The sequence below is a fragment of the Cibotium barometz genome, chromosome 36 (genome assembly GCF_041138505.1).
Source record: "Cibotium barometz isolate CiBa-2024 chromosome 36, ASM4113850v1, whole genome shotgun sequence".
In the NCBI taxonomy this organism is placed as follows: Eukaryota; Viridiplantae; Streptophyta; class Polypodiopsida; order Cyatheales; family Cibotiaceae; genus Cibotium; species Cibotium barometz.
This window is the reverse complement of record NC_141081.1, coordinates 13,256,639-13,328,727: the sequence shown is the minus strand read 5'-3', so window position 1 is coordinate 13,328,727 and position 72,089 is coordinate 13,256,639. Positions and strand designations below refer to the sequence as shown.

General features: G+C 39.2%; 2 protein-coding genes across 2 annotated transcripts; both read left to right on the top strand.

Moving 5' to 3' along the window:
* The first annotated feature begins 41,253 nt into the window (after positions 1 to 41,253).
* On the top strand, positions 41,254 to 50,082 carry LOC147617508 (protein DMR6-LIKE OXYGENASE 1-like). The gene is made up of 4 exons (XM_086775765.1): positions 41,254 to 41,548; positions 41,734 to 41,984; positions 42,063 to 42,387; positions 49,629 to 50,082. The coding sequence occupies exons 2-4, from the start codon at positions 41,920 to 41,922 to the stop codon at positions 49,839 to 49,841; spliced, it is 603 nt and encodes a 200-aa protein (XP_086631891.1). The 5' UTR covers positions 41,254 to 41,548; positions 41,734 to 41,919; the 3' UTR covers positions 49,842 to 50,082.
* LOC147617509 (fe(II)/2-oxoglutarate-dependent dioxygenase 4-like) lies at positions 41,273 to 41,844 on the top strand. The gene is made up of 2 exons (XM_086775451.1): positions 41,273 to 41,578; positions 41,734 to 41,844. Exons 1-2 carry the CDS (start codon positions 41,273 to 41,275, stop codon positions 41,842 to 41,844), a joined length of 417 nt encoding a protein of 138 aa, XP_086631577.1.
* Positions 50,083 to 72,089: the final 22,007 nt, after the last annotated feature.

Genomic DNA, 72,089 nt, shown 5'->3' with positions numbered 1-72,089 from the left:
CAAGGTCCATGCACACTCCATTCACAAGATGCCTTTGGATGCCATGCTTAAGAAAAGTTCGTACAATACAAATGAGGCCGAGTACGAAAACATCTAGGATGAGGCTACGGAGAAAGCTTGCAGGGCCATGTCCTTGATGCTGCAACAAGTGAAGCCCATGGATAGATACAACAGGGTCAGTCTAAATAGGATTGCAAAAGCACATGAGAAGAAAGAAGACGACTGGGCACACTACGTCCATAAGGAGATGGAGAATTACTTGAAGGCACACCAATCAAAAATCTATAACCCATACCTCCTCACACAGGTTCTAAATCACGTAGAAAAAAGGCCTCTCAAGGAGCCCGAACCAGAGGAGAACATGCAATTGGCACTGCTACTAGACTAACCCACATTAACAGCAGCACAGCTGAAGATATCCAAGAAGGGCATGTAATCTTGATGGAGACCAAGGAAATCATGAAGCAGATCAAGAAGAGGCGAAAGAAGAAAATAGATAAGAAGATGAGGGGAATGTTGCCAAATATAGATGAGTCCAGAGATTAGAGGTGGAAGTGGCCCAAGAGGCCTTGCAAGAGACAACTCTCAGCCGCCAAGCCACACACAGGAGCCCCTACAACAAAATACTCCTCCAACAAGCCCAGCGCAACTAATATTTACAGATCTATCTCCTCTCAAAGATTCAACTCTGGTAGACATGCCAACAGAGGTAGCGCCCAAACAAGCACACCAATACATGCTGAGGAAAGAGAAGGCGTTGAGGCCCCAATTGACGCAAGCAAAAGACAAAGAACTCCAGAGTCATCCAGTTTAAGCAAGAGAAGGAGGTTGGAAGATGAAGAAAGACTACCCTAGCTGGCCTCCCTGCAGAACATAGACTATCAACAATTCTTGCAAGAGACCATGGAAGGACCCGATGAGCTACTCAACCAACCATAGACTGGGCTGGATGCCGAAGCAAGCACAAGTGCAATGTGGGAGCAAGAACAAAAGGTCTCGCGGTGCCACTTCCTCACAACGCACATGGAAAAACCCTCCAAAAATGAGTAAATACTCACATAAGATGAAGAGTGGACTAAGGACCAAAGGAAATACTTAAAAAATGAATTTTTGACACCTCTCAGAGTGGGGACTCCCCCTCATGAAGGAGGTGCCTATTTCACATGTGGTGGAGTTTTAAACTCTCAAATAATGTAATATTTTATCTATTCTCTCTCCTAATTCAAGTCTAGTTCCAAAAAGTAAGCTAAACTGACCCAAAAATAGTCAAAAATTGACCAAACTGATCTGGAAAACTCTAAAATCAGTTTGCTTGGTTAGAGGCTCACTTTTTCCTAAAAATAGAAGCCTTCTACTTTGTAGAAGCTTAATAGTGTTTTATGCACTGTTACTCTACTTCTCCCTAGAGCCAAAAACATTGAATTCTTTGATGATAAACTTGTTTTTGACTATTTCCTCTACAAAGAATTGGTGGCCACTCTTGATCCAAGCAAGAGTAGAACCCTCAATCCCTCAAGCCAAAGGATAGCTCACAAAACTCCATGTAAGTCAGAAATTCTACTTTTTTCTAATTCTATTCTATGGTTTTATGATTTCTTGTTTCTTTTAATTTGAAATTGGATGTAATGCCTTGATGGAAAGGCTTCCCCCTTCTCTTCATTGAATTCAACCCTTCTTTATCTAAGATGTGTAATCAATTAAATAGAGTTAAACTTTTCGTATTGTTTACTCTTTAAAAAAATGAGAATTGATTAGATTAGAGAGCTAAATTTATCTTGGGGTAAGTTCTAAGTAGATTTAGAATGAAAAAATTTGAAAAATGATCAGCCATACAAAGGAGGTTATGGCAAAAAATTTCTTAAATTTTGTGAAAATAGGTTTTATCTTTATGTTATTTAAAAAGAGTAATCCCCTTCGTTTGTGTATTCTAAAAGTGTTATTTTCATTCTATGCATCGAAAGATGCATATTGGAAATATTCTTATTACAAAAGTGTTACTTTCATCAATATTGATATTTATGCATAAAGTGATGCATAAAAGAATTTATTTTTATTATAAAAGTGTTACTTTCATCAATATTGATTTTTATGCATAAAGTGATGCATAAAAGAATTTATTTTTATTATAAAAGTGTTACTTTCATCAATATTGATTTTTATGCATAAAGTGATGCATAAAAGAATTTATTTTTATTATAAAAGTGTTTCTTTCATCAATATTGATTTTTATGCATAAAGTGATGCATAAAAGAATTTTTTTATTATAAAAGTGTTACTTTCACCAATATTGACCATACGGTGCTCGGGCTCTGGGTCATCGAAGATACCCACATGTACGTTGGGGAAGATATTGGAACAAGGAGTAAGAGTTGTTTTCTGAATTCAGGCATGGATCTGGTTGATTGGCTTTGCTGGTCCTCAAAACGGATGAGTCCATGGCTCTTTTATATGGATCTGTTGATCTTACTGATCTTCAACGGAGATTCCATTTTTGTTAAAGTGAATACTTGCCGGTTACTATGAGCTAGGAACTATCAAAAAGGCCCCTGAGTGGACAAGTGGTGAGCGTTCTGCTTGCCAATATGATGCCATAGGTACACCGATGAAGGAATGTTTGGAAATAAGGATTCAACTGGATAATTAGAGGATTATGATCAGTGACACTATGGTTTCATTAAATGATTGTTTTAAAGACTGTTGAATCTATGAAAAAGGCAATTTCATATTGGGTGTGTAAGTGGTGTGACTAGTTTTAAGTTTGCATGAATATCCAGCTAGGGGGCCTGGGAACTTTTTTCCCTGGTACTTGGGACAACCTAACCAAATTCTTAATTGGATCCCATCACTACAGTGGTTGGGCAGTTGGCTAACCCATTGATGGATCCCTAAATTGAGACTCAATTATGTTCTGGTTTGATAGATGAAGTAAATCCTGGATAAAAATTGTTCTATGGAAAAGAATCAACTGCTGTGCCTCTTGATGAGGAAAAAAGCGTTGGTCTCTATGATCCAAGTACAATCTTTTCCCTGATCTGACTATGGGACTTACGGGTTTGGTCAGATCAATTCAGTTAGTTAAGGCTTTTGACTACGTTAGAGAAAAGTTATCCTGGAGGAATCGCCCGTGCGTTCCGGGCAAGGGGTAGTTTTTCCTGGTTCGGTTTTGGAAGAACCGATGGATTATTCTCTTGTCCGGATATCTGTAGGCGAAACCCCGAGTGTGAGACCCTGCCCCGTGCAAGAAGTGCTACTTTCGTTGCTAGCACCCCTGAATTCGTTGCACGATGGGGATAGGGACCTCATAGCTGGTATCAGAGCGAATTGGCTAATGAGGATCAACCGAGAAGCCAAAAATGTGAAGAAGCAGTAAAAGGTTGAAATTGTGTGATAAAATTCATACAATTTGATATTCAAACTAAAATTCATAAATTGGTAATTGGGTCTTCATATGGAAGTACCGCAATTGTATGGAATCCCTGACTTGCTTGAGGCCTAGACATGATGGTATTTACCTTATAGTTCCAAGGACCATGACTACCCTTATATACCGAGGGTATAACTGCAGCTCTTTACTGGCAGTATATATGAGTAAATCTAAGACTTGAAATTATAAGCATTAATACTATCTAGACGATGAATTCGAATGTGGTTGATATGATTTTAAATTCTGGTTTTGAGAACTGATGAGTTGATTTGGATTCTGATTGAAAAATGAAGATTCTTGAATTTTGGTTGAAATGTAATAAACTAAGCAAAACCACAATGAGGATGAATGGGACGAGTCCCTGTGAGGATGTTTGTAGTAGCTAGAATGAGGTTAATGACTTCAGCAAATCACTATGAGATTAGTGGATTGTGCTGACAGATTGTTTGCTGTTAACACTTGACCCAGTGGATCAAGCTAAGGGATGTCAAATTAAAAATCTGTATAATTGAAAATTTCCATGAAGGACTATTCAGATAGAAATTTCAGTCTGATGGACCATTATTGTGATAAGGATTGAATGTTATGATCTGAGTGAATTATTATCTGATGATGAGTTTTGTATAAGGAATCTTTATCCCAGGATTCTGTTGGGTTCACCAGACTATAAGGAACCCTAGAATCAGTTGGATCTTAAGGAAAAGAGTTCTCCTCTAATTTTGCAAGATGAGGACATCTCGCGTTTTTTAAGTGGGGTAGGATGTAAGATTCCTTCCTCCGGCTTTTGAGGTGTGTGGGTGTAAGAACCTCTCCTTCTGATCTTATAATTATTCCCCTATAAAATAAAAGAAAGATCTTATTTTACCCTGTTTTGGCCTAGAGAGAGAAAATGTCTAGAGGGAGATAATTCAAAATTGAGATATTTTTGGATATAAAAATCCTCCTAGTGTCTAAAATGGTTTTTCCTGAAACAGATATTCAAAAAGAAATTTCCAATGTGCAATTGGAATAAATTGAAATCAGGTAAAAAGGACCTTAGCCTAAGGGTCCAAATTTTTTGAAATTTTTGAATTAAGGTTCCTATGGACCAATTAGATTAATTAATCCAAATGTAGGGAGGAGATAAATGGGAGAATAAAAGAAAATCCCCCAAAAATGAGTAAATGCTCACATAAGATGAAGAGTTGACTAAGGACAAGGTTATTAGTTAAAAAAGAAGAGATAATTAGAAGAAATGATGCATTTTTGACACCTCAGTGTGGGGAATTTCCCTCATGATGGAGGTGCCTATTTCACATGTGTGGTTGAGTTTTAAACTCACAATAATGAGATATTTTCATCTCTCCTCTCTCCTGCTTCAACTAGATCCAAAAAGTAAGCTAAAGTGACCTAAAAATGGTCAAAAATTGAACAAACTGATCTGGAAATTTCTAGAATCAGTTTGCTTGGTTAGAGACTCACTTTTTCCTATAAATGAAGCCTCCCCCTTTTTAAATGGTTAATAGTGTTTTATGCACTATTACTCTACTCCTCCCGAGAGCCAAAAACAGTGAATTCATTGATAATTCATTTGTTTTTGACCATTTCCTCTTCAAAAGAATTGGTGGCCACTCTTGTTGCAAACAAGAGTAGATCCCTCAAACCATCAAGCCAAAGGAAAGCTCACAAAACTCCTAGTAAGTTAGAAATTCTACTTTTTCTTATTCTATTTTATGGTTTTCTGATTTTTGCTTTCTTTAAAATGAAAATGGATGTTATGCCTTGCTGGAAAGGCTTTCCCCCTTCTCTTCATTATTGAATTCAGCCTTTCTTTATCCTAGATGTGTAATCAAATTGATGGAATTAAACTTTTCATATTGTTTACTCTTAATAAAGTGGAAATTGATAAGATTAGAATGATTTAAATCATCTTGGATAATTTCTAGTAAATCTTAGAGTGAAAAAATTAAAAAATGGTCAGCCATACAAAGGAGGTTATGGCAAAATTTTCTTAAAATTGGTGAAGTAGGTTTTATCTTTTTATTATTCAAAAAGAGTAATCCCTAGCGCTTGTGTATTCTAAAAGTGTGATTTTTATTCTATGCATAATAAAATGCATATTAGAAATATTTTTATTATAAAAGTGTTATTTTCATTAAAATTAATTTCTATGCATAGAAAGATGCATATTGGGAATATTTTGATTATAAAAGTGTTACTTTCATCAAAATTGAATTTTTTTGCATAAATAGATGCATAAAAGAATTTTTTTTTATAAAAGTGTTACTTTCATTAAAATTGAATTTATGCATAAATAGATGCATAAAAGATATTTTTATTATTATAAAAGAGTTTCTTTCATAAAATTTTGATTTCATGCATTGAAAGATGCATAAAGAAATTTATTTTTATTTCAAAAGAGTTATTCTCATTAATGTTGATTTTATGCATAGGAAGATGCATAAAGAAATATTTTTTTTTTTCAAAAAGAGTTATTCTCATTAATTTTGATTTTATGCATAGAAAGATGCATAAACAAATTTATTTTTATTTTAAAAGAGCTACTCTCATTAATTTTGATTTTATGCATAGAAAAATGCATAAAGAAATTTTTTTTATTTCAAAAGTGTTATTCTCATCAACTTTGATTTTATGCATAGAAAGATGCATAAAGAAATTTATTTTTATTTCAAAAGAGGTACTCTCCTTAATTTTGACTTTATGCATAGAAAGATGCATAAAGAAATTTATTTTTATTTCAAAAGAGTTACTCTCATTAATTTTGATTTTATGCATAGAAAGATACATAAAGAAATTTATTTTATTTTCAAAAGAGTTACTCTCATTAATTTTGATTTTATGCAAAGAAAGATGCATAAATAAATTTATTTTTATTTCATAAGAGTTATTCTCATTAATTTTGATTTTATGCATAGAAAGATGCATAAAGACATTTATTTTTATTTCAAAAGAGTTACTCTCATCAATTTTGATTTTATGCATAGAAAGATGCATAAAGAAATTTATTTTTATTTCAAAAGAGTTACTCTCATCAATTTTGATTTTATGCATAGAAAGATGCATAAAGAAATTTATTTTGATTTCAAAAGAGTTGTTCTCATCAATTTGGATTTTATGCATAGAAAGATGCATAAAGAAATTTATTTTGATTTCAAAAGAGTTGTTCTCATCAATTTTGATTTTATGCATAGAAAGATGCATAAAGAAATTTATTTTTATTTCAAAAGAGTTACTCTCGTTAATTTTGATTTTATGCATAGAAAGATGCATAAAGAAATTTATTTTTATTTCAAAAGAGTTACTCTCGTTAATTTTGATTTTATGCATGGAAAGATGCATAAAGAAATTTATTTTTATTTCAAAAGAGTTACTCTCGTTAATTTTGATTTTATGCATGGAAAGATGCATAAAGAAATTTATTTTTATTTCAAAAGAGTTATTCTCATTAAGATTGAATTTATGCATAGAAAGATGCATAAAAGATTTATTTTTATTTCGAAAATGTTATTCTCCTTTAAATTGAATTTATGCATAAATAGATGCATAAACGGATTTTTATAAAAGTGTTATTTCCCATTGAAGTTGTTCTTATGCATAAATAGATGCATAAACAGATTTTTATAAAAGTGTTATTTTTCACTAAAGTTGTTCTTATGTATAAATAGATGCGTAAAGAATCTTTATATAAAAAATAAGAATTCTCTTACATTCTATAAATAAATGTGATAAGATGTGATATGAATCAGATAGATGAGAATGAATAGAGAATGGATGTGATGAGAATAGAAGTGATGAGAATGAGAGGTAAATAGATGTGATGTGAATCAGATAAATGTGAATGAATAGATGAGATGTGATGTCATGTGAATCAGGATGTAAATGACTGATATAGGATATGAATGAATGTGTTAGCATGTGAATCAGGATGTAAATGACTGATATAGGATGTGAATGAATGTGTTAGCATGTGAATCAGGATGTAAATTAATGATATAGGATGTGAATGAATGTGTTAGCATGTGAATCGGGATGTGAATGAATGATATAGGATGTGAATGGATGTGATATCATGTGAATCAGGATGTAAATGAATGATATAAGATGTGAATAAATGTGTTAGCATGTGAATCGAGATGTGAATGAATGATATAGGATGTGAATGAATGTGTTAGCATGTGAATCAGGATGTGAATGAATGATATAGGATGTGAATGAATGTGATAGCATGTGAATTGGGATGTGAATGAATGATAAGGGATGTGAATGGATGTGATGTGATGTGAATCGGGATGTGAATAAACGATAAGAGACCTGAATGAATGTGTTAGCATGTGAATCGGGATGTGAATGAATGAGATGTGATGTGAAATAGATGTAAACTGGATAGATGTTAATGTATGTGAAGTGATGAGATGTATGGGTAGATGCAAGTGGATGAGACGTATGGGTAGATGCAAGTGGATGAGACCTGATGAGGATAAATGAGGAAATAAGTGATGAGATAGAAAAAGATATGATTAGATGAGAATGGGAATACTTATGGAATGAATGTGGATTGATGTGGGTTGATGTGTGGATAATGTAGATTGATGTGGATGGATGTATGGATGATATGGATTGATGTGTGGGGTAATGTGGATTGACATGAATGGATGTATGGATGATGTGGGTTGATGTGTGGATAATGTGGATTGACGTGAATGGATGTATGGATGATGTGGATTGATGTGTGGATAATGTGGATTGATGTGGATGGATGTATGGATGATGTGGATTGATGTGGATGGGTGTATGGAAGATGTGGATGGATGTGTGGATAATGTGGATTGATGTGGATGGATGTATGGATGATGTGGATTGATGTGGATGGGTGTATGGAAGATGTGGATGGATGTGTGGATAATGTGGATTGATGTGGATGGATGTATGGATGATGTGGATTGATGTTGATGATATGGATGGATGTATGGATGATGTGGATTGTGTGGATGATGCGATTGGATGTGATTTGATGTGGGAATGATGTGATTGGATGATGCGACTGGATATGATTTGATGTGGGAATGATGTGATGTGATAGGGATCGATGGAAAAAAAAATTGTGGGAAGATGAGAAAAGATGGGTACTAATGTGAAAGGATGTGGAGTGATGAGAAAAGATGGAAATATTGTTGGAACTGTATCTGTATGTGAAATCTCTTTTCAAATGACTATTTTATGTCAAGAATGCTGGGGAAGCATTTTGATCATCTTGTGAATGAGGTCGTGAAGACTTATCTGTTAAAGTTGCAACTGCTGACGGAGAGTCAACGGAGGATATCTCGCGTAGCAAGGTCTCAGATCTTGACCATCCTCGGTTTGATTTAAATGGTGAGCTTCCGGGTACAGTGGATGAGGGACCAAGGAAGCGGCCTATGAGTGAAGCGCTAGGTGACATGCGAAGGATCCTAGAGGGTGCTAACCATACGGTGCTCGAGCTCTGGGTGCTGACCATACGGTGCATGGATCTGGTTGATTGACCTTGCTGGTTCTCAAAGGATGAGTCCATGGCTCTTTTATATGGATCTGTTGGTGGTTGATCTTGCTGATCTTCAACGGAGACTCCATTTTTATTAAAGTGAATACTTCCCGGTTACTATGAGCTAGGAACTATCAAAAAGGCCCCTGAGTGGACAGGTGGTGAGCGTTCTGGTTGCCAATGATGCCATAGGTACACCGATGAAGGAATGTTTGTGAAGGAATGTTTGGAAATAAGGATTCAACTGGATAATTAGAGGATTATGATCAGTGACACTATGGTTTCATTAAATGATTGTTTTAAAGACTGTTGAATCTGTGAAAAAGGTAATTTCATATTGGGTGTGTAAGTGGTGTGACTAGTTTTAAGTTTGCATGAATATCCGGCTAGGGGGCCTGGGAACTCTTTTCCCTGGTACCCGGGACAACCTAACCAAATTCTTAATTGGATCCCATCACTACTACAGTGGTTGGATGGTTGGCTAACCCATGGGACTGTAGGCTGGATTGATGGATCCCTAAATTGAGACTCAATTATGTTCTGGTTCGATAGATGAAGTAAATCCCGGATAAAAATTGTTCTATGGAAAAGAATCAACGGCTGTAAGCGTTGGTCTCTATGATCCAAGTACAATCCTTTCCCTAATTTGAGTATGGGACTTACGGGTTTGGTTAGATCAGTTCAGTTAGTTAAGGCTTTTACGTTAGACAAAAGTTATCCTGGAGGAATCGCCCATGCTTTCCGGGTAAGGGAAGTTTTTCTTGGTTTGGTTTTGGAAGAACCGATGGATTAGTCTCTTGTCTGGATATCCGTGGGCGAGGTCCTGGGTGTGGACCCTGCCTTGCGCAAGAAGTGCTACTTCCGCTGCTAGCACCCCTGAATTCATTGCGCGGTGGGGATAGGGACCTTACAGCTGGTATCAGAGCGAATTGGCTAATGAGGATCAACCAAGAAGCCAAAAATGTCAAAAAAATTTGAAGAAGCAGTAAAAGGTTAAAATTGTGTGATAAAATTCATACAATTTGATATTCAAACTGAAATTCATAAATTGGTAATTGGGTCTTCATATGGAAGTACCGCAATTGTATGGAATCCCTGACTTGCTTGAGGCCTAGACATGATGGTATTTACCTTATAGTTCCAAGGACCGTGACTACTGGTATATACCGAGGGTATAACTGTAGCTCTTTACTGGCAGTATATACGAGTAAAGCTAAGACTTGAAATTATAAGCATTAATACTATCCAGACGATGAATTCGACTGTGGTTGATATGATTTTAAATTCTAGTTGAGAACTGATGAGTTGATTTGGATTATGATTGAAAAATGAAGATTCCTGAATTTTGGTTGAAATGTAATAAACTAAGCAAAACCACAATGAGGATGAATGGGACGAGTCCCTGTGATGATGTTTGTAGCTGGAATGACGTTAATGACTTCAGCAAATCACTATGAGATTAGTGGATTGTGCTTGCAGATTGTTGCTGTTAACACTTGACCCAGTGGATCAAGTTAAGGGATGTCAAATTAAAAATCTATATAAATTAAAATTTCCATGAAGGACTGTTCAGATAGAATTTCGGTCTAATGGACCATTATTGTGATAAGGATTGAATGTTACGATCTGAGTGAATTATTATCTAATGATGAGTTTTATATAAGGGATCTTTATCCCAGGATTCTGTTGGGTTCACCAGACTATAAGGAACCCCAAAATCAGTTGGATCTTAAGGAAAAGAGTTCTCCTCTAATTTTGCGAGATGAGGACATCTCACGTTTTCTAAGTGGGGTAGAATGTAAGATTCCTCCCTCCCGCTTTTGAGGTGTGCAGGTGTAAGAACCTCCCCTTCTGATCTTATAATTATTCCCCTCTCTGAAATAAAAGAAAGATCCTATTTTACCCTGTTTTGGCCTAGAGAGAGAAAATATCTAGAGGGAGGTAATTCAAAATTGAGATATTTTTTTGATATAAAAATCCTCCTAGTGTCTAAAATGGTTTCCCCTGAAATAGATACTCAAAAAGAAATTTCCAATGTGCAGTTGGAATAAATTAAAATCAAGTAAAAAGGACCTTAGCCTAAGGGTCCAGATTTTTTGAAAATTTTGAATTAAGGTTCCTATGGACCAATTAGATTATTCCAAATTTAGGGAGGAGATAAATGGGAGAATACAAGAAAATCTCCCAAAAATGAGTAAATGCTCACATAAAATGAAGAGTTGACTAAGTACAAGGTTATTAGTTAGAAATGATGCATTTTTGACACCTCAGTGTGGGGAATTCCCCTCATAAAGGAGGTGCCTATTTCACATGTGTGGTTGAGTTTTAAACTCACAAATAATGAGATATTTTCATCTCTCCTCTCTCCTGCTTCAACTAGATCCAAAAAGTAAGCTAAACTGACCTAAAAATGGTCAAAAATTGACCAAACTGATCTGGAAAATTCTAGAGTCAGTTTGCTTGGTTAGAGGCTCACTTTTCCTATAAATGAAGCCTCCCCCTTTGTAAATGGTTAATAGTGTTTTATGCACTATTACTCTACTCCTCCCCCAGATCCAAAAACAATGAATTCATTGATAATTCATTTGTTTTTGACCATTTCCTCTTCAAAAGAATTGGTGGCCACAGGTCACCTGATTTGTGAATGGGGGTAATGATATTCATGCTCCATGTATGTGGGAAGCCCTCTACAAGTGCATGTACACTCGTGTGTGTGCACACGTGTATTTTGTGTTGTGCATGTGTAGGCAAAAGTGTGTGTGTGTGCATGCTAGCGTCCAACACCCAAATCAACCATAAGATGTCTGAGCCATACACACTCAACCGTAGTTGTAAAAGCTACCCTCCTGTACTCAGCTTCACAGCTAGAAGTGGCCATTATAGGCTACTTCTTGTTGAGCCATGATATACATGAATCACCAGGCTAAAGAAAAACTTATTTTAGTGAACACTCGTGTGTCATAAAATCCAACCCAAGCTGAATCACTGAAGGCATGCAGCTATGACTCGCCCCCTTTTGGATAAAATAATCCAAAATACTCAATGCCCTGTAAATAGCAGAAAACCTACTTACCAATGCTTCGTACATGGGCTATGCATAAATCTGTTAAAGTGTGAGACCACATACTGTATATCTTGTCTCATGTTGCACACATAAAGAAGGGATCCAACAGCCTGCTGATACAAACTAGCATCAAAAGTCTTCTGCATCTTGAAGACTAAATCGAGTACCTGTCTCCATAGGTGTAGCCACAAGTTTACAGTCTTCAAGATTAAACCTCTTCAATAGCTTCTGTATATATTTAGAGTGCAGCATAACAATGCCATCATAGCATTGCATAAACTGAATCCCCAAATAGTAATGCAATGGCCCCAAATCTGACATCTCAAACGATGACTGCATGAGGTCCCTTGGGATGCTTGGAGTCCTGCCAATAGGTTTGTGTTAGCAAGGTCTGACTTTTGAATTTTTTACAAATTCTTCTTGTGGTCCCCTTCTCATTCATGATGTCCTTTTTATCTGGTTGATCTTAAAGTTGAATCTTGGGCACCCACTTCTGTGTACCCTTAGATGCTGGGTATTATGTGTGCAAACTTTGTGAGACGGCGGATGCTGGTTCTGTTTTCTGTGGTGTTGTCATTGCACTTATTGTTTGTTCATCATTTATGATGTGTTTCCCTCTGTTTTTCAAGCGCCATAAGGGCATTTACTTGCATAAATCCAGGATCGTCCTAGAATCATTTCTTCTTCCATGGAACCTGCACGCATGACAAACACCTTCCCGACCAAGGAATTATTTCTAATGGAAATGTTAACGTTTAAAAATCCCTCGGCTTTTGTGGTTATAAAGTGAACATTACGTACTTGCGCATCAGTGGGTTCAAGGTGTGGTCTATCTAATGCTACCCAGGTTTCATATGAGATCAAGTTATGACTTGATGTCGTATTTATTAATGCAATGCTTGTTGCATGGCCTTTAGTTGTAGTAAGTGCCACCTTGAGTCGTGCTGGCTCAATGTTTAGTTCCTCTTCGTCTCCAAGAGAGTCACAAAAGCCATTTGACATGTATCAGTCTATTGTGCAGTAATTAGCCTCCCTAGCCTTAGCTTCTTCTTGAGCCTGCTGGATTTTTTCCTTTGCAAGCTGTTTCTGTTGTTTTAAAAGATGTTCTTGTAAGAGCATCTCTTGGATCAGTGGGTCCAAAATATTTTTTTAATTTACTTCCATTAACGTAACCCTCCATCTGGATGCCGTCAATTGTCTCAATTCAAACAGACCCCTGAGGTGTGATCTTCGATACTCGGAATGGTCCCAGGCCTCGGTATTTGAGCTTCTTTTTCCTGGTGCTTCCGACACCATACATGAGGACAAGGTCCCCCGTTTCCAGTTCTTTTTGCTTAAGGTTTTTGTCGAACCAATGTTTCCTGCGTAGTTTTTTGACCATGAGTCCATGTGATGCTATTAGCCTGGTCTCATCAAGCTTCTCTAAGTCAATTAGCCTTTCAGCTAATACATTATCCGACGCTCTTGTACGGCAATCCTTAAGCTTGGGACTAGGTATTCCATGGGCATAACTGCTTCAACACCATAAGCTAGACGAAAGGGAGTGTATCCCGTTGCTACCTTATATGATGTTAGATACACCCATAGGACTGCTGTCAGCTTATGCTCCTAGTCTGTTTGACTTGGTTCCAAGGTTTTTGTCAAGATAGTACACAAAATTTTGTTTGTACTCTCTGCTTGACCATTGGCCTATGGATAATAAGGTGATGACTTTCGATGGACCACTAAGAATCCTGCAAGTAAATCATCAATCACCTCATTAATAAAATGTGAGCCACGATCACTAACTAATTCTAATGGGAAACCGAACCTCGAGATAATTTGCTCGTATAAAAATTTTGTTGTTGTTCGTGCATCAGCTCTCTTTGAGGCTCTAGCTTCTGCCCATTTCGTGAAATAGTCCATGGCCACGATCATGTATCGGGCTTGGGATGGATGTGCCACTGGACTAATAGGTCCCAAAAAATCTATTCCCCATTTCTCGAATGGTTGTCTTACAATTATAGGGGTGAGCAACATCTTGTCCTTTTGTTGTGGGATAGCAAAACGTTGACATTCTTTGCATCTTTTAACAACTTCTATGGTGTCTCTGAATAACGTAGGCCACCATAGTCTTGCTTGGAGCACTTTTCAAGCTGTGATTTCTCTAGCAAAATGCTCGCCTGCTATCCCTAAATGAGCTTCTTCTAATATGGTGTGATGAATTCATCTTCTCTAACGCATCTTTTGAGCACATTATCTTTTCCTAGCTTATATAGTTCTCCCGCACAATCAGTTTTGGTAAGGTTCAGCAAGCTTGATAAGCTGCCACATTTTATCTTTGTTCAAAGGTATTTCTAGCAAAAAACCATAAGCTAGATAATCTGAGATCTCCTCACTCTATTCGGGTACCATATCCAACTTGAACAAGCAAGCATCAGGGAGATCATCATCAACACCAGTTGTTGGTTCCCCATTTGGAATTCTTGACATGTGATCGGCTAACACATGCTGTGTTCCTTTTCTTACCGTCTGTGAGACTGTAAATTCCAATAATAATAGCAACCAGCGTGTGATTCTCCCTGTGGTGCAAGGATTATTCACCAGGTATAATAAGGCTTACGAATTTGTTGGCCAAGAGGTAATGTCGATATTTCTTGATGACATAAACCATGGCCAATACTTCCCTCTGTGTGGTGTTGTAGTTCACTTCCGCATCATTTAGCTGACGACTAGCAAAGCAGACTAGATAGTGTAATTTGAACTCACCAGGCTGGGCTAGTACAACCAATAGCAAAATTTGATGCATCAATATGCACATGAAATATGAGATCCCAATTGGGGGGGTCGCAGAATTGGCGCGCTAGCCAATGCTTACTTTCTTCAGATGATCATATGCTTCCTAGCATTCCTCGGTCCATTCAAAGACAACGAGGAGCTTGTGCAATGGTCTGGCTATCTTAGCATAGAAAATTATGAAGCGGCAATAATATCCAACATGGCCCATAAATCTTTGCACACCCTTATAATTGGTGGGCAGTGGCAGTTCCAATATCAGCTTGACCTTGTTGTCATCCGTGGATATACCATTCTTTGAGACAATGTGTCCCAATATCACACCATGTTTGACCCAAAACTGACACCTTAAGGGGTTTAGGGATATGCGATATAATCGACATCGCTCGAACACTTTCCTCAAGCAGGCCAGAAGGTCTGCCCATTGAGAGTATGCACATAGATTGTCAATGAATACCTCCAACCACTTTTGTAAGTAATCCTTGAAGGCTGTGCACATCAACGTTGAAATGTTAGTGGGGCATTGGTGAGGCTGAAGGGCATAACTTTGTATGCAAATGTCTCCACATTGTATTGAAAGTTGTCTTGTGTTGGTCTTCTGGTGCTATGGACACCTGATTGTAACTGGAGAATACATCCAAGAAGCTTTAAGCTTCTTTCCCAGAGCCACTCTTTCCAAAACATGTTTCATAGTATAGGGCAATGGATAATGGTCTTTCCTAGACTTGGTTGCGTTGACCTTTTTAAGAGATGATTATGCACATGCCCAGATGTTTCTCTTCCCTCCTTTACTTTCAATTTCTCTAATATGGCATTACTGAGCTCATCCATTGTCATGTTTCCAACTTGCTTGCTTCGAGTTCCAATTTCTTGGTGACTCAAGACACGCAAAGTCGTAGTTGCTGAAGATGTTTTGACATCTTCCGGCTGCGGCAATTCCAGCATATTATCTTCATATTCAATTGCCAGTTTGCAACATGCATCAAGAGTAGCAGGTCGGGCTAGTACCAGGTAATCATGCATTTTGTGGTCTCTAACCCCTCTCCGAAAGCAAGGCAATAACTAATTATCAGTTAACCTCTCTCGAAGTTTGCACCTTGAATTTAAGTGCTTAAGATGAGACAGTCTCATCTTAAGTGCTTAAGATGAGACACATAGTCTCTCATCGACTCAACTTCCTTTTGTTTGATATTATGTAACTGTGCCACAGGGCTCCATCTGTCGCCACTTTGGGCAAAACTAAACTAATTTAAGTGCTTAAGATGAGACACATAGTCTCTCATCGACTCAACTTCCTTTTGTTTGATATTATGTAACTGTGCCACAGGGCTCCATCTGTCACCACTTCGGGCAAAACTAGGCACAAAAACATTCTTGAGTCTTGTGAAGTTAACCTTATCCTCAGGCTTGAGGGTTCGGAACCATTGATGAGCTTTTCCTTCCAAGGTCAGTGAATGAGAAGGCATGAATCATTGTCACATCACTGATAGGCTTGCAGGTTTCACATGTGGATTCAAAAATCTCTATATGTTGGATAGGATCACTGTCCCCAGAGAATTTTTGGACGAGTTTGGAAATGATATGTGGTTTCATCTGGGAGGGTCGGGATTCTAGAGCAGTGCCTAGTTCCCTGACCATTCCTTGGCCCATCTCTACTCTGCCATATTTAACAGGTATGTCCTTGTGGCCGCATTAAGGTCCATGGTTGGATCCATCCTTGGCCTTTGAGGAATTGCTCCCCCCTTCCTAGACCTTGTCCCCTTCCTGTATTGGCTCTTCTAGTCCATGGGATGGTCTAGCTGCTCGTCTTTGCAGAATCAGAAGTTCCATGTCTTGTAGGAACATAGGGTGATTGATCATCTACTTAATATCCTTTTTGGTGTATAGACAATCCTTTACTTCACACGCCACTCTTGCTAGGTTATCCTCTTCTTATATGGCTGTAAAACCTTCCTCCACTCTGGATTCCTCACTTATGGGTTCCAAGTGTGGAATTTCTCCCTCACTTCTTCCCATAACCAATTCTGGTTCCTTACCTCGTGATTAGAAACTTCTTGTTTCCTTTTGCTCAGCTCTCGCCCTTCGAGTATCAAGCTCTTGTTTTCTTAAGCTCAATTATCGTAGTTGTCGTTCCACCTTGCTCCTTCTGAGATCTAACTCTATTTCCTCGGAGGTGGGGAAGAATATTTGACTCATCTTGGCCGCACTTTCCATGTCCCATCTTATTTAGGGGGTGGTGGTATTTGACAGTCTAGAATTCAACGTTTGGATAGGCACTTCTTATCGTGGACCGAGTCCAATGCTAGTTGACGGACCCATGCCCGCAGATTGCATTTCTTCGTCATGACTGGTTTGGAGACCAAAAAATCCCCAGGTGATATCAATGATAGCGCTGGACCTGGTTGGGGAGGGTGGTTTCTCCTCTTTCCCAAACCCAATGTATCTTAGCCCTTCTTCCATGGACTCTTCGCTACTAGTTTCAGTGGTGGTCAGGTTTCTTGAAACACTCAGGTGTGTGCTTGCGAAATGTCCTGAGTCCCACACTTCTTTGATAGGAAGATCCTGGGTGATTCGATGCACTACCGTCACACACAAGTGTAAGATCGTCTCCGATGAGTTTTCTAGATCTTAAGTGCATGTATGTATGATTTGATAAGCTACTTTGTCAACCCAATTTGATTTTGCTTCTAATTCTATCGCTCTATTTCTAAAGCCATGAACTCCAAGAGGATGGAAGAAACAAAGGTGTTTTCCCGACAGCGGGCACCAAAAATGTTATGGGGAGCTACCACACCTCCAAGAGGGAACTCAACACATTCACCTAAAGGATATGAGCAAGAGATCACAACTATCATAGGACACTTATCAATGCTTCAAACTTGAGTACCTTGAAGCCTCCAAGCTCGCTTGTTAAGCTCCAAGCTCCACCTCCACGCTATCACCATAGAGTTGCTCGCACCGTTTCATAAGGCAATCACTCTCTCTCTCACTCTTCCACACAAGCATAGAAGAGGAACAATGCTAGAATGGTCTCTCTCTCTCTCTCTCTCTCTCTCAATCTCTCTCAAGACACAAGAAAGAGCTCTCTATAGCATAAAGGGGATTGTGTCTTTTCATTATGAGAAAATGCCTTATACATTTGGCCCTTATTCATACTTGGGCATCCAAAACTTACTTATTAGGCCTTGGGTGGCCAATATCTCATAATATATAACTTTTATAGAACCGTTTAATGACACTTATTAATGTCCTCAATTGGAGGATCATGTTTGTTAATCCAAAATAGGATTAACAAATATGGAGGTTTTCTTAAAACTAAGGCCCCCTAAAAGTGGATTTATATATATTGAATCCATTGAGATTTTTTTACCTAGCACTATTAGTTGTACTTGGGACATTCTAGTTCTTGTAACCCTTAATGGAAATATTATGTTTAAGAGGAAGTGTATATTGGCTAGTGTTTGAGAGGAGGAAGTGAGACCAAGTTTATTTGTATTTGAGAGAAAGAGATGAATGTAAATGTGAAAAAGGGGAGTGATTTCCTATGTTATGTATAATGTAAATGTGAAAAGGGTAGAGATTTTCAATGTCATCGTGTACAATGAAACTATATAGGTTTTCAATGTCATGTATAATGAAATTGGAGTATATCATGGCGTCACATGTTATATGCATCACATGCTAAGATTTGTGGTGCCATTGAGCACAAGGTAAGGGCAAGGCATGAGTAGAGGACTAGGATAAGGAGCATGTAGCCACATCACACTTGGACATTATCCCACATGAGCACATTTATTATACCTCCCTCATATAAAAGGGGTCATTTTCAAGCAATCAATATAAGCTGTTCTCAAGTCAAGCATTGGAGCAGTTATCTTATAAGTGGTGTTCTCTTGTATTTTTTTCCTTTCAATTAAGAGTGTGCATTTATTTAGTTCTTAATTATGCATATCATGGAGAAGGTTGTTGTTGACCCTCCATAATAGTAGATAAGCTAGCTCTAGATCCATGAATCTTTACATGGTATCAGACCCTGGTGGGCTAGCTTGCAAGGCATGGCAAGAATAGGTAATATTCATTAGTTTTTAATCTCACACAAGTAGATAGGATTAAGGATCTTTCATTAGCCCTTATCTTATCATGGAGAGAGAGAGAGAGAGAGAGAGAGACTAGCACATCTCTCTACCAAATCAGCAGTACATCTTTGTTCCTTTGCATCTCTGCAATACATAAAAAGGCGGTTATCATGCATCCATATGCTCAGCCATAGTCAGCATCATTGTTCACCGTCACCTAGAGCAGTAGTCATGCAACGCCTTCTTGAAGAACGCAAGGGTTCCCAAGTGAACATATAGAAGAGCTAATAATGACAGATTTGCATAAGTCCATCTTCAGTAGCCCTATCTGTAAGTATGACACCCAAGGCTACACACTTGAGGAAGTTGCATATGTGCCCAACATACACGATCGTGCTACAATGCTGCTACTGCGCATCCATTAATAAGCAACTTCTCTTGCACCAATGCCCATCACAATTTGAATATCTGCAAGCCCCAACTTGTGCTTCTTCATCAACAAATGACAACCCTTCACCTTGGCTGAACTCATCCTGAAGAATCTGCCTTTTGCGTCTTGCGTAACCACCTGGTCACGTCATACTGCAAGATAAGATTTTCCTATACCCTATTCACATGAATGCTATTGTGCAATTCACCAAAAAAATAAATCAAGTCACATACTTTAACCAGTGTGGTATTTCATGTGTAAAAAAAATTATGGTGGTCAAAGGAGTTGACATATTTCATTATAAGGTGTATTTTGATCAAAAATTGATGATGTAACTCATAAGAGGGGATTGTATTTGGCACTTGCAAACTCTCACATGCATTCAAATCATACCATTATGTGTGCTTGCATTAAAAGTTCACTGCATTGCCAATTTATAAGCAATTAGACATTACCAAGAGTCAAACTCTAGTAAGACCTTTGCAATGGCGTAAGGCACTACCGCAAATGTTGAGAAGTTCTCAAGGGAAGGATTTCATATCTGGGACACACAAATGAAGTATCTTCTCATGCACAAGAAGCTATAGAAATTAATTAAGGAGAATGCACCTGCTAATCCAACTGAGGATTGGAATAAAAAAGATGAGCAAACATTGTCATTAATTGGATTGCACTTGGGCACCAACCTTATTCATCACATTGATTCTAAAACTGGCAAAACAAGCATGGGATGCGTTAAATTTAATATTTGGTGTTCCAAAGCCAAGAATCAAGAAATCCATTTGAAAATATAATTTTATGGCTTAGAAATAAAATTTCATGAGTCACTAGCGCAATTCATAAGCAAAATGAAAAGCATCATGACCCATTTAGATTGCATTGATACAAAGATAGGTGAAAAGGATGCACTTCCCATTCTTCTAAAAAGCATGCCTGAGGAATATGGTGCACTAGTGACCACTTTAAAGAATTTACTCGAACCAACATTTCAAGGTTGTATTTCATCCCTACTTGAAGAAGAGAAGTGGTTAAAGAATGGAACACAAGGAAACAAGCACTCTACAACAACAAGGGCACAAAGAATTCTACCACTCTCGAAGGAAAGGACACTTCAAAAGAAAGTACATACTAAAATACAAGACAAAATGTGGACACTACAACAAACTCGGGCACAAAGAATGCAGACTGAAGAACTAGGAAGCCAACTACGTGAAGTCTTCATCATGCAAAGAGAAGATCTCTTACAAGAATCTCTTTTAAAACCAAAGCTACAGCAACACACCTCGCCATCTTAGCCCATGGTTGTAAAAGATCACTGTCAACCCATTCCTAGTGTTAACAAGAGCTACCACCATTATCTTACATCAAGGAGTCAAGGTAGATACATCAAAAGGTCATACATTCAAGGAGTCAAGGTAGATACATCAAAAGGTCATACATTCAAGATATGAAGCAATGATGTCCAAATCTACTTGGACGGGGCCCATAATAGTCCTATGAAATACTTATGGTGATTCTAACTTCAAGAGCGTGTGGTAGTAAGTTACGATGAAGTCCCAAGTGATGTATTCATGGATATATAATGAGAGTAGTCATTGTAATAGCATTAGGCCTCTTATGAGCCTAAAGTGCCCGACCGGCCACAATTTAAGTGAGTGTGAACACTTATGGCCATATATATAAGTGAATATCTCTCATAATACAAAAACTCTCCCATTGTGCAATAGAGTCTTGCTCTTACTAATCCTCTTACTAATCTCTCTCTAATCCATGCTAGTGAGTGTGTGTGAGTGAAGTGAGGTGAGAGGAGGGACAAGTACACGTAGTGCAACGCGCCGGTGTGACAACGCTCTCACGGGAGACACGGTGGAATTGCTTCTCAAGGAGTTGTAGAGCTTAGAGACCTCAAGGGTTACAAGCTCAGCCATTGGAAAGATCCTCCTCATGACAGTTGCAGTTCACCAGGTAATCTTCTTGTTAAATGTGTTTCAAGGGGGGTTTGGGTGAGCTATAACATTTTTGGCACCGCTCTATGGGGGAGCCATCCCTTGGCTTTTTCCATTGTTTGCTCTCTAATCTATGTATTACCCATTGCCCATTGTCTTTAGTAATGGTTGTTCAAAAAAAGATGTGGTTTTGATATAGATTTGTGTGTGATTTAGTGAGAATAGCTCTGTTTTTTGTTTTGTAAAGAATGCTTTTTTGCTTAATTTGTAGCTTAAATCATTGTTTTTGTTGTTATTAATTTGGTTTTTAATGTTCCTAGGGATTGCACATAGAGTTTATTAGACTTGTTTGCTTCCATTTCATCAAAAAATGCAATAGAATACAATTTTTAGTGAGTTTTAGCTCTCTTTAGAATTAAACATAGAACTAGAATCATAAATTTTTGCTTGATTTGTGTGTTTTTTGTTTGATTTGTATGCATTAGAGTGTTAGCGAGTATTAGGGGTAGCTTAATAATTTAAAATTTTTTATAAAAGCTTTTAAAAACTCTTGAAATCGATTAATCTTTCTTAATTGACTGGTTTTTATCATTAAGGGTGATTAATCCAGTTCAAGAGAAAAAAACTAGAAAATGTGTTTTTTGGGATCAAAATTAATCATGTAAAAGGTCAAAATTAATGTTTTTAAATGTTTTGAGAGCATCTAGATGCATCAAAACATCTAATTGCATCAATTTCTTCACCAATTAGAGAATCTTTGCTCTCTTTGGTCTAATTTGCATAAAGAAAAGAGCCACAATTAAGAAATTAATTAATCTTTAATTATTAGTTAATATATACTTTAGATTAAGCACAAAGCTTAGCAATCTAAGGATCTATCTAATAATGTGCTTAATGGTATGGATTAATTGAGGATTAAGAGTTAATTAGGGATCCTTAATTAGTCCACAAGGGAAAAAGATCAGTGAAAGGATTAATCTTTGATTAATTCTTAAGCACTTTTTTTCATAACTCATTAAGGCTAATGGGCATTGTGAATGAAAAGATACCAATGAGTTGTCAAATGGCAACTTTTGGGGATCATTTATGAAGGGTGTAAGGGGGTTTCATAAAAGTGTTGACTTTTTTATTTTCACTTATCTTTTTGGGAAAATGCCCATATTTTCCCAATTTAAAATTTAAAAAATATTCCTTCCATACAAGACAACTCGAATTTTCCTCTAGAATAAAAAAAAGAACTGTTTCACGGATTAAGGAGGTTTCACGGATTAAGAGTGTTTCACGTGTTAAGCCTGTTTCACAAATTAAAGATGTTTCACGTGTTAGGCCTGTTTCAAAGATTAAGGGTGTTTTATGTGTTAAGCCTGTTTCATGGATTAAGGGTGTTTCACGCATTAAGGGTGTTTCACATGTTAAGCTTGTTTCATGAATTAAGCTTGTTTCACAGATTAAGAGTGTTTCACGTGTTAAGCCTATTTCACTGATTAAGCCTGTTTCACAGATTACGGGTGTTTTATAGATTAAGGGCATTTCACATGTTAAGGAAGTTTCACATATTAAGGGTGTTTCATGTGTTAATTCATGGATTAAGGGTGTTTCACGTGTTAACCTTGTTTCACGGATTAAGCATGTTTCATAGATTAAGCATGTTTCACGGATAAAGAGTGTTTCACAGATTAAGGGTGTTTCATGTGTTAAGCCTATTTCAGGGATTAAGGGTGTTTCATGTGTTAAGCCTATTTCATGGATTAAGGGTGTTTCATGTGTTAAGCATGTTCCACAAATTGACCTTGTTTTACGGGGTAAGGTTGTCAAGCTATGCTTGTATCTCATAGACTATGAAATCGATGAACACGTTCTAGTGCTCATTTAAAAGCCCCTTTTTTAGCTCTTCAAAACTTATCTTGTGCGTGAAGGGTAGACCCAGCCTCCTAAGGCTATAAGAGACTGTAAGAAAACCTAAAAAGTTAAAAGAAAACACATGATGTGTACTTGCTCATTAAGGAGCAATTGGCAACGTCAAGATATGGCAACGATAGAGGGATTATGTATGTGGGCCCACACCCAAACTGAACCCAATGGCTAAAATCTTCGAGCCATTAAGATCCATGCCCCAAATGCATCTCCCAATACCATTTTCCATGCCAAAATGACAAGCGTGTCATCGGGTTTTACATCCCATGTCACATCAATCTCTCTGGGATTTGGTCCCTTGCCTAGCGCTACCACAAGACCTAAACCTTTAGAAGGGCTTGGAACCATAACCCCTAAATGCCCAAACCTTGGACATATTGCCTAATCTAGGAAGGGGGGTTTCCCAAGCACTAAATGAGGTCCTAACCACATTCACCCACACACGGTCTCAATGACTCGTCCAACAACATGGCCGTACCGATTTCCAAAATCATAGGCAAGTACAATGGAATGACTGATCATGTTCAATTCATGCAAATGTTTGAATAGAGATATGAAGCCTTTGGAAATCCAAACTACCCTACTAAGGTACATGTGTTGAACCTTTGCTTAGTGGAAAAGGCTAGTCGATGGCTCATCACCTTGATGCCTGCAGTTAAGACAAATTTCAGGACCTTGAAAATAGCCTTTTTTCTGTAGCAAGAGAACTCTATTTGATTGAGCGAAAACAAAATGAAACCATTAGAGATTTTATCCTTTGGATAAAAATCTTGAGCTCACGATGTGAGCTAAACGATGCTCAATTGAAAATATGCTTCATGATGGTCATAAAGCAAAACAGCTTACACAACTTGATCATTGTATCCAATCTAAAAACATTCGATTAATGTTGTAAAGAAGCAATACGTTTAGATGACAACATGATAGAAAATGATAACGATATGAGATATTCCTCATCTAAACCAAGTGAAGCAATGGCGAAAGAACAATTGATCTCGGAATTGTCATTTCTTGAATTCTATACAGCCTTGCTTAAAAGCTTTGAACTGGCATCTCTAAAAGAGGATGAGCCCCCTCAAAACCAAACATCCTTAATGCCTCTCAAAGTGATGGGTGAAATGCCTTATGTTCATTGCCATTACTACGTCCATCCCAATCCCCAATGTGCATACAATAGGCCTATCTTTCTGTATTACATATATTGCAAAGTCTTTGGTCACAAAACAACCCAATGTGCCCCAATTCACCTACAATTAACTCAAAACCTCCATCTACCAACAAACCCCAAACAAAAATAGTCCAAAGGGTAGAAATTGCTCAGGAGAAGCAATTAAGCAAACACTTCAATGTTTCTATTGTTGTGGATCGCACAAAGTGGCAGAATACATAGTTTGGAATACTTCCATGCCTATAGTCCTGACACTTTGCAACCCATATGTGAACGATGTGGTATCGATCACATATTCCAAGATTGCCCAAGGCAAGTTTCTTCATTGCAACCTGTCTCACAGAATATAACTCTTAACATCTTGAGTGTGCAAAATAAGCAATTGTCCACGGTACCCTTGAATGAGGTTACACGCTTACAATACAAGGCATGAGAAACAATAAAAAAGAATGCAAAAGAAAACACTTCGAAATGGGTAGAAGAGCATGTTTTAAAACAGAAACCAAAAGAGGAATTCAAATCTTCTAAACCCAAGAAAATCAAGGGCCAACAAAATATCGAAAACAAGGTTAAAATAAAGGACACGGAAAAAGAACCTGTAGCGGTCCTAACCCCAAAAGATCCAAAAGCTACACATGATGCAAAAGCATCCACCTCAAAGGCTACCACTCACCACAAAACCCATGAGTAAGACTAATAACAAAAAAGCAAAAAAGAAAGTTCGTTCTTGTCACATGGGTAAACATAATGAAAACCTGATGATCCAAGAAAAGTCAAAAGATAAGATAATTTCTAGTATGCCATTTAGTGCGGATGAAAGACTAATCAAGAAACTAGAACCCGCCCAATCACCCCAAATTGAAGATGATGATCACATGACATATGTAGAACGCACAAAGCAAGCACAGGAGAGCATGTTTAGCATTGTTGAGTGTCATACAAGATCACCAGTTGTGATTGAACCTCATAATGTCAAACCTATAAAAGCAACCAAAATATAAAAACCGAAGGAGTATCGCTTCCCCTTTCAAGAGGAACATATACTCTCTACAAAAGAGTCATTAGAGCTAGATTGCACGAATGATGCGGTTGAAAAAGCACGTGAGGAATTCGATAAATCCCTTATGAAATTAAAGTAGTCACTCAAATCCTCATTTGGAGGAGTGCTCTTCTCTTGTGGGTGAAGCTAGCATAGCGTGAGCACTTGCACCTTTAAAGGCTAAACATGAGTTGTTGTACCAAGACATTAAGAGCTACATAGAACAGGACTATGAGGATTCACAAGTTTTCAAACAGACCTCAGTTAAAGTTGTCAACCGAGTGTGCCATTGTACACACTAGGAACTCTTGAAAAAGCTAAGAGCCAAAAAGAGGATGAAAGTGAATGGGAATATGAAACCGAAACGGATCTGAAGTTGAAACAAAAGCTGAAATATCCATGGTTCTACTTGAAGATTTTCTCATGGTATGGCTAGATTTTTCTATGGGCAATGATGTTAAGTGCAAATGCGCATTGATTAGCCCTCTAACTAGTCATAACAGCATGACAATAGACACTTGGGTGTCATTGGAACTAGTCATAAAAACAGCATGACAATAGACACTTGGGTGTCATTGGGACAACCTAAAATCATCCCTAAAGACAATGGTCTTGCAAAAGGTGCCAATAGACAAAACATTAAAGTTCTAGGTTGCCTTATCTATGCTACTCAAACAATCAGTGGAAATGTAGAATTTAGATTCCATGTTACCCCAGATTCCCTTGAGTATGATATCATTCTTGGTGGAACTTGGGTACGTGACTCGTATTAAATTGATGAATCCATGCAAACAGTCACCTTGAACACTCCTGTCAGGCATTGTGCAATTGTTATTACGGGAGGGAGAGACCTTGGAGGAGCTGGAACTTCCAACATATCTTACTCAGAATATCCCAAGATTTATGGTTGGATTAGAACTTTCCAATAAAATCACCACAATCCAAGCACAACTTTATCCACAATGAGAGCACAATCTCATGACCCTCGAGTTATGGGATTTGTTAGGTCAACCAACACTCATGGCTCATCTTGATAGAATTCCATTCACACAAGACTTGAACATGCCATGTTTGGGGTACTTTGAACAAACAATGTATATAGAATCTAACCCCTTTATATGTAAGTTTTTTTATGGTTGAGTATGTGTTGGAAGAAGATTTGATCTTGAGGCATTAATGGACTATTGCTACCAAAGCACCATTGTGCTTTGCTAGCGATATGGTCATCATGATGGTCAACGACACAAAGTTGATAATACCATACTAAATGGAAGAGGATCCAACCCTAATGGATTTCTATGATGTTGAATGCAAAAGGCCATAAGCCTCTTCCTCGAAAGCCTTTCTACACAAAGACCTACCATCTGCATCAAGGATTGACTTCGATAAAGCATCTACCCCTTCAACTCCATCCTCACCAACAAAGTCCAATGCCAAAAGCTCGCAATCAACAACTATTTCCGACAAAGTCCTCCAAATGCAACCATCTATTTCTAATAAGGAGCTCAAAGGAAAAGCTCCAGAGCCATGCCTCTACATTAAGCAATCTCACCAAAGGAGAAAGCTGCAAGCTCAAAAGCCTCAACATTACGAGCCACCATCAATCCATAAAAGACCCAAGCCTCGTTGTGTCAAAAACACCCATGAGTCTTACTCCTGCAACATCAGTGCCAACCAATGTAAAGGAGGCCCCCAAACCTTCCACTTCATCCAAAAAGAAAACCCCACCATGACAGCTCAAATCAAGGTATCTTAATGGTATCAAAATGTGGGTGGAGAAGCAGCTACTTATAGCTCAGGGCTACTACGAAGGTGTCAATCCAATTTGGGTGCCTTGATCATCAAAGTCTCTTCCTCAACACAACACTCCAAGGCCAAGGAAGAATAAAAGTACTCCACAATATCATCCACAAAAGAATAAGCGAGTTCCTCAAAGAACTCTAGCCACTCAATAAGTGTGGGTACCAAAAAGATTACTGCAAGCTCAAGGGTACTACCAAGGTAATACCAAAGCTTGGATTCCCAAGCACATCAAGAAGTGCCCCAAGCCTCCTCAAAGAAAGAAGCCTCAAAGGCATCAACCATTAACTCCCTGCACATGCACCCATCTTTGATGAACATTATAAATTGGTGGGTGAGATTTGTTTCTTTGAACAGGCTTTGGGAACTTTTTTGATGCACTTGGGAATCCAAGCTTCGATATTACTTTGGTAGTATCCTTATGCTTGTAATATTTTTTTTGGGTACCCACATTTGTTGACTTGGTGGAGTTCTTTGAGGAACTCACATAGGCTTTTATGGACAGTGTTGTAGAGTACTTTTCTTTTTCCTTGGCCTCTGATTGCTGCGTTGAGGAAGAGGCTTTGACTATCGAGGCACCCAAATTTGATTGGCACCTCTGTAGTAGAGAAACAAGTAGCTGCTTCTCCACCCACATTTTGATACCATTAAGATACCTTGATTTTTGTTATCCTGGTGGATTTTTCTTTTTGGTTGAAGTAGGAGGTTGTGAGCCCTTCTTCACATTAGTTGGCATTGAGGTTGTAGGCTTGAGACCCATGGGCATTGTTGACGATGAGGTTCGAGTCTCTTGCAGAGCGGCATTCGATGATGAGGCTTTTGAGCATATTGTCATCTCCTTTGGTGAGGTTTATCATCAATGAAGAGGCATAGGCTTTGAGGCTTTTTGAGCTCCTTGTTAGAGATAGATAGTAGCGTGGGGGGAACTTCTTCAGGAATAGATGTTGATTGAGGTTTTGGCATCATCGAGCTTTGTTGGTGAGGATGGGGTTGAAGGAGTAGATGCTTTATCGGAGTCGGTCGTTGACGCAGATGGTAGGTCATTGTGTGGAGGGATTTTCATGGAAGAGGCTTGTAACTTTTTGTGTTCAGCATCATAGAAATCCATTAAGATTGGATCCTCTTCCTTACAGTATGGTATTGTCAACTTTGTGCTGTTTACCATCATGATGATGACCTTATTGGCTGGCAAAGCATAGTGGTGCTTGGATAGCAATAGTGTTCAAGGTGAATGTTTGCATGGATTCATTAATTGAATACATCAGGTTTTCGTTATCTTTGCCCATGCGATGAGATCGAATTTTCTTTTGGGCTTTTGTATCCTATGTTGCACACATGGGTTTTGTGGTTTGTGTGGTAGCCCTTGAGGTGGATGCTTCTGCATCATGTGTAGCTTTTGGCTCTTTTGGGGTTATGTCCTCCACAGGCTCCTTTTCCCTATCCTCATTGAGTGTGGGCATGGAAGTATTACAAACTGTGCAATCAGCCACCTTGTGCGGTCCACGACAATAAAAACACTGAAGTGTTCGATTAATTGCTTCTTGAGCAGTTTCTACCCTTTGGACTGTTTCTATTCGGTGCACTGGAGATGGAGGCTTTGAGTCAATTGTTGATGAATTGGGACACTTTGTAGTATCATGACCAAAGGATTTACAATATATGCAATACAAAAAATTAGGTGCCTTGTATGCACGATGGGGATTAGGATGGTCGTAGTGATTGCACTGGACACAAAAAATTAGGTGCCTTGTATGCATGATGGGGATTAGGATGGTCGTAGTGATTGCACTGGACACAAGGCATTTCACTCCTTACTTGTAGAGGCATTAAGGATGTTTGAATTTGAAGGATTTCATCCTCTCTTAGAGATGTCGATTGAAAGCCTTTAAGCAAGGTTGCATAAAATTCAGGGAATGACAATTCTGAGATCAATCTTTCTTTTGCCATTGCTTCACTTGGTTTAGATGAGGAACATCTTGTAGCATGATCATCTTCCATCATGTTGTCATCTAAACGTTTTGCTTCTTTACAACATTGATCAAATGTTTCTAGATTGGATACAATGATCAAGTTGTGTAAGGTGTTTTTCTTTAAGCCCATCATGAAACATCTCTTCAATTGAGAATCGTTTAATTTTTCCCATGACTCACATCGTCAGTCCAAGAGTTTTATCCAAAGGATAATGTCTCTAATGGTTTTGTTTGGTTTACGCTCAATTGAATATAGTTCGCTTGCCGCACTCCACCGATCACCTTGTCTTGAAAAGCCATGGATAAAACTGACTTCAAGGTTCTAAAGTTTGTCTTGATCGCCGGCATCAATGTAATGAGCTTTTTCCTCTAAGCATAGGTTTAACGCATGTACCTTGGTAGGGCAGTTTGGATTTCCAAAGGCCTCACATCACTGTTCAAACATTTGTATGAATTGAACAGGACCAGTTGTTCCATCGTATTTGCCCATAATTTTGAAAATCTGTACAGCCGTTATTTTGTATGAGTCACTGAGGCCGTATGTGAGTACTCTTATGGGTAGGAACTCACTGAGTCCTTGGGCTACCCCCCTTTCTAGACTAGTCAGTATGTCTAAGTTGTGGGTATCCAGGGGTTGGAAAGGATTGGTACCTATAGGATTTGTGAAAATTTTAGGTAAAGGACCAAAGCCCGGTGGAACTGAAGTGACAGGGGGTGTAAATGACATGCTTGTTGTAGACATGGCTAATGGTATTGGGAGGTGCATTTGGGGAATTGATCTCAATGGCTCGAAGATGGCAGCCACCATTGGGTTTAGTGAGAGTGTCGGCCCACGTAGTCCCTCTATCATTGCTATGTCTGATTGTCTAATTGCTCCTTAATGAGCAACCACACATATTTTTTTCTTGCTTTTTATATTTTCTCACAGCTTGTTGCAGCCTCAAGAGGCCTGGCGTACTCTTCGTTAGGTCAAACGAGTGTCCGTTTGACCTAATTAGCTTAGACGCTACACGCATGTGAGCGACCTCTTACGGATATTTTTTCAGAAAAATTACATGATAGAGTGACTTACATACACATTAGCATGAACTCATGCTCATTTATCACAAACTTGGCATGTACTCATGCCCCACTCATTTCTCAATGGCTCCAATCACATCAACACCACTAAAAGACAATGTGAAGCATAAAAAATCATTATATCACATCAAATGGCATCCCCATTGGCATCTCATGTGAAATACAGGCATCCCAACATCACATAGCATGTAATCAAACATCCATAAGGCTCAATGGCATGTGAATGGCCTATGGAATCACTCAATGGCAAGCTTATAGCCTCAATGCTCACAAATCTCCAATCTAGTGCATTAGGGTTGACATTTGGCTCATGTGGTAGCCATTCCAATCTAGTGCATTAGGGTTGACATTTGGCTCATGTGGTAGCCACTCCAATCAATATGAAGTATATTACATTCATGGAAGATGCCAATAGCATGAATGAATCATAGATGGGAGAGGAGGTCCTAAGACCTATTTTTCATCACTATCTCAAGATGAATTTTTTTAAAGGAGTTTTTTCCATGTCTCGCAGCACATTTTTGAGGATGTTCCAAAACAAATTTGGAAAAACTCTGTATGAGAGAGTTGTAGTATTTTTGGAGCACTATAACTTTGACTCTTTGAGTCATTCGTGATTTTGTCGTTTAGACCCTTAAAAAGTAGCTCGAATATAGTTTGAAGTCGTTTTCGTGCTGTTTTGGGTGGTTTTAGTACTTTTCGGGCTATTTTTTGTCTCGATTTTTAGGTCGAATTTTGAGGCTGCTATAGTCGGGGGCCAAAACGATCGATTTTGACTTTGGATGGTTAAGACCAAATTTGAAGAGCTCGATGTCGGCCTTCTGATGAGCACTAGAGCGCCTTTATCGGACAGTTTATGAGATACGAGCCTCCAAATATATATATATATATATATATTTAACTGAGGACGGCGGACCCCCTTTCACGTCGTGAACTAGCAGGAGGGTGCAGTTCACAACGTGAAGCGGAACTTCACGGATTTTATCAAATTTGATTATTATTTTTCGGACTGTTTCACACCATGAGATACTTAGTGCTTCACATCGTGAAATGCTTAGGGTTTCATGCCGTGAAGAAGCAGACTTCACGGGAAAATTAAATTTGTTTTTTTTGGGGACTGTTTCACACCATGAGATACTTAGTGTTCCATGTCGTAAAATGCTTAGGGTTCACGTTGTGAACTGGACTTCATGAGAACTGGACTTCACGAGAAAATTATTATTGTTTTTGGGACTGTTTCATGCCGTGAGATAGTGTTTCACGCCGTTAAATGCTTAGGGTTTCACGTTGTGAACCGGACTTCACCGAATTTTTTTTTCTTTGGACGTGAACCCTTAAGGCGTGAGAGTGTAGAAAATGGTTCACCATTTTTTCGAATTATTATTATTATTTTTTCGTAGGGATTGTTTCACGCCGTGAAACACTTAAGGGTTCACGTTGTGAACTGATTTTTGATTTATTTATTTTTGGTGTGAATCCTTAAAGGCATGAGAGTAAAGAAAATGGTTCACACGTGAACCATTTTTTCAAAAAAAAAAATTTGCAATCTAGTGGGAAATTCAAATTTCCTTGTTTGGAGTGGATATTTTTTGAATTTTAAATTAAGGAGATATGGGCATTTTTCGAAAAAGGTAACTGGGAATAAAAAAAAGTCAAACCTTTTTATGACACCCCCTTACACCCTTCATAAATGACCCCCAAAATGGACAATTTGACAACTCATGGGCATCTACTCATTGAATGCTCATTAGCCTTAATGAGTTATGTAAAAAAAGTGATTAAAATTTAATCAAAGATTAATCATTTCAGTAATATTTCCTTCTTTTATACTAATCAAGTATTTTAATTAACCATTAATCCTTAATTAATTCACACAATCGAGCACATCATTGGATAGAGCAAGGGAATGCTAAGCTATGTGTATCAACAAATGTGTAAATTAATCTAAAATAGGAGATTAATTAGACTCTTAATTTTGGTGTCTTCTTTTAAGACAAAATTAAGCAAAAAGAGTCAAATTCCTCTAATGGATGAAGAAATTGATGTAATTAGGTGTTTTGAAGCATGTATTTGCTCTCAAAGCACTCAAAAACACTAATTTCAACTACTTACATGATCAATTCGGACCCTAATTAACACATTTTCTAAAATTTTTACCTCTTGAACAAGATTAATCACCCTTAATGACAAAAACCAGTCCATTAAGAGAAATTAGTCGAATTCAAGGATTTTTTATGGTTTTGAAATTTTTTTTGAAGGATTAAGCTACTCCTAATGCTTGCTGACACTCTAATGCAAATAATTTCAACAAAAAACACACAAATTAAGCTAAAATTAATGATTTTAGTTCTATGTTTAACACTAAAGAGAGCTAATATTCAATAAAAATTGCATTCTATTGCATTGTTTGATGCAATGGATGTAAACTAAGCCTAATACAAACTATGTGCAAGCCCTAAGAACATTAAAAACCACATTAACAAAACAACCAAAACAACAAATTAAGCAAAAAAGCATTCTTTACAAAACAAAAAAGAGAGCTATTCTTTACAAAACAAAAAAGAGAGCTATTTCTCACAAAATCACACACAAATCTCCATCAAATCCACATCTTTTTCATAGGAAACCATTAATAAAGATAATGGTCAATGGGTGATGCGTAGATTAGAGGAAAAATGATGGAAAAGGTCAAGGGATGTCTCCCCGACAATGGTGCCAAAAATGTTATGGCTCACTCTAACCCCCTTGAAACACATCCACCAACAAGAGATTACCCGGTGAACCGTAACTTGTCGTGAGGATCTTTCCAATGGCCGAGCTCGTAACCCTTGAGATCTCCAAGCTTTGCAACTCCTTGAGAAGCAATTCCACCAGATTACCCGGTGAACCGTAACTGTCGTGAGGATCTTTCCAATGGCCGAGCTCGTAACCCTTGAGGTCTCCAAGCTTTGCAACTCCTTGAGAAGCAATTCCACCACGCCTCCCACGCGAGCGTTGTCACACCGTCGCATTGCACTACGGGTACTCATCCCTCCTCTCACCTCACATCACTCACACACACTCACTAGCACACATTAGGGAGAGAGATTAGCAAGAGTCAATTACACAATGGGAGAGTATCTTATATTATGAGAGAAATTCACTTATATACATGGCCATAAGTGTTTACCCTCACTTAAACTGTGGCCGACCAGGCATTGTAGGCTCATAAGAGGCCTAATGCTATTACAATGACTACTCTCATAATATATCCATGAAGTACATCACTTGGGACTTCATCCTAACTTGCTACCACACGCTCTTGAAGCGAGAATCACTATAAATACTTCGTCACACCATTACGAGCACCTATCCAAGTTATAGATTTGGACACCATTGCTTCATACCTTGAATGTATAACCCTTTGGTGTATCTACCTTGAATCCTTGATGTAAGATAATGGTGGTAGCAATTGTTAACCCTAGTAATGGGTTAACATCAAGCTTGAGCAGCAAGAGATAGAGAGAGAGAGAGAGACAAATAAATAGACAGAGAGAGGAATAGTCTACGTTGCTCCCACCACATTACCTTTGTAAGACCTACAATTCATCAAGATAATAGGGGCCTACAATGAGTGGAAAAAGAAATTCCATTAATTAATTGAGTGTTATTAAGATTTGTGTTAGTAAGGTTTGACCTTAGGATAAAAGAACTTACGTAATATTATTTTTTATTTATTAATTATTGCATTATTATTTCAAACGGTTACAACTGTAATGCGCGATCTTCCTCTTCCCGATTGTATCTGTCTCCTCCTCCCTACCGCCGCAGGCACTTCCTCTTCCCGATTGTATCCGTCTCCTCCTCCCTACCGCAAGCACTTCCTTGTCTTCCGGCTGTGCTGTTGCAATTGCACAATTGCAGGATGGCACGACAACGCGTCTAGTATGTCTTCCTCTTCCCACTGGAATTCTCAGCTTCGCCAGATCACGCAAATCGTTGATGATCTAAGCTACGGTAAGAAGGCCAAATAAATCTAAACCATTAAATAATTCATAAAACAATTATCCAATGATTACACATACATGTATGTAGTGAGATTGGCGAATCATCATGCACCCCCTCCCATACCAATGTAGCCAAACTGGTGTTGGATCTATGCTAGGAGGCATTGCAAAATGAAAGTGAAAGTGCAATAAATTTCATTCGAAAGAGTAGTGAAAGTCCAATTTCCTAAATTTGGTAATCCCCAATGAATAAAATGTTCTTTTGCCATCTCTCTCTTTCTCTCTACTTACATTTTTCGTCTATTTATTCTATTTTCTTATTCAGATGATGAATTTGAAAAAAAGGGCACGAGAATTTGGTAAATTCATTCCCATTCAATCGAACACAATTGAACAGTCTAATGATTCCCTGAAAAAATGATCATGAAGTAAAAGCAAGAGGTCGCCCCAAGAAGAAGCTTCCGGTGAATGAAGAAACTAAGGAGAATAAAAACATCAAGCAATTTGAGTTGAGTGTAACTATATCTATTGGAGGATGTGATGTGGATGATAAGATATTGGTAAATTTAAAAGATTTTATAGATAAAGAGACAATCGTAGGTACATGCTCTCTAGAGAGAGGGGGAACAGTCTTTCATCTTCACTTTCAGATGGTGATCAGAATCCTAGCATCATCTATTATTCGGTGAATAGAAAAATAAAGAATTACCTACGGTGGGATGTAAATGGCCCAATAGGAGGAGTTGTAATGTGTAGAACCCTAAGGCAAAAGGGCATGCATACCTTTCATGGTATGATTGGCTATGTCATGAAAGACAATATGGATAAGCCGCATTATCAAAATATTTCACACAACATAGATGCAGAAGATATTTCAAGGGGTTTTGAAATTTACAGTCAATTTGGAGCAGATGAACTCAAGAATAGGGTTTGTCTAACCCATTCTAACATTTTTGACAGAGCCCTCATGTTTTGGAAGATGGCAATAAACAAAATCAATACATTATGGAAGTGCATGATCTTTCCTACACATACCACTTACAATGACATTAAGGAGATTTTTGTAATGAGAGATTCTGTAGGAGACTCACAACCAAGACTGGATTGGTTCACTCAGCATTGGAAGGATTCAAATCAAATTGATGAAGTCTCAAAGTAAGTTTGATAAAATTTATTTTTAAAAATTCTTTTGATTTAACTTTCAATTAAAAACTAAAAAAATGCAAATGGTTTCAGGAAAGGAAAGGAAAAGATTAATTTTGATGCCAGCACTTCAAAGAATAAAGATAGATGATGAGGAGATTATGATTGAAGATAGTGAGGATGGCATTCCTCGTGCCCGATTTGGAGATGACTTCATCCCCCTATTTGAAAGACAAAACTCATTAATTAATGTAGTAGAAGTTAGTCATGATTCAAGATGATTTTAAAAATTGTAAAACCACTAGATTTTTCTTTGTCAGAAATAAAAAATATCTGTGGTTCTTGTTTGCTCAAATTCTTTTTCTCCTAGAAGGTAGATTTTTTTAAAGTTTTAGTAGCCATTAGGAGAAGGAGGAGGATATTGTTGCAGCCTTATACATCAAGCAATTCTTCTCTCCACAGACATAAATCAATTGCGCTATGACTTCTGTGAGCCCATGTGGATTGCTAGCTCTCTACGCCAAGGATAGAAACCAACTAATTGCAGCAGAATCTCTAGCACACCCATCGGTTTTTTGCTTCAACCACCAACTGGTTACATGGCATCCTCTGCCATGTATCAATAGTCGAGTCTCCATGCGGAGATTTAAAAGATAAGCTTATCTCTTTTTTTTTTTGGAATCCTCTAAAGAGTCATTCATGTGCAAAGAAAGGAACACACTTAAAGTATTTGATAAATTCCCATTCACATATGTGCACTTTAAAAGCTAAACAAAATATTGGTCCATATAGAATATAAAGCACGCACGCACATGCGCGCGCGCACACACACACACACAAATATTTACCATAACGAGTGTGTCTATATGGAGCTTGATATTCCTAGTTTGTGTGATAATGTATCCACACATGACCTGAGAAAGTCAGGAGCCTTTACACGTTATATCCACTTACACAAGTTTCATTACCATGTGCATCATTGGAAGCATTAATCAAAGTCAAGTCATGGATGCTTGGAAAAGAAGAAAAAGACAAGGCCTCACCTGCATGCACAAATGTCGATGCATCATTTTTTCTGTACCATGTTTTCTTGAAGATTCTTATGCAAATACTATGTGTTTATGTCATTGGAGATGAATCTCGTAATGGAATGTATGGATACAAAACTAATAAAGAAGATGAGGGTGCTTCATTGCCCAATTGAAGATGGAATGAGGTACTATAATGGGGATTCCAATGATGTCTACAAAGGTGCAATGGTGGCCTTATGCAAATGCCAAGGATGGAAGACAACTATGATGTCACTCTCTCTCTCTCGAGTATGCCTATGCTTATGTCTTTTCATGTTTATGTTTTCCCATGGATATGTCTACACGTGTATGCTTATGATTATGCACGCCAGTACATGTCAACTATGTTTTTCCCATGTTTCCTATGATGGGTGCATGTGCCCAAAGTTATGTCTATTAATGTTATGTTTTTCCCATGTTTCCTATGATGGGTGCATGTGCCCAAAGTTATGTCTATTAATGTTATGTTTTTCCCATGTTTCCTATGATGGGTGTATGCCCAATGTTATGATTCTCTATATCATGTTTTTTCTACCTATGTCAATGTAATGTCACCTCTAAGCACTCATGAGATGTAGCTTAAGTGGAATGTTAACCCATCTATGCTTCAACCAAGGGCTTAGAAATCCCTAGTAAAGATGTAGCCTATGTATGGATGTGTGAGATCCATTTTAATGTATGAGGACTCCACTCATAGAAACAAGGGAGGTGGACTAATGAGGACCTTACCTTGGGATGAGACCCATTTTGGGCACCAAAGGGGGGGGGGTTAAATGTATGGTGCCATGTGTCACATGTAATGTGTGAGGGAGTGTGATGAAAGTCAATGAGGGAAGAAAAAAAGGTCATCCCATATGTAAGTGTTAAGAAGCCTATATAAGAAGGCTATTGAAAACAACTCATGCATTTGGAGTAACTCACAAGAACAACCTATATAAGAAGGTTGTTCTTGTGAATGAAAACAACTCATGCATTTAGAGCAATACTCATGTAAGTGGTCTTGCATTGTTCTTCTTCTCAAGTAATCTTAATTATATTGTTTAATCATGTTGTGCATTCCCTTTCGTCCACCGTAGGCTAAATCGATCCATGTTTCTTAACTCGCCCGAGGGGAGGGGTAAGAAGGATGATATATAAAATAGAACATGTCTGCAAGAAAAGGGTTTAATTCTCTTAAAAATCCACAAACATAAAATAGTTTAATTTAAGAAGCAAAACATTCCGCAAAATTGGTATTTTTATCATTTTAAAATCTACAAAAGTGACACATTTAAAAAATCTACAAAATGCAGTACATTATAAAAATATTTAGGTAATGGGTTTTTAATCATCCCTTGAATGCACGTGCTATATGGGGTTTTTTCCCTGTTTCCAAGAGGGTCCCGTTATAATTGATTCTTGAATAGTACAAATGTTCAACTTTGAGGCTTTAAAAATGGCTTGAAGCCAAGAAAAATTACACAGGGTTAATCTCCATGTTGCAATGTCTTTCGTAAGTCTTTAAAAAAGAATAAAACAAAGTAAGCAAAAAAGATTTTGTGGTGGTGAAGTGACTCCTACGATTTTCAATGATTAAATAGCTATCAATTAGAGTTTTCTACCTTGTGTGAAAATTGGTCAAAAGTCTTGCTTTTACCACTTCTCAAGAACCACATAATTCTTTTTGTCCAAAGATGCATATCTTTGACATATAGAGATATAACCATCAAGCTTCCAATAAGAGTACTTAAACGTGCTTTCTTTTTCCCCCATAAAGGAGACTAGTATTGGACCCATGCGTTGCTGTGGCGGCGGCGGCGGCGGCGGGCAGGTAGAGTTCCAGAAAAAATAGGCTCAGTTTCTCTAATTTAGGTCATGTTTTAAGTAAACACAATACATTATTTCAAGTGACTTCATATATACATATCTCAAAATAACATCCATGTCTCGTAGATTTATAGCGAAAATAAAAATATCATAGTAATGTAGCATACGAAGATGCAAAAAAGGACCAATATTAGATATTCTCAAAATGCACCACAAAATACGTATTCTCAGTCCAGTAATGTCAGAATCAACAAATTGCAGTGGCCAAAGCAACATACCCTTGTCCATGTACTCGCGCAAGCAAACAATTATACAAATAGGTCTTGCCCGATCCCCCCGGACCATCTAGGAAAAAAATGTCACATGCATCTGTTGCAATTGCATGCATTACAGCATCGAAAGCAACACGCTGGCTATCTGTTAATGTTGACTCCATAGCACTTGACAGGTTAGATTGTTCGACAGTACTAAAAGATCTCTCTTCCAAAAGCAATCTATTTTCACCCAAGACTTCCAAATCAGTTCTGTTTAGTTCAGGCATTCCTTCAAAATCTGCCGATGTCCGTCTCTAAGCACGAAGAATTTATTCTAAATGTAGTAGTGCATGAGTTTCAACCAATTGCTCAATACCAATAAACTCACCCCTGCTTCTCGATAACTGGTATAGAAAATCTTCTATCATTTCTTCTTGAAATCTCTTCCACAATATTCCTGGACAGGAATGCATGCATATTCTCTCTCTCTCTCTCTCTCTCTCTCTCTCTCTCTCACACACACACACACACACACACACACACACACACACATGTACACACTGCACATACACTAATATAAATGCACACTCTCTCCTCCCACACAGACTATCTCCTACGTAGAAATTATCTGCCTCTCTCACTCTCTCACTCTCTCTCTCTCTCACACACACACACACACACATGTACACACCGCACATACACTAATGAAAACACAAACTATCTCCTCCCACACAAACTATCTCCTACATAGAAATTCTCAGCCTCTCTCTCTCTCTCTGTCTCTCTCTGATGCACACACACACTCTCTCTCTTCACGCACACTCTCTCACATAGAAACTCTCTCTCTCTCTCTCTCTCTCTCTCTCTCTCACACACACACACACACACTTAAATAGATTTACACACATATATATAATTTTAATAAATTAAATTTTAATGGTAGGGATGAGTGGTGAGGTATATTTTATTAATGGTAGGGATGAGTGGTGAGGTATATTTTATTAAAAGATACTTTTTATTCTCTTTCTCTCTCTTTTCACCCTCCCTCATTACATCTCTCTCTCTCTCTCTCTCTCTCCAGGTCTGCCCCATCTCACTCTCTCTCTCAAGCACATTCTACACATAGATGCAGATGTACGCACATGCATGCATATACCCTCTCTCTCTCTCTCTCTCTCACACACACACACACACACACACATGCACACACCGCGCACACACTAATCTAAACGCACACTCTCTCCTCCCACACAAACTATCTCCTACGTAGAAATTATCTGTCGTCTCTCTCTCTCTCTCTCTCACATACACACACACACACATACACACACACACACATGTACACACCGCACATACACTAATGAAAACACACACTATCTCCTCCCACACAAACTATCTCGTACATAGAAATTCTCAGCCTCTCTCTCTCTCTCTCTCTCTCTCTCACACACACACACACACACACACACACACACACACACACACTTAAATAGATTTACATATATATATAATTTTAATTAATTAAATTTTAGATTAAATTTTAATGGTAGGGATGAGTGGTGAGGTGTGCTCACTCTCATCTTTCATGTAATCTCTCTCTCTCTCTCTCTCACACACACACACACACACACACACATACACACACACATGTACACTTTATATTTACATGCTTACATACCTATAGATACACATACATACATAATATATATAAGTGTGTGTATCTATAGGTATGTAAGCATGTATACAAAGATTTCATTGAAAGATGTGAGATGAGATCTTCTTAGATTCAAATTCAAATTTGCATTGGAAGATGTGAGATTTGGCTCCTCCTCACGCTTGAAGGAGGAGTGGGTATTTTGAAATAGCCCCACCTCCTTTGCCCACGTGGAGGGAGGTGGGGTTATGGTTAATCCTGTATAGATGTCTTTTGAATAAAGTCAAATTGTACAATCATAAAAAATAGAAGGACCTAGTGTGAGGTGTGGGATTTTTGGGATTTCTATCCGGCCTCACATGGTGCTCTCGAGTAAATGAGACCTAATAGAATCATCGACTCTAGAGAAAGAGTGCTTCGCAATAGAATCCTTAGGGAACATTTACTGGAATGGAAAGATTACCCTGAGGAGGATGCCACTTGGGAGGAAGAGTCAACTCTCCAAAAGAATTACCCAGAGTTCGTGCCGAGATGCGGACATCTCGAGTTCTTTTAGTAGGGAAGGATGTAACATACCCATTGTAAATAACAATGTACTTGCTTCAGAGTTGAAAAATAACAATGTACTTGCTTCAGAGTTGAAAAATATAACATACCCATTGTAAATAACAATGTACTTGCTTCAGAGTTGAAAAATATAACATACCCATTGTAAATAACAATGTACTTGCTTCAAAGTTGAAAAATATACCTTAGTTTGTCATTTTTACGATCAAAAAACTTTTATTTTTGGAAAATGAGCCATTTTTGCTTAGAAATTTGTAATTTTGAATCCAAATTTGGAATCTACGCGAGAGCACCATGTGAGGCCGGATAGAAATCCCAAAAATCCCACGCCTCACACCTAGTGATTGTTTGTTTTTTTAGGTCTCTAACTTAAAAACATATTTTTGGAAACTTGTACAAGAATTGACTATTACTAAGTAAGAGCACCATGTGAGGCCGGATAGAAATCCCAAAGATCCCACGTGTTTTTTTAGGTCTCTAACTTAAAAACATATTTTTGGAAACTTGTACAAGAATTGACTATTACTAAGTAGAGCCCTTGAATTGACTATTACTGAGTTGAGCCCTTAGGCAGTGTAAAACCTTTACATGGACAGAGAAGAGGTGAAAGAGAGTCACAATTATTATGGAGACAAAGAAGAGGTAAGAGAGGCTACTAGTGTTAATAGTGTAAAGGAGTTGGTGGAGAAGGGTGGGCTGAGCCATGTTCCCCAGAAGTATGTGCGAGACAGGGTCCCCCGTTCCCAGGCTCTTCAAGAAGCCTGGGAGATCCCTCTCATCGACATGTCACACCTCCAAGGACCCGGACGGAAGCGGACAGTGGATCAAATTGGCCGCGCCTGCCGAGAATGGGGCTTCTTCAATGTAAGCAAAACGCCCGCCAACTGCTTTTCTGTATGTAATTGCGAAGTGGGTTGTCAGTTTGGATGCTTTCTTCGTGCCTAATCCTAAATGTGGGTTAAATTTGTTGTTGTTTCAATGCTTAAATCGTGCTTGATTTCGCCGTAATGGTCCCTAAACCTGAACTGCTCAATTGCGTTCCGAAGCAGGTGGTTAATCATGGGGTCCCAAAGCTTCTCATTGAGAGCATGTGGATGGCTTACCACGAGCTCTTTGAGCTCCCATCGCGGGAGCGGGTAAAGTTCGATGCAGGGCTATGATTTCCTCCAAGTTTAGCAGAAAAGATCTCTCAAAATAAAGAGAAATTGGCCAATTATGCAACGTGGAGGGACACCATGCGATTCCTTGGTTTCAATCCTGATGATGCCGATGCCATATCCCATGCCCCAGCATCTTTCCGGTGAGTGTTTTCTGTGCTCTAATTGGGTTGTTTTCCTTCTTGATTTGGTGCCCAAATCTGTTGTTCTTTTTAATGCAGGAAGCCTGCTTGCCATTTTTTCAAAGCAACGAGAAGTGTTGGATTTGAGCTTCTAGAGGCCATCTCAGAGAGTCTTGGCTTGCAGCCACACTATTTGCTTGATGCAACTGGAAAGAATCCTGCCATGAATGTCTCTATGCTTTATTATTCCCCCTGTCCTGACCCAGATGTGACCATTGGCATGCTCCCTCACACGGACGTGGCCACTCTCACCCTTGTTCTCCAAGATCTAACAGGCGGCCTTCAGGTTTTAAAGGAAGGTCATTGGGTGGATGCCAAGCCGATATCAGAGTCATTTGTGGTAAATGTTGGGGAAGCCATCGAGGTAGATGTTCACTCCTCACAGATCTTTGCTATTTTGTTTTGATGTGACATTTTTTTTTTCATTTTTGCACTCCTCACAGATCTTTGCTATTTTTGTTTTGATGTGACATTTTTTTTTCATTTTTTTCATTTTTCCAAGAAAAGATCCTTCCATTAGTTTACCAAAAATACAGCTGAAAAAACGGCTAAGTACATGACCCAATCTCAATCAAGGGAGACACGAGAAAAAAGAACTAGGGATAGAGAGGGGCTCTTCCTCGCTGGCTGACCTTTTTTTTTTTGGGGGGCGGGGGGGTAGGGGGTGGGGGGTGGGGGGGGTGTGGAGAACAGCCAAACAAGTGGCCTGTAATGTCAAGTAACCTTGTTGTCTTTGACCCCGAGGAAAGGACCGCTGCTCCAAATATGCAGGAAAGCCTCTGAATGCTTTCGCATATGTTTAGAGCTGCCTCACAGCTTCTTCCACTCACAGTGGGTGTGTATGATGTCCGTCCATATGCTCTAGATGGACTCAGCGGGTGGCATGGTAGTGCCCTCTATGGTCTCGCTATAGTGAGTTCACCAAATGTGCCATACCATAGTCACAGGAAACGGCCGTTTCAGTCCCTAGAAATGCGTTTCTCCATTTCAGGACCCCATCCGTTTCCATGGCTGTACCCCTAAAAACTCGTTTCTCTGTTTCCATTCCTCGAACGTTTCTGGTGACTATGTGCCATACTCTATACTGCTGAGGATCTCCCACCTCTGACAGGGGGCCTTTGGTACTGCTCTGTCCTGGGGTTGCGGATAGTGGGGCTGTCATGATACTGTGGTGAGAGAGGAGAAGGGTGAGATCCTGTCCCGTCTCCTCATATTCTAGGACCAGTGTTGACTCAAAAGCCCAGGCTAGCGTCCTCAAGTGATGGTGCGGGCGCCACCCCACAACTTCCTCTCCTTACCTTTGCTTCTTTCCACGTCCTAGTTCTACCCCTTTGTTTTACCTGGGTACACTCTTGAGCGCTTTTAAACTGTGTTTTTAAACACTTCCCCTCACTACAACATCCGGGGTTTGTTGAAATGAGTGATGCTAGAGTGCCAAGTCACCTAGCCAAGTTATCCCACATGAGCTATCATAGCTTTGTTGTACTTTCCTCATATAAAAGGAGGACATTTGAAGCATTGGAATACAAGCACAACATCTCAAGTCTTTTTATGAGTACAAGTTTCCATCTTGTAACCTAACCTTTTTGGATATTTTTGAGCTGAGTTTTTTACATGAGCCTTTGACCCTCATCAAGGGCAAGAAGTTCATCAAGAAAGCCCCATCAAAAAGCTTTCTCATTTTCTCAATTTTGCCCTCCAAAGTTAGTACTTAATCACTAGTATTAGCAAGCAATCAGCAAAAATTGAGCTGAATCAAAATCAAAATTAAAAAATTAGAGTACTATTCCACAATGGGAAACATCCTCTTGCATCAAATTTCACTGCATCCTCTTGCATTACTCAATTGAAGAAGTGGAGGTTGAGCCACTTCAGAACAACAAAGCATTGGGCCTCATCGCTCAAAATCTTGATGATGATGTGATTAGTCACATTGTTAGCATTAAGGATGCCAAGTTGGCATGGTAGGAACTCAACAAGATTTTCGGCACAACTCAAAGAGCTCAAAGATCAACCTTCTCATGCAGTTTTACAAGCTCGACAAGAATGAGACCGAAACCATGGCACAACACATCAGTAAATTCAAAGCTATAGGCATTGAGGAAGCTGAATCTATTGTTGTATTGCTAAAAAGTGTTGACAAAGAACCTTATGAATCAATTGTTGCTACACTTAAAAATGTGCCCAAAACTAAACTTCAAGGTATAGAATCATCTCTACTTGAACAAGAATCCAAATTCAAAGATAAAGAATCATTCAAATCACATTCAAGTGAGCAAGCATTGTATACAAAGGGTGGGAGATTTCAAAAGACAAATCAATCAACATCTCAACTTCCAAGATGCTATCACTATGGAAAACTTGGTCATACCCAGAATGAATGTCGCAATAAAGATAAACCAAAGCTTGTTTGTGACTATTGTGGAAAAATTGGTCACCTAGAAGAAGATTGCTATCAAAAAAAGAAGCAGGCAAACTACATCGACGCCAAAGCTGTCCGAGCTAAAGACGTGCTCTTCTAGAGAAAGAACCATTGTACTTTTCATCCCTCTTGTCTCTACCAAAAGTGTAATGTAATCTGCCTCTGAGGCCATATGATGCACTGAAGCTGAAATTCATAGCGAAAGTAGCTGTAATGCCAAAGTAGCATAAAGGCCAAAGTAGCCTAGCGCAAGGGGAGAGAGAGGAAGAGTGAAAGCCTAAAAATTGTACCCAATCTAGCATCAAGGGGGGGTGTTGAAAAATGAGTGATGCTAGAGTGCCAAGTCACCTAGTCAAGTTATCCTACATGAGCTATCATAGCTTTGTTGTACTTTCCTCATATAAAAGGAGGACATTTGAAGCATTGGAATACAAGCACAACATCTCAAGTCTTTTTATGAATACAAGTTTCCATCTTGTAACCTAATTGAACTTGAGTCTAAACTTAATTAGCACACACTCATCACCATGAGTATTGTTCATTTTTATCCACCTTAGATTAGTGTTGTCATTAGTGTAGGATTCAATCAAGATTAGGATCTAATTAGATAGTTGATTGTCATTTGGAAGCTTGATCCATGAATTTCATCACGGTTCCCCCGCGGTTAGAGCCGTTGACGGCCACCACTGGCAATAGTAGGAGATGTGGCAACCCCAAAGCCATCACTCCAGAGCTAGGCGCACTGCTTTCTAACAGTGGTGTAGTGCCTCCTACCTTCCTGCCCAGTAACCCGTCGACAACTTCTACAGCCAGTGGAAGTTGGTTGTCTCACTGTGCCCGGCTGTCATCACAAAAAAAGCGCCGATCATTACAGCCACCAAGTCTCCGCTATTACGCCGCACCACTCGTTGCCGCCCTTGCAGAGCAGACACAAAGCTGCTACAGCCTCTACACCAGCCATCAGTCTCATCACCGCCACCCTCTCACCACCCATCCATGGTTGCATGCCCCTCCTTGGGGGCCGTTATCAAGAAGAGCATAGCGGAGAGCAGCACAGAGCAGAAGCCTGTGATGGCTATCAATAGCGAAGCCAGTGGCCATCGTCAAACGCAACATGTCGCTGTCTCTTATTATGGTGAGTTCTCTCTATGATGAGTGTGTTCTTATTGGGGCCAAAACCCCAAACCCTCTCCCCCCTTGTATGAAATGTTTACGAAACGTTTTTGAAACACCTCCACTCTCCGGGGTGGCTGGTCTGGATCAGTGAAAAATGACACAGACTTGCAGAGGAGCTGAAGTCTCTGCAAAAGCACTGGCATCCACTGGTAGACATATCAACAAATTGCAATCCACTGGCTGTCCCGTGACGAGGGGGGAGGGGGGGGGGGTGAAAGAGTGCACAGAGCGGAAGCAAAAGGGCACTAGAGTGTGCTGAATAGAGAGTGCAAGAGAGATATGGAGCAACTATGCTGAATATACTGAAGCAAAACAGTCCCAAGTAAGAGACACAAGTAGTCTCATAAGTGAGGGAGCAAAATATATACAAGACTGAATGAAAAGTGAGATGCCAGCCCCACCTATTTATAGGTGGGTAGTGCTGGCCGACTGGGGCTGAATAACCTGGCCAACTGGGGGACTGAATTGGCCGACTGGGAAAAAACCATACGGGCTGGGGAAAAAATCCCAGAAAAATATGTAAAATAGGGGTGGCCAGCCCACAATCAAGGGCCATGCAAAAGGGACTAAAAGGACACCAGAAATGGGCAGAAACTGGGGATGAATGTGCTAACACCCCCTCTCAGCACGAGATGTTGAACAAACTACGAGAAGTCGTCCTCTGTCAAAGACAAAAGAATGCAGCAACAACAAGTACCAGAAAAGCTCCACAAGCAATCTCCACAGCAACTCAGCTACAAAAGCAACATAATAAGCTGCTAGGTACACTTCTAGAAGAAAACAACCATGTAGGCTGTGTCGTGTTGCTCCAAATATCGGTGCCAAACCCAAATGTAAACACAGTGCCACAGAAATCCCTAGAAGCTTGTAGCTCCAAGAAGATAATACCCTCAAAAGAAATATAGTCCATGTGCTCCAACTCTGTACCAAGAGTAGCCAAATGCTATCCTCCTCGAAGGTCGGCATCGCGAGATGTAAGAACTCAACTGTTCCCTCTGAAAACTGATGTTGGGACTCCACAAGCCCAACTAAATCCAAATCCCAATCCTTCAATCCCTGGAAGTACCACTGTGCCCCAGGCACGGTCACGGACACACATGACCACAATCCAGAATCCTCACACAGAACAAGGGAAATAGGAACATTCACAGTAGTGGTAATTGAAGTAGTAGTAGCCTCCTCAATAGCATCATGCAACGTAGAAGCAGGCTCCTCCATAGAAGGCAAAGGGACCAGCAACACATCCTGGTCACTGGTTGACGAAGAAAGAGTCGGAGGCGAAGCAACAGGAGATAAATCCCCCTCAGAAGCTGTGGGCAAAGATAGTCCACTATCTTCCTCAAAAACATTACCAGAGATATCATCTTGGCAAGGAGAAGTATGCACAGAAACCGAAGGCAACGCAACAGGAGAAACAAACTCCTTAGATGCAGTGAGCAAAACTAGCCCACAATCCTTCACTACAGGAACATCTCCAAAAGAAGTATCCACAAGATCATTGGTTGCATAGCACCCAAAAGCAGAAACCATTTGCCGATCACTGGCATCACCATACAGGTCACAAAGCAATTGCCACACATAGAAAGTAGAAGCATCATCAGGAGCATAGATGAAGTGTCGAAGCACCGAATCCTGACAATTCAGGAGGAGAAAGCCATAGATCTGTCCGTCAGTCTTCCTCCATCGACACACATCCTCTGCAAAGGCAAGGTCCGGCAAGCACCGATTCTTGTACGAGAGAAACTCCATCAAACCATACTCCCTGAGAATAGAAGTAACCTGCAACTTCCATGACTGAAAGTTACCACCATCCAACTTGTCTGCCTCATCTAGGAAATAACAAGAAAGTGGTACGGGAGCCAAATCTGAAGCTATAATCATTGATCCAACCAATAGGACCAAACCTCATAAGATAAAAAACCTGTCCAAATCAGAAAACGCTGATGTAGGTCCCTTCCTCCCACCAAAACGCAGCCCTAAGAGACTGGACAGCACCCGAAAATCCTCCTATAGCAAAAAACGCAGAAGCTTTTGTCGACTGTACCTCCAACCTTGAGACCACGAGAAGAGGGAAGCAAAAAATGCAGATTTGATATAGAGAGAAAAGGTAGCCACACAGGGTCTGGGAATATGCTGTAAGAGGGTGCAAGAGGGAAAGGCATCAACTAGGACTGTAACTTGGGCTCTCCTCAAGAAAAAAAACGCACAATCTCAAAAGAAGAAGTATCCACTACAGGTGCCAAGGTTGCCACCAAAGCCCGAACCACCACAAAACCCCTCTGCAAAAGGGAATGTCCACCAGAGAGGAAAACGCAGCCAAAGAGGGACTGCTGTCCTGAAAAAACAGGCCGCCTAGATCCAAACTCCAAGTAGAAGTAAAACGCTGATGAGAATATTACCTTCTGGCTGCAAGCGATGAAGCCAAACTGAAGGGAAAACAATCAGCAGAAGCTGTCCAGAAAACGCAGCAAGAAGAGGGCTGCAAATCTGAGAAAAACGCAGAGGTTAAGGGGCTGTAAATAGGGCTGAATCTGGGGCAGCAGAGGGAATTGCTGAACCAGGAGCGATGATACCATGAAAGAGTGCATAGAGCGGAAGCAAAAGGGCACTAGAGAGAGACACAAGTAGTCTCATAAGTGAGGGAGCAAAATATGTACAACACTGAATGAAAAGTGAGAGGCCAGCCCCACCTATTTATAGGTGGGTAGTGCTGGCTGATTGGGGCTGAATAAGCTGGCCGACTGGGGGACTGAACTGGCCGACTGGGAAAAAACCATACGGGCTGGGAAAAAATCCCAGAAAAATATGTAAAATAGGGGTGGCCAGCCCACAATCAAGGGCCATGCAAAAGGGACCAAAAGGACATCAGGAATGGGCAGAAACTGGGGATGAATGTGCTAACAGGGGGCAGGGTGGCTTGTAGGGGAGGAGGACAGAGAGGAACCTATGGAGAAGGGAAGGACGGCATTTGCTCCTGCCCCTGAGAGGGCACCTGGATGCAGTGGTTCCAAAAAATTGGGAACACGGTCACCTAACCACTCCGTGGGACAGGACCTGATGCTGCTGGACCCTTGGGGGGGGCAGGTGGGATCTCCACTCCAGATGGATGATTCTGAGATAAATATTTGCTTGAAACAGTTCTCTGACAGGACTGTTACCGCTTGGGTCCCTTTTGGGCTGTCTCGCCTGGCAGTGGTGCGTAGCTCTCTGGCTAGGAGTCGCTTAATCATTTGGACTTTCCCTGGGAGTTGTTCATAAGCCATCCACATCAAGCTGTCACCACCTTCAGTTGTCTCTTAATGCTTCCAATGCCATCCATAGTCTTGCTCTTCCATGCAACATTCTGCGCCCAATCTGTGGTGAGGCGGCCCAGGGGTGACTGCTCATCCCATGGGGGAGGGCTTGCCCGGGCCACCACTCTGGAGGCAAGTCTATCTTTCTTCATGGAAAGCCTTGTGGAAGAAGCAACAAGATATGAAGCTGGAAGATGTCTTCAGCTCATATTTGCTAAGATGAAGGTTGGGGCGTCAAGACTGTAGTGGAAAGGTGATAGTTTGTACCTCAGGAGTGGAGCTATCCAGCGATCTTGCAATACCATTTACCAATTAACCATAATAGTTCTAATATAATACCACAATCTGGCTTGGTTGAGTGACGAGGGCTCAACGTGGAGGTCTTTCCCTTGTCTTTTCCTTGCCTCATTTCTAGCTGGTTGTGAGATGGATTGATGTTGCAGTCATTTGAGTGGGAGCGTATACTCCTTATATCGGCAGGCCCTTGCCTGAGTAGCTAATGTGCCACCTTACCTAGAAAGGGGCATGAGTTCGAACCCCTGACGCTTCCAATTAATAAATAGATCACAAAAAAAAGATACTGTTGTGAACAAGGTGATGCTGGATGCTATGTACTATGGATTTTCATGTCATTTACTTGTATATGTACCTAAGAATATGTTTTTGTCTTTTGGCTGTTCTGATATGCCCTTACAAAGGAGCTGCATGATGCAGATCATAACCAATGGTAAATACAAGAGTGTAGTGCATCGAGTCATGACCAACAAAGAGAAGGTGAGGTCCTCTATATCATGCTTTCTGCTTCCTACATCTGAAGCACGAATTGGGCCTCTTCAATACTTCATTGATGAAGAAAACCCTGCATGCTTTGTTCACGATTCCTTTGAAAATCATCACTATAACCATTATGCTAAGCTTGTAGAGTGAACACATTAACTTGAACAAGCTCGCTTCTGTTGCTCAGATGTATAGTTTTGAGTCGCCCTTGGGAAGGCTTGAAACCTCGGGGAGCCCATTTCTATATTCTATTTACTGTCAAAGCCCATGTACTTTTTTAATGTTCTGGAGAGCAATGCCATGTTGAACAAAATTATTTAGACCAACAAAATTGGTTCACACCATATTTTTCTGAAAATTCAAGAAAAGCAATGCAGTTTTACATGCTTTTGTAGCCATTATGTTTGTCTAATGACATGTTATGTTGATGGTAAACAAGATAATTAGAATACTCAAGAATTTTGTGATGTCTTGAAGAGATTGCTATAACCGCATATAATTGTATCAAAACAATGCTACCTTTAACTTTTGTTTGCTAGAGATGGGCTTTATTCTTTGGATTTGCTTCAATATGCCAATAATCCTGACCTAATTAAGTGCTCTTCAAGTGGCATTAAACTTGAGCTTGTTTTCTTGGTTTGGGCAAGTAAAACGGGGCTCTTGAATAGTGTAGGGCCAAGTATTCATCAGAAGCCATAGCACAAGACTTGCTAATGCCTCCATATCACATGCAGAAGAATTGTTTATTCTAAGAGGGATTTATTCTAGTTTGATTCCATATCACATGAACTTCTAGGACAACAATCTCATACACCAATCCTTTAAGAAGTTCGACTAGCTTTATTATTTTAGACTTAACCACCTTAATCACCTTATAAAGCTATTCCTAGATTAATTAATGAATAAGAAATTTTACTCATTGTGTCCCCTATGCTTATTCACTTAACACTTTAATTAAATTTTTTGAGGGTGCTTATTTAAATTTTTGACGCTTAAAAGCTTAGTTAAGATAAGATCACGAGGCAGTTGCTAAGGTCGTCACTTTAAAAAAATTACATTGTGTAGTTAAATGAGAAGATAGTACAAGCAATTTAAAAGCACTTGGAATTATTCATGGATGAAATGATAAAGTACATAACCAATAGCATTGGGAAAGGAGTCATCTGTATTTATAAAGAGTGAAAAGCAACACACGATGTAATTGTGTGCATACATGCCAAGCCGAAGTGCAGAAACTTAATGCACTACATAAAGTAAACATCATTGCTAGAGAAATCTACAAGAAACAAGCTTCTTCTTCGGTGAGCCCTACGAATTTACAAACTTTTGGTGATAGAAACTTGTATGCTCTTTCCCAGATAGAAAGATATGCTGTGGAATAGTTCTCTTCAGACTGCATGTCTTGCTCATTGTCAATGATAGTGGGATTGTCACGGCTCCCTACCTCTGCATTGTGGTTGCCATGCACACCTTCATTATTTTGTCCTTCATCAGCATCTTCACCTTCGTCGTCTTCATGTTCTTCTTTATCGTATTGTGCATGTGCAGGATTGAAGTATCTATAACTAGGAGTGTCTACAAAGAAGATCTCGTGAATATCTATGCATTGGGTCAGATGAGGAAGTTTCATTACTTTCCAAATGGCTGTGGATCTTGTCCTGGTCATGTTGGATCTTGTCTTATTACCATGATGCTACTGGATAGTATTTCCCTGTGCGAACCATTTGACGAGTGTGCTTTGCAATGACACACCCAGCTTGTTGGCTATGTAATTGTCCATGTACACAAGGTTAAGGGGTGTTCAGACTATTGCATATTGCCACCTTTTATTTCGTATACCCCTTGTTCCATTAGGGAAAAAGGGAGCTCATTTTGGGGCCTTTTACGGTTTGGAAAAATAAGCTCTCAACCAATGAACAGAGGGCCAACGTAACGTTGGAAATTCACAAAAATAAAAGAAAATAGATAAAAGAAACAATATTTTATGTAGGTACAAGCGTGCTACATTAATGTGGAGATTGGTTTTTTATTCTCACAAGATCTTTGGACATGAAGATAGAATCTAGTCTGACATTTTCTCTGACAAGGACCTTCCCGCTTCCACCTCCCTTTCAACTTTGAATTGTTGTGCTGCCTTTCCTTCGAAAGGTCTACCATTCTACACCACTACCTCATTGTGCAGTAACCTCTTCTTTTCCAAAATTGCTCCCTTGATCCAGTTTGGCTTAGAGTAAGATGTTTCTTATCAACTATCTGTCTGCCTACTTTCTCTTTCTTGAAACTTCACTTTGTTATCTTGTTTACATTACTTTGCTGTGGTTACAGATTCACAAGGTATCCATGGTGAATAAAAACTATGGTCGTTCTTGTGGAAGACGCTCTGTGGATGATAATGCTATGAAGGCAGAATTATACCACACATCCTTACCCCGTCGACCTGCTTCTTCTATTTCTTCGGTAGAGAATTCAAGTACAGTCAAAACGGAAGGAACTTGGGAAAGGTTTACTGTTTCGAAAGGAGCATGGGTGCTCATGCAACCTAGTAAAAGAAAGAAACCCCAGACAAAAAATATTTTCTTGGCATCATGGAAGGGAAGAGTACGAGATTTTAAAATCAGCAGAGGAAAGATATCGGTGAAAGAAGTTTTGATTCAGCATGTGTACATGCATAAAGAACTTGTCTTGCGAGACTATCCAAATGATCTTCCGCAACACAGGCCTAATTGTATATTTTTCTATTGTGGTTTTGTTCTTTATGAGGTGCATGGATTTTTAAGACAAAGCTTTCTTTCTTTGCTTATTGATATTCTTGTGTTATTTTATTTCAGATTTATACCCTTCATCGTATGAGACATGGCAAAACATCGATTGTATTCTGGGATTTATAGATGTTTTGCATGGATCGATAGGAGAACAACAATACGAAGGTCGATGTGCAAGAGAGCTAGCTCAATCCGATATATTTTTTACTGATCATTTTTATCAGTTGCTGGACAATGCAAACACACATGGTGTGTTAAGAAAACAAGACCTTCCAGCATGGAATTCAGTGGATTGGCCTCTCCCACATTTTAGTGTTACAGAGGCATATAGAGCCAAGCTTTTCAAAGAAGTACAGAAAGCTCTTAGACCCAATATTGCCACAAGGATAATAAAAATTTCTTTGTGCATGCCTCTCACAGTTTTTGTAGACTTGTTTAATACCTTTCCAGTGAAGATTTCAAAAACAATGTTCACCGTTAAAGCAACAAGTCTGGCATGCATGCCACAATTTTTGGATAAAGGTTGGGATAAGAAGACATGTAGTTCAGTGTTTTGTGAGGTTGTCCAACCTTCTATGCAACTGAAGTACATGGTTGCATCACAAAATTTCATTTTTTCTTTTTATTATAAGCGCAGTCGAATGCTAGGTACAAAACTAGTCCCTATGGATCAAGATGAAGATTCTTTTGGTGCAGAAAATAAACTTCTTGATATTGATGTTGTTGAGAATGGTGATGTGCTAGTCAATATCACATTAAGACAATGCTGCTCCCTAGCTCAATTGCGCAATGACATTCTATTTGAGACAGAAGGTTCTATTTCAAAGGACTTTTTATTTATCTACAACAATAAGAAGGTATACCATGTGACTTATCCTAGTCTCATTAAGCACTGCTATTAGTTTACTTTACCCTATTGTTTCATATTGCTTTTTTGCAGGTGCTCAAAAGAAGAGAGAGATCAATAAAATGCAAAGACATTGAAAATTTTAAAATTGAGATAACACAGACTCCATAAACAAAGGTATTATATTCAGAAATGTAAAATTCTGTACAGAAGTGTTTAATCACATATGTAGAACATATTCTTGACAACAATTTTCTATTTATCTACAGGTTGATCTAGAGGGTGCTCTACATGGTCCAAGCTCACCGTATCATCTTTATTTGGAGAATCTACTTTCTGTTGCTCCATCTTGTCGTGTACAGTCTCTTGGTGCTGCTCCATTGTCTCCTCTACTACCCTTGGAGTATCTGTTTGCTGTTGCTCCATCATTTCCTCAATAACATCAGCAGCAACAGGTCCTTGTTCTTGTGGCTTCTCCTCATCAGCACTAGGTCCTTGTTCTTGTGGCACCACATCTGCATCATCTGTGTCATCAAGGTGTATGACACCTTCTCGGACTTTAGAGCTCTCACCTAACTCGACAGTAGCTGGTACAATAGGTTTGGGGAAGGCATACTTCAAAAACTTCCAAATTATATCAGCTCTGAAACTATACACATAGCTCGAGTTGAAGCTATCTTCTCTCATCTGCAATGAGATATGATGATTTAGAACACTTTGTACCAATATCAAATTTTTTGAAGCTAAATGAAAATTATTTTTTCTTACAAGCTCTGGCTGTCCTATCTCAAAATAGCTTGAAAGTATATATTTGGCACTAATCAGCACTCTCCAACCACAGCTACTTGAATCATCTTGTTGTGGTGTCTGGATAGTTGGAAAGATATGCTAGAAACTGTTAATGTCTGAACAAAATAAAATTACTCAATAAGTTCAAAGGCATAGCATGAAATAGACATCAGTAGAGGGAGCAACTTTCTACCTCTAAATCTATTGGCTCTATTGAATCCAAAAGATTGACATTAGGAGGACACTGATCCAATGCATCTAGAAGTCTTCTAATACAACTGCAATACATATAATTCAGTTAGTGTGCATTAAATCCAAATAATGAAGTTTAAAGTTAAAAATAGCACACAAACCACTTACAATTTAACCTCTCTGTGTGTGTTTCTAAGAGAGTTGAATAAAAAGCATTGCTTCTGCTGGATGTCAATAGAAGCAAAGCTCCAGTGGTCACTGCATAAGGAAAAAAGCATTAAGAAATCAAAGGCTACAAGAGTACTCAATCTTGAAGGAAGATCCCAAAAGAAGCAGCCACACACATACTTGTTATGGTATGGAAGTAGCAAAATATCAACATGATCAAAATCACAGTGTCTGAACCAATTGGAAATATCCATGGGAGTTTCCTTTGGATCTCTTAACTTGAAGGAAATTGCAGGATCAATAATATAAACTGTATGCTGTACAGCATGGTTCAGCCAGCTTCTCATCATGCTACATTGGACAAAACAATAATTAAGGTAAGGTGTAAGGGAGGAGGTACAATAAGGATTGTTTTGCAAACAAATGTAAAATAAAAGACACTTACTAGAGCATTGCAAGAATGATAGTATCTGAGCAATACTCATTCTTATGAGCCAATGCTGCCAAGCATGCTCTTGTCAAGTCAAAATTATTCTCTGAAAAATCATCTTCAATATGGACAAATATGTTAGGGCCCAGCTCCTGCAACCTTCTCTGTATCTGTAGCTCCATCTGTACAGTCTCCACATTTATAGCAGACTTGGATTCCTCTATTTGCTGCTTCAGTGACTCCTCATAAGCAGCTTTCCCTCTGGTGCTCATTGAGTGGGTCACTTCAACAACCTTCACCTTGTCTGCCTTCAATTTCCTTGTAGGTGGAATTAATAATATGTCTCTCATTTTAATGTCCTGCCATTCCACAGGATGGACCAGCTTGTCATACCTCCACCTCACTCTGGACAATGTGTTGAAGTCCTTGGCCATCAGAGTTACCCTGTGAGCATGGGCTGCTACAAGCATTGCATCTTCAAAGTACTTCTCCAGGTAATCCTCTGCCATTTCCTGTAAGGAAAGAATGGCAGTCCTGTTCCACCTGAAACCAAGGTGCCAGCTATCACAAATTTCTCTCACTAGCCTCTGAAAAGGTGCCTTGGGGATTGCAAAGCCTATAGCTTTTTGCTGTTTCCTGATCTCCTTTAGCACACCAGCAGAATGCTTTAACCTCTTGGACTTTTGCTGTAGCATGCTCATTGGCTTCCCCTTCCTGCCATGTGCAACTCTTCCTTTTGTAGGCACACTAGATTCCTTGACATCAGCCCCAGCTGCTGCTGCTGCAAGCCCTGGCCCCTTGCCAGACCTCCTTGCAGTTGCCTTGGTTCTTGCCATCACTCTGAAAAGGTCCATACAAAGCAATAGTAAAAGATTAGAAACATGGAGAACATAGAATGATTAAAGAAGGTGATAACAACTTGGATGAAGCAAAATTGAACAATTTGCAACAAAAGGCGATTATGAAGATTTGAAATTTGTAACAGCTCAAAATCGCGTTTTTCTGCAAATGCTTGAAACAACATGCTTTTGCATTCATATGATGAATTCTCTCTCTTTCCAACTATAAACAATATGTATTGTGTTTATAGAAGAACTATGCAGGCTTGAAATGGGTGGATGAAGAAGAATTTTAAAATTTGCAACAAAATGCGATTTGAACTATTTTGAGATTTCTAAAATCCTCTCCTCGCGTTTTGCTGCAAATTCTAGAGACAACATACTTCAGCATGCCTTTAGTCATTTCAGTGTGTATGCAGCTTGGTGCAACATGGATTGAGCCTATGGACATCAAGAAGTGATCAAACTCTCATTCAACAGGGCCAAATAAAAAGTCTTCCTGCTTCTACATGCAGTGGAGAAAATCTAAAAAATGCATATAATATTTATCATAATATGTAACCTACATCACATCAATCAATTCCTTACCCTAATATACTATTAAACAAGAAGAAGAGGAAAAAGATTTTCTTACTAACCTGGAAGCTATCTGCAAGAGTTCTGTGCTGATGATGAGTATCCTGTGCTGGGTATGAACCTTTGCTGCTGGTCTGGATGCTGATGGTGTGGAGTAGGGAGGTAGAGATGCAAGAGAACTGAGTTAGGAGAGTAGATTATTACAAAATACAAATAATGGAGTTATTAATACCACACGTGTGAGATATAGTCGTTTTTTAACACGTGTGGGTCCCACCAAATCTTTTGGGATTTGAAATTTGTGGGTCACTTTTTGCCTTGGAAATTGTGCCAATCATGATTTAATAATTAGATCCATTAACACTTTTCCCTCCCCGTATTCCATCCTTGCCAGCACCCTCCCATCATCCTCTTCTCTCCCACTTTGACCACTTTCTACCCAACACACTCCATCCACTCTGCAACCTGTCTGAAGACTACTACCATTACCAGATCTCCAGGTTACCAGTGCTACAGCTCAGTTTTGGAAGAGAGCAGGACAATCTCCAGGGCTATTCCATCAGTATGGAAGAGGAAAAGAAAGGTCAGAGATCTATACCATTTCCAATGTTTTCTGACCTATATTTCTTCCATCTGTAGAATTCATAAATCTCAGTGCCTAGAAATCTGTCAGATCACCCTAGGATTTGATTAGAGATGGATATGAGTAGGATTTAGAATTTTGCAACAAAATGCGATCAGAGAGGTTTATGTTTTCCAGATGCTCCAAATCGCGTTTTGTTGCAAATTCTGATATTTGTTCTAGTTTTTATTTTTTCTCCTTCTTTTAATCTCTTTTGCACATGGGAATTCCTCCTTGCATCATTTACTGTCCTGAACATTGTGAGATATCCATAGCATTTGACTGGGAGTGGATGTCAGTAGAAATTCAGAATTTGCAACAAAATGCGAGGAGAGCACTTTACATTTTTCAAATAGATCTACATCGCGTTTTGTTGCAAAGTCTTGTGTCTCTTTTGGTTTTTACTGTTTGCTCATTGTTTTGCTTTCTATGTCCATGGAGATGTCTTTCTTGATGATGAGAAATGTTTCTGCTTTGGAACAGTTGATCCTCAGGCCCCTCCTTTCAAGAGGAAGTTGGACTTCTCTGCTGCTATACTCAGACCACAGCAATCACCAGGTGATTCATGTGTGCTGATGAAGAGTTTTGTTTTTTGATATCCTATACATTATCTGATTGCATAGGTGAGCATATAGAATTCATGTTATATAAATTTTGGTTCAGGCAAAAGCAAGAGACTAGAGCAGAAAGGTGAGTCTTCCCTTTCAAAACAAAGGGAACCAGAAGAGGACAAATCTCCAGATTTGCTCCTATTTGACTTTCTTCACAATTGCAAGGCTCAAAGGAACTTCCACATATACCACAATATTTTCAACAGGGAGTTCACTATGAGCTCTCTTTTGGACCATCACAGAGATTTCCTTTCAGACCATTGGGATACCTTCAAACAACTGACAGAGGCAGGAAGGATTGTGGAAGGTGAAAAGGTTTTTGTGCATTTAAATCATATTGTCTCCATTGACAAGCTGAGGTACCATGTGAATAGAAGGTTTGACAGCCTGCCTGAGGAATATAAATTCAGTTGTAACTTGCACACCAGAAAGTGTAGAGTGCTTGAGGAAAACATGGCATTCCTTATGTACATTGTCTTTCAACAGCAATCTCTAGAAGAGCAAGGGCAGGAGACTGAAGAAGAAGATATCTGTAGCAGAGGTAAAAGAGGATATTCCTATGGCAACAGATATAGCAGAGCAGGAAGAAGATATCAACCTTGAGGATGAGGGGCTGCAAGTGGCTGCTCTTGACCTTGTTCAACTAAGGACTGAGACTCTTAGGGCAGCACAGCCAGTTGAAGACTTTGATGTTCAGAGCAGCAACTATGCAGTGCCCATGCTTCCAGGTGTCTTGATTGGTGGTAAAGATTATGTTTTCCTCCATGATATAGAGTGTATGTTCAATTTGAGGGAGGACTATGCCATTTCCCTTATTGCCCAGGCTTCAAGGCTTGACAAGGAGGTTGGCATAGAGGATGACCATTCACTGCTAGCTTTGGAAACAACCTTTGATCCTGCAGAGGCCCTTACTATTTGTTTCAAAGAGGCTGAAAGTTTCCAAGAGCCAGATGAAGCTGCCTTCCAGCTCACCCAGGAAGCTATGAATCTCTCATCACTTCATAAGGAAAAACTTAAAGAAGAGGCTGGACTGGAGGGGAGAGGAATAAATCTTTGGAAAGATGAACTTCTTGTTGCTGATGAAAATGAGAGGGTATGATATTATTACTTCAAATCAAATACTTTATGTTGTGTTTAAATGTTTTGTAGTTATGTATCATTGTCTCACTATAATCTTTTGATACATGGCAGCTACAAATTGAGGATGACACATTCCTCCAGAGATCAAGTGGAAGCAGGCCAGCTGGGTTTGGCAAAATGTCAAGCCTAGCTCATTATATTCATGATCTAGGTACTGCTAAGATCTTGATTTACCATAGGCAGTTGAGCAACAATGGAGAAGCCATTGTTTACTTCTTTAAATGTTTGTCTAGGGTATTAGGTGGACATGATCTTCCATGGCAAAAGGAAAAGATCATTTTAATAGAGAGGTTGTCCGCCATAGATATATTTGGGGATTATGTGAATAAGCAGGCCTCTAGGGCCTCTTACTTTTTGTCTTACACTTCTTATGCATTAGCATGTGGTGTTAAGGTGCCCAAATGTCTAGAGGGCTATGGAAAACACAAGCTCATAAGGTTTCGAGAGCCACCCATGATTGCATCAGGCCAAACAATCCAAGAAGAAGAACACGTGGAGATAGCTGAAGACAAGGATACCCCTCTCAGACAAGCAACAGAGGCAAGCATTGATAAACAGAAAGTCGACATCAAGCCAATAAGGAAGAAAAAGAGTCCAATCAAGTTCAAAAAGAGAGTTCCGACTCGCAAGCCTTGGGAGTAATAGGATTTAGTCATCAAATATAGCACAAACATTATGTTGAAGTTGAACTGATTTGTACAAAGTCTTTGATCCTCATCAGTTCCTTGTCCGTACGGATGATCAGTACCCTTTTGCATTTGTCCCATCATTGTACGACACTTCAGTACTCTTCCCACACTCAAAAGCTTCTAAAAGTGTTTGACACTCAGTATTTTATTGGTAAGGATCAACAGTATGTCTAGCATAATTAAGTAGTATTGATTGAATTTTTTGTGTGTTAATATATGGATGTATTGATGCTTGTTAATATAGATCACATGTTTCACAAAAGACTTACTTTCGATGGAGTCTCAAAACATATAGGCATTACACCAAGAGTCACTTGTTCCACAGAATAAAAATCTATTGATTGAGTTTGAAAACATGTGGACATAACACCAATAAGTTACAAACTGCTATTCATGTTTACTTGTCCATTTATGGTTTCTAAATATCTTCGAATCCCTCCACTGTCTATGTCTCTCTGCTGCCATTGAATTGTCCAAAGTTTGTCTTCGTCTTTGCTTTTGGGCTAGAATAAAAGCAAGCTTGACTTTGGAGCTAGCAACTTTTCTTTTAGCATGCAGCCTTTGTAGAATGCCTCGGTAAAACCATTGGAAGACTTCCTTCAGACTATTTGCCTTTTGACTCCCTCCATAGTGTTGTGTGTGTCTGAAAAATGCATTACGTGCCATGTAGTGAGACTTCTCCATGCCTTGGGTAGACCAAATTGCTGGGCATCCATACTTTTTGACAAAATAGGGAAGGTGGTTGTAGATGATATGCTGTTTTCACAAAGACATAAGAATGCATAGTAAGTTATAAAAGAAAAGAGGATCACACTTAAGTAAAAGAAGAAGACATCACTTTACCATGTAGTGAGTTATATTGCAGGCTGTCCATGCGTCTTTCATTGACTTCCCAAAATGTTTTATTGCCTCTTCAAAGTTCTTGTAATCACTCTTTGTCCATGTTACATTGTCACAGAACATGAAGAGTTGATCAAGAGACCTCCACACCTCTGCCTTCACATTTCGTGCTTCCCCATCTGCCTCATGATCTTTCACGGCATTATGGACTTGCTTCCACAATCCATAACTAATCCTTGAAACTGTTTTACCTTGCCTTACTTGCTTACTATTGTGTTTGGGTCGAGACAAGAATCTTCTTGCCTTAACACCACCAATAGAGGGCTTGATTGGTACCTCCTTGCCATTGCTAGACTTTTTAAAATCCTTTGTGATATGAACATCACCTCCATGTAGACCTATATCGGATAACACTTTTTCCAATGCATGAAGAGCATCCTTTCTATTTCTTTCGGGACGGAGTTTCCAAGCAAATCCAATATACAAAAATACCAATTTCTCAATAATTCGACATAGAGCATGCAATGTGCATATGTGAACATTACATAGTGGAATGTCAAGAATGGCCTTGAAGTCAGGGTCAACTTTATCTCTATTAGGTGCTCTCTTCCACCATTTAGAATCCATTACTTGCGCTGATTCTTTGCAGTAAAGACAAGGAGACTTTGAGTTACCTCCTTTACTAACGTTATACATGCACTTAAGTGTTTTAAGATCCCCCGCCATGTGCCACTCTACTTGAAAATCACCTTTTCCTGCAACATGGAGATTCTCTCCTTGCACCTGTCTTTTAATTATTCTTGGTATTTCCGTGTGGTGAAACACCCAATCTAGTGTTTCATGGTCTTCTGTCTTTACCTGTGATTATACAAAACAAAAGTCTTACTATAAAAGATTTGAAAACATTGACTAAAATCAAGTACGAAATAAAAAATGATCATACCTGGAATGAGCCCAACCACCATATGTGTTTCTCCGACTGCACACTAAAATACTTCGAACTCGCTTCATTCAATGATGTATCAAGTGCTCCATTCATCAATGTGATAGTAATCCTTTCCATTTTCTTTTCCTTTACAACCTCACACTCATCCAGTTTGATAACAAATTTCAAAATGCCTTTGCACTCTTCAAATGTTATTCCATAAAACTCGACCATTCTTCTTTGAAGTTGTTGTAGATCTACAAATATATTGTTCCAAGGGTCATACACAGTGGTTCCTTTAGCACCATGAAATATATCTTCAATATGGATATATGGTCCAATAAACTCATCTATACTTTCATTCAAATGACCTCTTATCTTCCACACTGTTGCTGGATTTGGCAGTAAAACTCGTTTAATCCTTTGATCTCTCAAAGTTGAGGATATCGCATGGAAAATCGAACTATATCCCTTCCTGCTAACTCCACTAACATCAAGAGCCTCTTGGATTGTAGTACCATCAACTTGATTATTGGATATAAAGTGCTCTACAACATTGCGTTTGATTGTTTTGTATTTTTTTTCTTCAATCAAACCTTTTGCTACACCACAAGAAAGCAATCCTTTCATTTGTTTAACTGGAAGAAGGTTGGGATCCATATTTTCTTTTGCAGGCTCCAATAATTTCTTATAGTAACAATATAGTAACAACACAATATGCCTATATTATTCAACACTTCCAATCCTGTTTTGCAATAATGGACAAAATACATATAGTCATTTGAGAGCATTTTTGAGTTTAAAAAATAAGAAATTGCAAACTAACCTTGCTTCCTGAATTCTTCGCTTGCATCCACCAGTCCCAGCCTTCAAATTTGCAATGTTTTTAATCTTCCTACTTCGTTGTCTATCTCCAAGCATGGTTCTCTTCCTTCTTGATCTTGTTAACTCTTTTTTACTCTTTGAATGCTCCTCAATTTCATTCTGTAACTGCTGCTCCAATTTTGCACGAATAGCTATCTCTTGAATCCTGGCTCCCTTTTCTTGTAGGTACATTGTTTTATATGTTTCTGCAAATGCAGACTGTGCTGAAATATAACCAAGAAGTCCATTTTGTCCATCGCCCGCAAACCTCAATAGTGTGGTTGGATTGACAAATGGAGGTGTAGAGTTTTGTACTGGACATTTTGGATATATACTTCCATCACACCATAAGTCAATATGTTGGAGCCCTTCTCTTCTCATATTTTCCCGTTGTTGAGCATTTAGCACCGTATCCTTTCGTCTTTTTTGTGCTGGAGCATATTGTTCTTCTAAGTCGATGTGAAGATGATATAATCGCTTCTTCTGAGATTGTACTTCACTAGTATCGGCCATTTCTGTGCTTCTGAGGTTGCAAAGTTGGCTTGTCAATCTCATAGTCTTTTTGTAACATGAATTGTGGAAGTGTGGCGGTATCCATACAATCATTAAGTTCAGTGATGGATTCTTTATGAGAGGCCTGCACACGTCGTCAAAAGAGATGCGAAATCTTCGAGAAACAAAAAAAATTAAGGAGATATTTAATGCAAAATCGTGTTAGTTAGACAAAAGATTATCTTATTCTTTTCTGAACTGACAGTTCAGTGGTCCTTACTGACAGTTCTGAGCCACGTTTCCATATTTTATTATTTTTGAGATCTTTTAGGAGAGAAATAAATCGAAAAATAGTGAATTTCTTACAGGGCCCCAAAATGAGCTCCGTTTTTCCCTAATGCCACTTAGCCAACAACCCCCACTTGAGCATATGCTATGCCCGTTCAAACAAGTTAACGAGTGACAGACATACTTTGTTTTTTAAGTCTGCCTATCCATAAAGAACATAAAGTTGACGTCCTTTTGTTATCTCTTCACACTGGAGATATTTTGCGAGAAGAACTTGAAATGGGGCTTATGTAAGTCTTTCATACAATATTTTAATTTGTCTTAGACCTCTACACATGAATATGGCACCCTCGGGTTTGAAGAAATCCCAGCCTAAATATCTCTTGATGGTTTTGCCTATACTTATGAGCGATGGAGCCATAAGACTTACAACCATTTGAAAATGCAAGTGGTTTAAAGTACCACCTTTTTCTAGTGCAAAAATCTATTTTAAACAGTCCATCCCTATGAACTCTTCGAGTGGTTCCCAAGACGAGAGATGTATATTTCTATTTCCTATAGCCACGGTCATTGATACTTCAAAGAGCTATGTCTTCTTTTCTGCGGCGAAAATTATCTTGTGGATAGAGGGCTCCGAGTCTTCATTTTTTTCATTTGTCATTGGTTGTTTGCCTTTTGAGTTGCAACGTGTGGATCCTAGAGAGGTTCAGTTGTATAAGTCGTAACACATTTTCAAAGCTTGCATGTGAAACCAGAAGCAAACAAGGAAAACAACAAAATTTGACGTAAAATTTAAGTTGAATATTGCTTAATTTTATTAATAAATGCATGTGGGCGCCACGTTGTCGGTGCTTTTTTAAGGTAGTGTTTACTACTATCTCTAAAAAAATTAGATTATTGCTGTCGATGGCGATTTTATTAAAGTATTGACGATGCCACATGATATATGGCATATACAACATTTAATAATAAGCAAACGCTCAGACGTTTTTACCCATAATAATAATAATAACTTAAAACAATTAAAAAGTTAAGTCATATGAGCCATGGGCCACTTCTGCTGCAAATTGTGCAGGCAGGCACAACGTATAAACGTTGAGGGGGGAAAAAAACACAATAGAAGTGTAAACGTCGAGTGGGAGAAAAAAAAAACCAGAGTATAAACGGAATGAATAACGTTGAGAAAATTCCTCAATACTAATCCAGAAAGAAAATGTGGGTGCTTATACGCTCTGAGTTTTCTAGCATGAACGCTGAGAAAACGAAATAAGAAAACTTTCAATAAGTATATAATTTACAGTAATTGAAAAGGTATATAATTTACAGTAATTGATAGTGGTCAAAAGCTTGTGACTTGTAACCTCTAGGTTATGAGTTCAAGTTCCACTAGGTTATGAGTTCAAGTCTCACTAGGCTCTCTCATGTTATAAAGGGACACCTATGCTCGCTTGATATGTTTGGTTGCTCGGGCTCTTGCCCCTTGAACACTCGAGTGACTCCTCCTCGGGTGGTGGATCACCCGAGATAGGAGGATCCATACGAGACCCCTGTTCCAGCGCTCGACTTATCGCGGTGGTCATGGGAGATGCCTAATTCGTGGCTCTTGCCCGATGGTACGTGGCCCTTGCCCGACCATGATAATTGGCTAATTGTTGGAAGGGGAAATCAGCTCCACCCACTTGAGTGGGCCCCAGGTGTGTACGAAAAAAAAAATTTCTTCCTCATCAATAAATTAATCCACAAAAAACATTTTGGGTGCTTATTAAACTATTCCTAGATTAAGATTAATCAATGAATAAGAATATTTACTCATTGTGGCCCCCTATTGAGAGGTTTGTTAGAATAAATCTCATAAACGTTGTTAAAATCCAACCCTCTTTGTTAGAATAGAGATTCATTTGTGACAAATATTATATTCTTTTGTAACCATAAAAGAGAAAAGGTGACACAATGAATTTATGGGTCATATGCTGCTAGTCATAGAAGGCATTGTATGGGTGGCCACATGGTTTGCACTAGTGCCATGCGGGATCTAGGAGACTCTATTCAAGGCTATAAATTGATGTACTTAGTGGTTCTTGTATTAAGGATATTATTATGAATACCTTAATTTAAAATTAACTATTTCAACTATAAATTGATGTACTTAGTGGTTCTTGTATTAAGGATATTATTATGAATACCTTAATTTAAAATTAACTATTTCAACTATCATATCATGAATTTGTGTATTTTCTTTGATCCACCCTAGATTAGCTAGGGTTCCAAGATAGTATCAAAGCCCCCTAGAGGACGATTAATCAATTTTGTGTAAAGTTAGGTTTAAATTATATTCACCATCAAGGTTTATGATTAGGGTTTGCACTGGATCTTTCCAATTTCGCTTAGCACTCTCTACTAGCTCTTGGCATCTTCTCTTGCGCATCAATAGCATTGGCTTTGTAGGTTTCCAAGTTGCTATCAAAGCTCCCTAGGGGATGATCAATCAATTTTGTGCCCAAGATAGGTTTAAGTTATATGTTTTCTTTTCACCATCAAGGTTTATAATTAGGGTTTGCATTGGATGTTTCAAATTTCATTCAGCATTCTTTACTAGCTGTTGGCATCTTCTCTTGTGCATTAATGTTCTAAGACGACAACCCAAAGAAAGTCAAATCCAAAGATACAAAAGACATTGGGTATCTATAGGCTTGAGGATATTGAAGAGATGGAAATGAGTCATACAAATTCTCTTCAATAATTTTGAGGTTTTTAAGCACTCCTTAATGAAGTTGGAACTAAAAATCTTAAGGATAATTAGCTTTGGTAGAAATCCTACAAGTCCTCCTACGTCAGCCGAAATTCCTCTAAGGATAGTTTGAGGGAATATAGCATACATATTAGGATAAATGTTGGTACATTCACTATGAAAACAATGTGGAGCTTTTGTTATTTTTAAGATAAAAGGAAAGATAAATATAGATAATGTGAATTTGGTTAGCAAAGTTATCTACTCTTTATTAAACGCAACTTACTCCCTCTCCACATGGCCAAATGAGAGGAAGAAAAAGGGCCACGGAGAAAGGAGGATTTTTGAAACTTTGAACTAGAGGTATAATTTTCATGCTTGTGTCATGCTTAGAAAGTATTTTTTGTTGTATAGCTTGGCCCATAGCAATGTGTGGGTCACATACTTGTAATATATCGTATCCTAAAGATGATGCTCATATACGGTCACTTTTGAAAGCATAAAAGAGAATTAAAAATGATTACTCATGTTTCAAAATTGATTTAGTAAGTGATCTCATTTTACCAAATGCATAATAAATGAGAATAGACTGAGATTTGACAACTAATGATTCATATCGGTTGATACACTACACCTTGAGTTTATATCTCAAAGTATGGAAGGTTGCAAGAAATTCATTGGATTGAAGGATCACTCTATAATACTAGCAAAAGGAGAAGACTGAAAAGAGAGTGGAGAGGAAAAAGACACCAATTAGAGGGGAGTAAGGTGCAAAAAAAGAAGAAGAGATGCTAGAATTAAAATTTTGAGGATGAAACACATTTAAATTTGGGGACTACATCCTGAACAAAACGAGATCGGGAAAAGTATCTAAAAGAAGGTGGAGTAAAAAACTTTTGCTTTTCATATAAAACTATTGTTTTGTATAATTGCAAAATCCATCGCCCTCTCATACATTTCTAACATGGAACACACCTCTTGTGGTAAGGTAGCCTTTGTCTATTTTTGTCACAATAACACAAAATGTAAGATGAAAATTAATCCCCATGCCAATGTAGTTTCTTTCATTGTCATATGGATGAGAGGAAATGCCCCACTAAACAAGAGTGGAATCTTGGAAAGATGAACTTCTACAATTATTATTATATTGGTGGTTTTGCCACTTCATTGAGGTTACATATCCTTTTGTTGGGGCCAGACTGACCGGTTGTGCAACAAACTATTATGGTTTGAGCCTTCTTGTTCTGTAACAAACTTGTAACGGTTCTGGGAAACGGGTAGACCCGAATGGATGTAAGCAGCAAAGGGGGAATTACTCAGAGAGGTGTGGATTAGAGAATAAGGAATTGAGGGGATAGTTGAGTGTAGTGTGCATAAGTTGAGCTTTTTTCCATTGTATGCGGCATGGTATTGTTCAAAAGCTAATACTGAAGAATGTTTCTCTAACTTGTCTCCGCTGCTCTGCTGTGCATAGTTATGTCTATTCTGCATCATTCCATGTTAAGTGCATTTGTATGTATATGGACGTGAACTGTCCAGAATTATGATGGACCTAGGAACTAACCTGCATGCAGACACAATTAACTCCGCTAGATTAAGCAGATGGGGAGCTCAACATGCTAGAGTTGCCTTATTGCATTGGGTATAGTTGCATTAGTTGTCGCTCTTCAGGAGCCCACTAGGGGTCCCGAACCACATAAGTGCCGTGTCTTGATCGGATACCAACACTTTTAGTGATCCTGCTAGGGTCTGGTATGCTAGGTAGGGGAGTAGGAAGGAGAGTCTAGTTCTAAGGTGAGTTTTAAACAATAAGTCTGTATAGAAAAGCTAGTCGGGGGTGGATCTAGAAAAGAAGTGCGCACGTAATCGTGTCGGGTATTTTCACGAAGGAGTCATAAGAGTGCAATGGATAGTTCATGGAGAATGAAGGGAGCTCAAATAGAGCAATGTGGTACCGTCGCAAAGCTTCAGGAAGTGAAGGGCTAAGAAGACTTCTAGAAGGGATTCTGTGCTAGTAAGAACGAAAAAATCATGAGCCCTTAAGGAACCAAGAAGGAGAGAACCAGGAGCTTCAAAACAAGAGGCAAGAAGATCAAGAAGAAGAAGAAGAACCGATAGTTGTGATAAAAATGTCTCTCACGTACCCGAACTTCAAGGGCAAGAGCGAGGAGGATCCAGATGCTCACATCTTCACCTTCGAGACCACATTCTTAGTCACCCAAGCTCTATTGCCACAAAAGACAGAGTACTTTGTGACAACATTGGGTAGCAAGGCCACCAACTGGTATGCACAATATAGTCTGGAACACCTCCAAATGTGTGAAGAATTGAAGAAAGCCTTCTTTAAAAGATTCAGGAGAGACAAGACCATCACAGAAGTGCTAGAAAAGCTGCATAGGCTAACTCAAAAGAAGAGGCCAACTGAGGATTATGCAGTAAAATTTCGAGCACTGCTAATGCATGTGCATCAGCCCAACAAACTTGCTCCAACCACACTAAGTTAATGGTTCATGAGAGGACTGAGGAAAAAGCTCCAGATGGCAGTGGCCTCGTATGATTTGGATACCCTCACCTTTGAACAAGTGTTGGTGTGGCGAGAGCAACCAGAGCTGAGGGGATCTTGAAGCAAACACACAAAGACCCCAAGAAGAAAAACAAGGATAAAGGAAAGGAGGAAGAAACTTTCGAGTCAGATTCTGGAGAAGACGCCTCAGAATTAGATTCCAGTCAGGAGTCGGATGTTGAAGAGCAAAAGCCCCAAAAGTAGAAACGCACGAAGCAAGGAGTGGATGTTCAAGAAGAATTGAAGGCTGCCCTAGCCAAGCTTGCCGAAGGCATGCAAGATCTATACTAAGACCGGACGTCTAGTGCACGAAGTGTAATAATAAAGGTCATATGAAGGAAGAGTGCCAATTGAAAAGCACACAACAGCCATGTGCTATCTGCACAAGAAGATTAACCACACCACTGACACGTGTTTTTTTTACAACACTTGGAATAGGAATCCGAGAGTGGTGGAAAGGTAGCAGCATCAGCCGCCCGCAATAAGTCCCAGCTCTGTCAACCAAGTTGCCAAAGGAGGTGGAAGATTTGGGCATAGGGGAGTTGGGCCGATATGCTTCTACTACTGCAATGCCCCAAGGCATAGAAAAAATAACTGCCCCATATTACAAACCATCACGGCATAGACAAAATGACTACGCTATCTACATGGGAAGAGAAACCACACCACTGACATGTGTTTGTACAACACTCGGAATAGGAATCCGAGAGTGGTGGAAAGGTAGCAACATCAGCCCCCGCAACAAGTCCCAGCTCTGTCGTCACAACCAAGTCGCTAAAGGAGGTGGAAGATTTGGGCAGTGGGGAGTTGGGCTGATATGCTTCTATTGCAATGCCTCAGGGTATAAACAAAATGGCTACCCCATATTACAACACCATCAATATAGGAACTACAAGAGGCAAGGCCACAAAGGGAGGCAAACCGAGCAGGAAACTGATGCAGCAGTGAATATGGTAAAAGTGGACCAATGGGAAGGAAAACAACAAGAAAAGCCACCAGTGGTGATGGATGTGACAAGATCGTAAGGGCTTGTCAAGACGATGATACGCAAGAATTCTAAGCCAGAACAGAAGAAGAAGCTAGAACAATGAGCAAGGCAGCAAAGAGTTCGTGAGAAAATCACCAAGTTGGTGCAGAGTGCACAAGGGTTGGTGCGGACAATGCATGAAAGCCCACTCCTAGAGAGATGCTAATGTGGATCTAGACAGGACAAGCCTGGTCAAGAAGAGGGAAGAAATTGCAGCAAGCAAGAAACTTCTATGCAATGATAGAGTGACTGAAGAAAGGATGTTGAAGTGCCAATCAGGGCCCATTACAGCCCAGAGCAGCGGTACTATCCAAGAAAAGGAAATGGAAAGAATTTCGGAGGAAGTTCGGATAGGAAAACTGATAAGGCTAGGTCAAGAAAAAGAAAGAGAAGCAAAGGAGAGATTGTGGCTCAGAAGTGGAAGAATTAAGCACAACTGGGATACGGACAGAATCATGATCCGGAGGGGGAAAAAGAAGGTGTGCATCTCGATCGGCAAGAAAAGACAAGTTAAATGTGTCCAGTCGATCGTTGCATGATGAAGAAGGCCTAAATTATGTCAAAGGGTTAGAATATGATGAGAGGAAGAGCAAATCTTGAAAGAAAATCCAGATATGCTATCACTCTTTGAGGTGGACATTGAGTGTATAGGGATATGATCCAGAGGTCCTATTCGCTCATCCTAAGGTGCTCATGAATGAAGAAAGTACAAAGGAAGATGAGGAGGCCACTCATGAAAGTCTAGCAGAATTATAGGCCGAGTAGGAGAAGGCCATGGTTTCTCTCAAGTAAGAGGAAGACCAATTGAGGAGGTAGAACATCAGATTTCAGGAAGATGAGCTTGAGGAAGTAAACTTGTGAGATGATCAAGAGCCCAAAATAGTCAGAGCTAGTGCAAAACTGAATCAAGAATTCAGAGGAAGATTCCTGGAGCTGTTGAGATCCTATAAGGATATGTTTGCATGGAACTACTTGGACATGAATGGAATTGATCCTATCTTTTACCAACACAAGATTAAACTAAAGAAGAATGCAATTCCTATCAACAGGTAGAGCAGGTATATAATGAACCCTAATTGCCAAACATGTTAAAGAAGAGATTGATAATTGTTAGAGTTGGGTTCATCTATCTAGTTGGGTTCATCTAGTTGGCAGAGCATAATGGCTATCATCCATAGTCATTGTCCCGAAGAATGGGAAGCTCAGAGTTTGTATAGACTATCACAAATTGAACGCCTCCACCATATCAGATCCATTCCCACTACCATTCAAAGATTCTCTACTAGATGTGGTTGCCGAACATGAGACATACTCCTTTCTGGAGGGGTTCAATGGGTACAACCAAGTGCGTGAACAGAATGGGGTGTTTTTGCCTCCAATGTAATGACTTTTGGGCTGAAGAATGCTCCAGCCATGTTCCAAAGGATCGTTCAAGAAATATTCTATGAATATTTAACCACCTTCATGAGGGTCTTCATGCATGATTTCAGTAAAGAAATAAGACCACATAACACACCTCATGATGTGCTTGGAGAAGTGCCGAAAAGCCAGATTGAGCCTCAATCTAGCTAAGTGCGCCTTTATTGTCACATGAGCAGATCTCTATTGGGGCACATAGTATTTGCAAAAGGACTGCTAGAAGTAGATCTAGCCAAGGTCAAGATTATTACAAAATTGCAGCCACCCAAGGACGCCAAAGAATTGGTCAGATTCCTAGGGATTGATCAAATGGCATAGAAGATTCATAAGGTTCTTGGCAAATGCAGTAATACCCCTGTACAGCTTGATTGTGAAAGATGCAAAATATGTCTGGTCATAATCTTGTTAGGAGGCCTTCTGGAATCTAAAGCAGATATCGTCGTAGGCACCAATTCTTCAATAGTCAAATTTTGATATGGTGTTCCATGTAGTCGTTGATGCTTTTCATTTTGCCATTGGAAGTTCTCCGATGTAGGAGTCGCAAGGCTGGTTCCAACAAGTTTACTATACAAGAAGAAGGTTGTCCAAGCCATAAAGGAACTACTCCACTACATAAAAGGAATCATTAGCACATCTATTAGTAGGTAATGTGTTTGAATTTCATGTGGATCACAAAGCACTCTTGTACCTGGTGAACAAACCAAACCTAGCATAAAAATTAGCTAGATTTGCTGTGCTATCAAGCGCACCCCAGGAAACAAGCACACACTAGTAGCAGATTTCCTGTCCAGATTGGAGTCAAGAGAAAATCTAGAAGGGGTGGAGGATGACTTCCTAGATGCTTAGCTCTTCATCATAGATGGAGAAAAACCCAGTTGGTATGATGAGATGATGCAGTTCCTCTTCGACTTGTCCTTTCCAGGGTATATGTCCAGAGATCAGAGGAAAAAGCTGACTCTTCGAAATAAGTCATTTATGGTGGTGGAAGGTTAACTTTACAGATGGGCATTGACTAGATCTTAAGAAGATGCATCCCCGAGCATGAACAACAGGCTGTACTGGTAGAAGCACATCAAGGGATAAGTGGAGGGCACTTTTCCAAAGAAGTCATGGGGTGTAAAGTGTTCTAGGTAGGATTATGGTGGCCGACGGCATTGAAAGATGCACACAAGTTTGCAAGGAATGAGACATGTACAAGAGGTTGGGTCAACCAAGCGTTGTAGATAGAATGCCTCATACCCTAATATTGCCACTGGGGGGAGCCATTCAAGAAATGGGTTCTGGAATTTGTAGGCCTATTCAAGCGAGTAGCTCAGAGAATAGGGAACATATAAATCCTAGTGGCTACAAATTACTGAATGAAATGGGTAGAAACCAAGGCTCTGAAAGACTGTAAGGCATCATTAGCAACAAAGTTTCTTTATGAAACTATCATGACAAGATTTGGGTGCCCAATAGAGATAGTCAACAATCAAGGGAGCCAATTCCTCAATGAAGTGATCAAGAAGCTGATAGAGCAACATCTGATCATACATAAGAAGTCAATATTCTACTACCCGGCAAGCATATGGGCAGGCAGAATCCACC

What these genes read in the sequence shown, in the direction of transcription:
- LOC147617509 (XM_086775451.1), top strand. Translation starts at nt 41,273, where the DNA reads ATGGACAGAGAAGAGGTGAAAGAGAGTCACAATTATTATGGAGACAAA. An exon ending in CGCCCGCCAACTGCTTTTCT is followed by an intron (nt 41,579 to 41,733) that starts GTATGTAATTGC and finishes GTTCCGAAGCAG; the next exon opens with GTGGTTAATCATGGGGTCCC.
- LOC147617508 (XM_086775765.1), top strand. Translation starts at nt 41,920, where the DNA reads ATGCGATTCCTTGGTTTCAATCCTGATGATGCCGATGCCATATCCCAT. An exon ending in CATGCCCCAGCATCTTTCCG is followed by an intron (nt 41,985 to 42,062) that starts GTGAGTGTTTTC and finishes TTTTTAATGCAG; the next exon opens with GAAGCCTGCTTGCCATTTTT. An exon ending in ATGTTGGGGAAGCCATCGAG is followed by an intron (nt 42,388 to 49,628) that starts GTAGATGTTCAC and finishes TGCATGATGCAG; the next exon opens with ATCATAACCAATGGTAAATA.